A 72,089-nucleotide genomic window follows, 5' to 3' on the forward strand; every position below is an offset into this window, starting at 1 on the left:
CTGCAGTCAGGCTCAGCTCTTGCTAGAGCCTCATCTCACATAAAACCAAGCACTCTGCCTCCAGGATTGTTAAGGCCTGCCATAGGAGTGACTTATAGGTGTATATGTGTTTAGATATAAGGTTAGATATAGGAATACTATACCTAAGCAAGGGGTGATTACATTACCTTGCCCCATCTGAGTGATCAGCCAGATGGGTCAGTTTGTATGGCCAGCCAGGGGTGGTAAAAGATATGCTGCAGCCCCTGGTAGGCCTTGGGTGCACCTATGCCCTGGGTACCTATGGTATAATGTACAGGGACTCACAAGAGTGACCCAACATCCAATTAGGTATGTACCTACAGTACATGGAGTCCATTTTACAGAGAGAGGAGATAGCCTGGGGCCCTGATTAGCAGGATCCCAGGCCAATTAAGTCGAAAACCAGCTAAACACAAGGCAAAAAATCTGGGGTAACCATAGTCAGGTATCCACCTTCCTACAAAACGTGCCAATTGCCAGAGGAGGAATGTCACCGTGTACAGACAATGAACTGCTACGCAGCACCCAAGAACAACACCGGCAGACACCATCACCTCATTTGATCCTCAATAGGGCCTCATTCGCAGAACACCTAGGCAACTACAGCAACAAATGTGCCATCATCGCCAACAACAATGACATCAGGGGCCTGCATGTCAACATAGAAAATGCATCCCGGATCCTCCTGGACCTGTCATCTGGCTTCGACTCTGTTTGCCACCGGACACAACGCACAAGCCTCCACAACGCAGAGTTGCGAAACAGAACTCTGGAGTGGAACAGCTCCTTCCACTCTGGCATGACCCAGTGCTTCCGCTTCCTCCTTTCAGCTCTAGATCCACCACAATCATGCGTGGCGTACACATGTCTCATCCCTCAGCTCAACACTGTTCAACATCTACACGTCACTGCTTAACCATGTTGTCTGACAACACAACCTTTACATCATCTCCTACAACGACAGCCAACTGATCCTCTCCCTCACCAAGGACCCCCTCATCGTCACAGCAAACCTCCATGTAGGAATGGGAAGCATCACTGAGTGGATGTAGTACAGGAAACTGGAGCAGAACTTTGACAAGACGGAAGTCCTTTCCCTGCGCTTCACATCCTCAGCTAGTGACAACTCCTGGTGAACCACTGCACTGGTAACAGCTCCAACAACACCCATCCACGCACATTACCTGTGCTTCTTCATCCAATCTACTATCTCCGTGGCAATGCATGTAAAAGGCCATCTGCTCCTCCAGCTTCAACACCCTCCACATGCTCAACAGGATGTACAGGTGGATCCCCACCTTAACAAGGAGAAAGGTCTCCCAGGTCCTGCAGCAGCAGCAGTTTGGCAATAGATGAGTCCCTCTCTGCAGTCCCCTCAACCAAACTCCTTAACAAATTTCTACACATTTGAAAGGCCTCTGCACACATGATCAACAACATTCTTCACAGCAGCCACATCACACCCCACCTGTGAGGCCAGCACTGGCTCACTGTCAACAAGAGGATCACATTCAATGTCCTCACACACGCACACCAGGCACTCCATGACACAGGCCCAGCATGACTCAAACAACTACTCAGCTTCTACCCCACAAACATGCCAGCTCTGCTATGCCAACCTCACCATTGTTACACTTCCCCACATTCAGTGAGCGAACTCAAGGACTGAAAATTCTCCCTCCTCACCACCCAGACCTGAAGCACTCTCCCCATCCTCCTGCTGCACACACAGGAAATGCGAACCTTCAGGTGACTCTGCAAGACGTGGCTTTTCATGCAGTAGCAGCATCACCCCCAGCGCCTTGAGACACTCACAGCTGAGTGGTGTGCTTTACGGATGTGCAGCTTGATAACTTGCGAAATATATTTGGCTCATACGCAGTCATCTCACTGCCTATGTGTGTCAGATTACACACATATAGTGGTTCTATTTCCCTTGGTGGACCTTCTTGTGGATTCACAGCCCCTTACTTATTGCCTCATTTGAATACCTTCTTGGTCATGTAACCACGCATCTGTGTGTATTACGTGAACTCATTTACAATACAAGCGGGAGACTGCACCACTGCTGGCCCATAGAACACATGATTTGATGGATGTTGAAGTGGCAGACATAGTCCATTGTGAGTGTCAGAGCCAAGGGAAGAGGCGGAGTTTGCTGTGCCATTGCCAATGAAATGTAGATTTTCTGCAAGTCCATGCATGGGTCCCAGGTGAGTGTTTGTGGACGTTGCAAGACAGTGGAAGAAGGTCAGTGGAATGAGGTTAAGCAAAATACTAAGGTGAGACAGGCTTTTGTACGTCACTGTCTGCAATTTGCTGTGGATATGCCCCCAAATGGCCTAGGGTCACACCAGACACTGGATTTTGGATGCAATTCTATGGGAGAGTTCGTCTCGACTCTTGCCACCACTTTACGTGCATTTTTTTAATGCAAGGCAGTGATGATTTTGTCACCAATCTGGATAATGTGGCCCCACATCTTAAGGATCGGCCAGGAGGCACATTACAAGAGATTGCAGGTGGGGTCTTAATTTTTGAGTTTGCTAATCACCACACACACTTGATTTGTGTGCACACAGACACATGCAACTCTGACAGCACATTGTGGATGCACTGTGTATGTTGATGTTCATGTGCACAATTAGGCATGCCGCCTCGGACATTAGCACAAAGGTGACATTGGGCACATGTGCTTGAGTAGTCTGCAGGCAAGTGCGTATGTGTCAGGCTGTCAATGCTTGCAAAAGCTTGGACACTACTCAGACACGTGGGCAATGCTGCAGGTGTGCAGACGTTGGTGGAGGCATGCCTGTTTGTGCGCGGGGGCATTGAAATTTCCTGCACATCCACAATGTGGTATCCGAGTGACATGTGTAGTTGTGCATTCAATTTGTATGTGCATGGTGAGGTGGCAAGGGGGTCATTTGGTTACTTTTCCACATGTCACGTTGTTGTGCCACTGTGTGTTTTGCAGATGCACATGTGGGGTGCTCTGGCATTGTGATTGGACTATGTTTGCCTAGCTTTTCAGTGCACATTTTATGTTCAGTCTGGCTGCCACAATGGGCCATAACATGAAATGTGTCGCCAACATTGTAGTAGCTTTTTCAGAAGGGTAATGCTGCTTCAGCGACACAACGGTGCTTGCTGATATGCACTGTAGGATTCAAATGGCAAATGAGCTTCTGGTGTGCACCTGGCCTACTATTTATTTTCAATTAATCATATTGGCATGCCCCTCATCAGTGCTTTGGGAGCTGTTTCCTGCCGCTAATGCATTGATTACACTGGCGTCATTACTGTTACAATGGTCTTGTGTGTTGTGTGATGTGCTGTTTGTGAATGGTGATATGTCCCTATGCCAGCATGCACAGGGGTATCCATGACTTGTTGGACAGTACATGAGGGTATGCAATACAATTACTGTCATAGTACATGGGTGGCACTGTGCCCATCCATCCCCTTCCCCCCGTCCCTGGTTGACGCTCACCCTGGTGTTGTTGTGGGGGTTCCAATTCAGCACTATCCTGGCCTGCAACTCCAACAACAGTCTCCTCGCTGATGACGTGGGACACCTGCTCCTCCAGATCATCCAGCTCCTCCTGTGGAGCTGTTCCGCTGCCTCCAGTCTCCCTCTCTGCCTTAAGGTTGGCTCCCAGTTTCTTCTTTGTCTTGCTCTTGGTATCGTGCCACCGCTTCTTGCACTCATCCACTGTCCTCCTCCTCTCCCCCACGGCATTGACTTTGGTCACAATGTCCTGCCATATCTCCTTTTTCCTTGCCAAGGTGACGGTGGAACTCACAAAGAGTTCCTGTTGGTGTTTCGTCACCTCTTCAACCAAGACCTGGTTCTCCATAGGACTGAACTTGTGGTTCCTCTTTCTCTTGGCCTTTCCTTGGGTCTCTGCCTGCTTTCCTGGGTGTTGTTTCTGGCCTCTGCACTTGTCCTAGGTTGTTCACCATCATCTACAGGGTTCTGCATTGTGATTGCTATTTTTTCCAGCTTAGCGGGCGTTTTTGGGTGCTTTTTTTGTAGCTAAAAGCACTAAATGAAAGCCTGGGGCCTATTGGCTTGCGATATTTATAGCTGATTGGCCCACCGTCATTTTTTTCACGCTAGGGTGTGTTTCTTTAGCGACGTCACGCTAAATCAATTGCCGCCTCTTTTCGCCTGGGAGGGAAAATAGCGCCGGCTAGCGATGTATTGATAATACGTCTAACGCGGCGATAGATTCTGGTGAAGCGCAGTGATAAAAAAACTTGTGCTAAACCAAGTTGGCGATAAATATTGCCTCTTGTTGATAATATCCCCCACAGTTCCTTGAAGTCGATAGCACCAAACAGGGCTATTGCGGCATCATGACCAACAAATCCCACAGTACAGCCCAACCCCGATGGAGTTGAGGGCTGGCTACGGAATCAAGGACCACTCACAAACAGTACCTTGGAGCTGAAGAGGCCTTGAGGACTTTGTGGTAAAGTGTAGCGCCGCTAGGGAAAGACACAATTGGCTGTTGTTCACTATCATTACATGTCCTACCTCTCACATACCCTGCCCATGGGAATACCTTTGGCCTACCTTAGGGGTGCCTTACATGTAGTAATAGGGAAGGTTTGGGTCTGGCAAGTGGGTGCACTTGCAGGACACCATGGAAGTTTAAAGCTGCACTCACAGACACTACAATGGAAGGCCTGAGACAAGTTTAGAAGGCTACTTATGTGGGGGGCTGCAACCAGTACTGCAGGCCCACTAATAGAATGTGATTTACATTGTGGACTTTACTAGTGACTTACTATTAAATAAATATGCCAATCATGGATAAACCAATCACAGTAGCATAACGAAACTTGAGGGGGCTCTCCTGCAATGTACATAGAGGGGGGCCCCCTCTCCCCGGCCCACCACCTACCACTTTTGCTGGGGGTCCTGGAGCTCGGAGCCACCCTGCACCGCAGTTCACTGCGGGACATATGTTACGCCTTTGACCAACCACCAATACAATTTAGACAGAGAGCATATGCACGTTAGCACTGATTACCAATGGTAAAGTGCCCAGAGTCCTAAAGCCAACAAAACAAGTCAGAAAAATAGGAGGCAAAAGGCAAAATGTTTGGGAATAAACCTGCAAAAAGGGCCAGGTCCAACACCGGTATTAAACAGTTGTTCAATTACTAGTAAGTGCCAGTCTCTTGTGAAGCAGGCTACTTAATACATTTCCTACAACAGCTAAAAAGAAATAGGAGTTTCAGGGAAAAAGAAGTATCAGAAGTGAAGTAAAGGAATGAGTTAAGAGAAGCATGAATTTATCCCTCCAATGTCATGTACCCAGAGGAAAGCCACAGATCATGACTAGAGTTGTGACATGAAATGGGCGAGGAGTTGTAAGTAGCTGCGATTATAACTGCTGTGAGCAGGTGAAATGTGCTGTCATCATAAAACGTTTGGAGCTCTGCAACAGAAGTGGACTGGTGACTTGGCCATAGGGGTGGGTGGGTGTTGTGATTTCTTTCTTTCCTCTTTGAACCTTCCTCCTCCCCCTCTCTTCCCTTGCAAAGTGGAACGATCCTTCTGTGGGTCCTGGAGGGTGCTTTAGAATGTTGAGTTATGCTTGTGAGGCACCTAGGCTGTGACAGGAGTGGAGCAGTGGAGACAGTGAATAAAGCTTACCTGAACCCATCTGGAGTCTGTAATTCATCTGCCTGCAGACCACCTTTGTAACAGCCGGCTTCATCACCAGTGAACTGTCATTAAATCTAACCTCTTTAGCCAATGTTTCTCATTATCTGTAAAGCATAGTGTTCACCAATGATGTAGTAACTTGGAACTGTGTACAGACCTTGGTCTACAGTTGTATTTCACACAACCTTGCTACTTCAAACAGTATCACTGATTGATGTGGGTGGGTGATTTGAAGGGCATGGTTTATCCTTATGAAGATGTACGATAATGGGGGTGATTTGTGCGACCATCCAACCTAATCCATGTGAATGTTGTGCATGTAGTCCGTTGTTTCAATTTGGTGGGTAGTGGTGGGAGTCTGTGTCTTGAACCCTTTTTATGGTTGATTGTGTTGTATTCTTCTAATGTTTACATGTGCCTGGAGTGATAGCTATATAGTGGTGTTTTGACTAGATGTTTTTACTCTTGGAATAAATCTTCTAGAAACAGTGTTCAAAGCCCCTAACTTTGGTTGGTAGTTTACTTAAAGGAGAGTTATTCAAAAGGGAAGAAGGCAGGAAGTGGGGTCAGTCTGTATAGCGACTGAAAAGATGGGGTTCATGGCCTTTAAGAAGGAGCAAAGGTTGGGGGGCAGTTTACATCATTGTGGGGAGTGACTTTGTAGATTAGTTGCTGCTCCTCAATAGAATGATTTCATGTTGAAGCAGTTTTTTAAATCTGGTTAGTTATCTGTTGAGTCCGTTGAGTCCATTTAGTTATATGTTGTGAGTAGGGGGTGAGCGAATCACATGTAATGTGCTTTCATTTAATACAAAATACTTCAGTAAATGTATGTGAAATTATGTATAATTACGTGAAATGCCAATCTGCCATTTCGCACTATGATTTACAGTGCAATGGATTCTAGGGTTAATTTTTGAAACAAGACTGCATTTCGCACTCATAAAAGTAAAAAGAAAAAGACGAAATCACAGCAGACAACAGCCCCTCACGTTCTTTGTGTTTTTATTCCGAATGACACATTCACTGTAAACTTTGCATTTACACAAAAGAGCATAATGCCATAATTTCAGGAATTTGATGTAACATGCGTAACACAAAATTACGCAAATTACACTGGATTCATTTAAATTTCACCCAGGCCTAGTTTATTTATTTATTTTATTTATTTTTTGCATTTATACAGCATGCTGTTAACCGCAGGTGTCCTGGCGCTCGATGAAAACTCCTAAAGGATTAGGCAAGAATCGGGTTAATGAGTAAACAGCCAGGTTTTAATGCCTCTCCTAAAGGTCATCAGGTCTGTCCTATTCCTCAGGGCAACGGGCAAGGCATTCCAGGCCTTTGTTGCCCCCAAAGCAAAGCTCCTGCCTCCCCACCGTGCCTTCTTTATATGTGGAACTTTGACCAAGCGCTGCCCAGCTGACCTTAAGTGTCTGGACGGAAGATACCATTGAAAGTACTGCTTCAGGCAAGCCGGCCCCTGGCCTTGCAAGGCCTTAAAGACCAGACATAAGACTTTGAAAGAGATCTGGTTCCGTACAGGCAGCCAATGTAATTTGATAACTTCAGCGGAGATGGAGGCTTACTTTGGTATGCCCATCAGCAGTCTAGCTGCCGCATTTTGCAACAACTGCATTTTATTAAGAAGCCCCTGTTGGGCATTCAAAAGCAGGCTGTTGCAGTAGTCTAGGCGTGACAACACTAATGCCGTAATATCTGTTTTTTTACTGCTCTCAGGCAGGAAAGGGAGAATCTTCCATACCATTTTAAGTGTAAAAAATGATGATGATGCTATGGCATTGATCTGGGGCCTCTAAGGTGAGCTGCTCATCGATAAGGACACCCAAGTTCTTCACTTTCGCGACTGGTATAGGCGGGGAGCCCATCTCCTCTGGCCGCCAACGAGGACTCCAAAAGTCCTCCTTTGTGCCAAATACAATGACCTCAGTTTTAGCTGTATTTAATTTGAGGCATTTGTCAGCCATCCACCTGCTCACTGCCAGCATACAATCCTGGAATTGCGTAGCAATTCCTTCTTCCTTCCCTGGTAATAGTGACACCACAATTTGTGGGTCATCTGCAGAAGATGTTAGATCAAAGCCAAAGGACCTGACAATCGAGGCCAGCGAGGTGACATAAACATTAAACAGTGTGGGGCTTAGAGAAGAGCCCTGGGGAACACCACAGGGCAGCGCAAAAGGTTTCCTGGAATACTGTGACTGTGTAGGATGACATGGAGTCAGCCTAGGGGAGAGCAGTAGGCCGTTGGTGGGTTGTTGTAGATGTGTAATTGTGGTTAGGTGATGTTGAGGAACTAGTGTAGTTTGAATTGTATGTTTTTTATTGGTGGTGTGATATTGAGATACTGTTTTATGATTGTTGGTATGTTTTATTTTAGTGATGGTGATTTAGTGCAGTGTGTTGTGCAGCAGCCTGGTGTGGAAGTGTATAATAGTGTTGTATGGTGATATGAGACCCCAAGGAAAGCTTTAGCATGTTGTGTTGTGTATGATAAAGGTGTGTTGCCGTCTTCTGAAAAAAGGATAGTCAACAGCCAGGTGTAGGGAGTCAGGGGGAGAAGGATAGAGAAGGAGAAATGGGTAAGAGTAGGGGGAGTGTGAACATTTGAGATAGTCATCGGAAGAATTAGCGTATTTTGGTATCTGTTTTGTAAAGATATGAGCGTGGGCTGGGGTGTGAAAGGGTTAAAAAAAAGTGAAGGACATAGGAAAGTGTGAGAAAGTGATGCAGGAAGTAGAAATCAAGGGAGTGGAGAAACCAAGGAAGAGAAACAGAACAGAGAATGCGAGAACAAAGGGGCATATTATCAAGGACCGGTGTTAAAATTATCGCTGTTTTATCGGCAGGAAACTGCTGATAAACCGGCGATAATGGGCTTGATAATACACCCTTGTTAATTCCCATAGAAGCCCATGTTAACATCAGAACATGGGCTTCAATGGGAATTAACAAGGGCGTATTATCAAGCCCAATATCGCCGTTTCATAGGCAGTTTTCTGCCGATAAAACGGCGAAAAATGTAACACCGGTCCGTGATAATATGCCCCAGAGAGACTAATTAATGAAATAATGAGTTGTGTACCATATGCCTTTTAGTATATTCTATTTTATTCTATAATTCTATTATTTTGTTGCCTGTTTGAAGACTGTCTGTATTTAGAAGATGTACCACTTCATGTATGCATAATACATATCAATATACAAATGGCTTCTTTTGGCATTTGGTCAGTAAATTAAATATTCAGGGACTTGACAGTGAGACAGTGCGAGATGATATACTAGTTGCCTCACAGCTGCTACATTGTCATAATATACTTTGTCCAAGTAATATCAGCCAAGAGGGTAAATGTGGTGGAGAAACCATACAGTTAGATGAGTTGATGTTTGAGGATCCCTGTGAAGGTCCTGGCGGAAGTCGCAAATCACCAGTTGAGGAGCTGCTTGTTCCCACAAAAATCAGCAAGTAGGTAGCTAACATGTAAAGAAAGATGCCCCACTTAAGTATATATGCAGGACCTTGAACTGATTTATTGACTAGGTTGTAGATCTTAAAGACCTGTATATTGTACACTGCAAGTGAAACTGTCTAATGTCTGTAATGGTAGGAGCAGCAGCAAAGGTCAAACATAGAATGCTGCTGCACGGGCCATTGTTGGCCTCCCAAGACACTGTTCGGTCTCGACTGTCTTGACCTCTCTCCACTGGCTTCCGGTCAGACAGAGAATCAAATTCAAGGCTCTCTGTCTGACATTTAAGATTCTGAAGCTTTCCTCCCCCCCCGCCTTGGTGGGCCTCATTTCTGCGTATGTCCCCACGCGCTCTCTCAGATCTGAATCGCTCCATCTGGTGAGTAAGCCTAGGTTCAGGCTGAGCAGGATGGGTGGACGTTCCTTCCGCGTTCTGGCGGCGGATTTGTGGAACTCCCTTCCTGTGCACATTCGCGCCCTCAATAGTCTGACGCTTTTTAGACGGGCCATTAAAACCCATTTGTTCTCCCCTTGTATCTGATCTCCCCTCTTTTCAGCTCTGATCTGTTGTGTTGTGTACATGATCTGGCGCCAGGACGCCCCTTTGCTGGGGCAGCTGTTGCGCCTAATAAATGTTATTAACATAACATAACATAACAGAACTGGTAGTAAACTTTAGAACTGTTATCAGGACTTGGTAAAGGTGTAATGAAAGACCAGCAAGAAGGTTGCTAAGTTTGTCCTTTGCACTGAGGGTTAGCAGTAATCGTGGCCTTGTTAGTGTGATAGGTGATTGACACCTTTCTTTTGCATGGCACTTTCCGAAAAACAATCTGTCTTCAAGGTGGTTATTTTCTATCTCGAGCTGATGAGGATAAGACATTACACGATTTGAGCTGATGATGTACTTTTCATGCTTGGCATCTCATAATTTGAATAACCTGGAAACAAGCATACCAACTTATGGTGGTAGATTTGAGCTTGTGAAATAGAGCATTCCAAATCCGGTATTGATGTCATATAGGTTGATGTAATTAAGCTTAACACATTTTTAGAAAGAGTTCCTCGTATAGAATTGCAGAGGAGGGGGTCGGTGATATGACGAATGACTGACACTCCGTTGGAAAATATGGGGGTACGTACAGTGAGGGTTGAGGGACTTGTGTATGAAAAGGCAGGTTGCAGATGTAGGAGAGTAGGGTCTGCTTCCTAAGGTTACCCCCATTTTTAGCTGTGTTTCACTGTTTTTTTTACTTTAGTCTGGCTGTGACCCTGCTAATCAGGACCACAGCCTAGCCGTTCTCTCTCTAAATTGATACCATGTACTTTAGGTACATACCAGATTGGTTACTAAGTTTCCTTATTTGCCCCTAATATATGGTATCTTAGGTACCAAGGGCATAGGTACCCCAGAGGCCTACCAGGGGCTGAAGCATGTATTATGCCACCCCTGGGAAGCCTTCCAAAATGGCACCACAGGTCTGCACTTGCAGCCTGGGTAAGGTGGTGTAAGCACCCTATACTTAGATATAGTATACCTATATCTACCTATATATATATATATATAGACACAAATTAACCTATAAGTCACTCCTATGGCAGGCCTTGACAATCCTGAAGACAGAGTGCTTGGTGAGAGGGTGCCCTAGCATGAGCTGAGCCCCTCTGCAACTTTCAGAAATCCTTTCTTATAGCTGTTCTATGATATAGCCATTTCATATACTCTTAAGTGCATTATAACCTCTCGGCAGTCCGTGTTTGGTGTCAAACACTTTGAAACCCTACCACCCCGCCAGTTCTGGCCTTACGGGTAGAATTCCACTCCTGTAGAGGGAGAAGACATGAGTTGAGTTGAGTTGAGTTGAGTTGGGATTTATAGAGCGCGTAGCTACCCTAGGGCATCCCAGCGCTAGTGACCATAGATCCAACAGCAGGGGGGGAAGCAGAGGGAGCGGTGATCAAGGGAAGAGCCAGGTTTTTAGTGGTTTCCGAAAACTAAGGTGATTGTGTTCTCGCCTCAGGGAAAGTGGGAGGGAGTTCCACAATCTGGGGGCGTTGTAAGAGAACAGGCGACCGCCGGTTCTGGCCTTCCTAATCCTTGGGACGCTAGCGAGAGAGAGGGAGTTGGATCTTATTTGTCTGCTGGACTGGTGTGGTTTCATTAGTGGTCTCAGAATGGGGGGGCCTTCGTCGTGCATTATTCTGTGGGAAATACACAAGGTTTTGAACGTGACCCGTTCTTTCACTGGCAGCCAGTGCAGGCTTCCGAGAGCTGGTTTGGCCGAGCACCTCGCTTTAGTTCCAGTCAGGATTCTGGCAGCCGCATTCTGTGCGCACTGCAGTCTGTGGACTACAGAGGCTGGAGCCCCCAGATACAGCACATTGTCGTAATCTAGTCTGGAGTTCACTGGCCCCTGCATCAGGAGTTTTCTGGATTGGGGGGATCAGATGGAGGATCTTTCGTGACATCTTGATGAGGCCGAAACAAGTTCCTGCGGTTTTTCTGGCCTGGGTCTTGAAGCTGAGATCCTGGTCTAGCCAGATACCCAGACTTTTAACTTCGGATTTGGGGGTTGGTGGCGTTCCCATGCATGGTGGCCAGGGAAGGGATGTGGGGATCTTGTTTGGATTTCCCAGGAGAAGTATTTCCGATTTATCTCCGTTTAGTTTTAACCGGGAGTCACACATCCACTGGTACACCTTCTCTAGACAGCCGGATAGATTGGAAAGGGTATTGCTTGATTGGTTGAGGGAAACAACCAGCTGGGTATCATCGGCGTACATTATTGTTTTGATGCCAAAAGGTGTTACAACGTCCTCGAGAGGGGCCATGTAAACATTAAAAAGCGTGGGGCTCAGGGAAGATCCCTGTGGAACCCCACACTTGAGTGGCTGGGCATTAGAAGTGGTATACCCATCTGACACTTGGAAGGATCTATCTTCCAGGAACGATTTAATCCAGGCTAGGGGGGAGTCCGCTACTCCTATCAGACCAAGCCGGTGGACAAGGGTTGCATGGTCCACCGTGTCGAAGGCGGCACTATGGTCGAGGAGGATCATTGCCACTGACCCTCCTGCATCCATGATGCTCCTAGCTTCTTCGACCACGGCTAACAGTGCTGTGTCAGTACCCTGTCCCGGTCTGAACCCTGTCTGTGAGTGGCGAAGCAGATGATTGATTTCCAGAAATGTGGAGAGCTGCTGGTTGGCTACGCCCTCGGCAATTTTGCTGATGGCAGGCAGCAGCGAAATGGGTCTAAGTTAGATGGCTCCATGGGGTCTAGCTGTGTTTTTTTTAGAAGAGCCTTGACCGTAGCTTTTTTCCAATTGGCCGGGATGGAGCCTGATTTGAAAGAGGCATTAATGAGGTTGGTAAGAGGGGAAGCTACCGTAGAGGCAACCAGTTTGAGCTTACTGATCGGGCTGGATCTGACGGGGCACCACTTTTTACCGTATGTAAGATGGATAAAAACATCTCTGTGGTGATTTAGGGGAAGGTGCGTAGGCAGGGGGCCTCTCGGAGAGGGGAGGGGTTAGTACAGACTTGAGTGTGGGAGGGGGCCGGTAGGGAGGTCAGTATTTTATCGATTTTTGCTGAGAAAAACTCGGCAATCTGGTTACATCTTACGCCCTCCAGGTCTGGAGTAGGTGGTGGGTCCTGAATTTTGGTGAGGAGATGTACAATACGGTAGGTCTCTTTTGCGGAGTTGGCCGCTGAAGCTATTTTTTTCTCGAAAAAGGTGGCCTGCGTTGTTTTTATAGCATTTTTATAGAGTCTAATATGGGCTCTGTACTCTCTTTTATCTTCCGTAGTCCAGTTTTTTCTCCATTGGCGCTCTAGCCTTTTGCATTTTTTTCTTAGGTTGCGTAATTCCTGAGTAAACCACGGGAGTTTGGCAGATTTCCTAATAGTTGGAAGAGATTTGAGTGGCAGGATTGAATTAAGAGAATCGTTGATCCATTCGTGCAATTGGACATCAGCTTTGGAATGATCTGGGTCCAGTACCGGCATGGTAGAGGAAAGTGCTAGTGCCCAGGAGTTAGTGTCCAAATTTTTCCAAGGGCGTGAGGGAAGCTGGGGGAGGGGTATTTCCAACTTGTTCACTGATAATTGAAGTTTAAAAGGAACTAAAAAATGGTCTGACCAGGGGATGGGCATAGGGGGTTGTACTGACAATCTGGTGAGGTTGGAGAAAATGGGGTCTAGCAGATGTCCTTTCATATGAGTAGGTACATTGTTTTGAAGTTGTAGGTTTACGGAGCCTAGGTCTGCTTTAAGATCCGCAGCAAGTTTGTTAGCGTGGTCGTCGAAGTGGAGATTTAAATCTCCAAGGATTGTAAAGTTCGAGGCTACGCAAGCGAGGGAGGAGATAGCGTCGATTAGGGAGTTCGTAAAGCGCCCTACCGGTCCAGGGGGACGGTAGATTAGTATCCCGGATAGCGTGGTAGACATCGGCCGGTGTATGGAAAAATGTACACACTGGTGCACCCGGTAAATGTTTTAAAGAGCCTCAGCGTCACAAAATGGATGCTGCTGCCACAAACACAAGTCTGATCTCCTGCTGCTGGACGAAACTCTGGCAGGGGAAGCCTGGACAATAGGTTTCCTGATCAGGGAGGTGCTAGCACCTCCCAGACAGGCTTTAGTGTTTGGGGCTGGGTGGGTTGCATTCAGTGAATACTTTTCAGACACTGCCTGGGGCACACAAGGTTTTCCATGCATTTCCCAGATCAAACTGGTTGCTGCGGCACTCAGCCCCAGCTCTTGCGCGAAACTAGACAAAGGGAAAGGGGTGTAAACCACCCCCTCCCCAGGTCCTCCCATAGGTGGGGCCAGAGAATTAGTCCAACCTCTAATCATTTGATTATTCAAGAGATTATAGACTGGTAAAACAAGCTGCTTTACATTCCTTCAAGACTTAGCCTGAAGGCTGCTTTCCACAGCTACCAATAGGATAGCTTTCTATAAAGGTTGTCTAAACCTCCCATCAATAAGGGTCGTTTGGACTGGTGCAAGGCGCCCACTAGAATAGTGGACATCATATGGCAGGCCAACTTCTCACAGCAGATAGTGGTCACTCATTGCACACCAGCTTTTTGCGACCTGCCCCTCAATATGCAATGTCACCTGGGCACTATCACCTAGGCAACATCCTGTAATTAGCAACGAACACTGGGATTTTGTTTTAAGGAACAGTAGAGCAGCAGCCTTGATTTGCATTCCCAAATGGGAAACATTTCGGAGGCAGCCCATATTCCTTAATGGAAACAGTGTTGCTTTAAAAAATGTTTTCCATTTTCAAGGACATGAAGAGTACGAGGCAGTGGTGACCGAGATCAATGCCTACACCCCCAGGGAACTTGACACAGTTCGCAAAGGGGAAGCTTTCCAACCTGGACTACTCTGCTTTCATATGGTTTTATACCTCTTTTATAGTGTCCGAAAATGTAGAATGGCTTGCAACCACAAACCACATTGCATATGATGGTGCAATTAGAAGAGGACACCCCCATCCCACTTCCTCCTAATTGAAATCAATGCACCATTTAGGACAAGTGTATGTAGTCAGTGATGTGAGGAATTAGTGATATTCTAATGAACGGAATATGGTCAGTAAGCTGAAAATGAATGATAATGATGAGCACATGGCCAGTGATGTAAGATTGAATACGGTCAATAATGTGCTGAGTAATGAAAATATTATTTACATGTATGGCATCGCTGAAGTGAGATTGAGTGACACGCCATTGAAGCATGCCACACAAGTGCCGTGTTAAGGAATGATATTCACTAGAGTATATGTGGCAAGTCTACCTTTTCTACATGCGAACTCCAGAATTTCTTGTCTTTTTCTAGAAACTATTGTTGCTGGCATTAGAACTCTGTGCACTTTACCCTATTGAACAGGAATAACTTGCATGTGCTCTCCCTTTAAACATGGGTACATTTACTTATCACTGATTGACATGTTTGCCTATAAGCCCCTAGTAAACAGTGCAGAAAATGCACCCAGGTCCTGGAAGTTAAATGGCACCTGTGGACAGCAGCACCTATCATGCAATCCACAGACTTGGCCTGCAAAACATGGCTTTAGGCCTACCATGTGTCACCTGACTGCAGCAGCCAAAAAATATGCTGTTAATACTTTCAAAATAGCCCTGTTCGATATGTGGTAAACCCTGCTTTTAATTGCACCTGGTCGCTCACAAGGTAGGGTGTCTGATTTTTAAAAGCTGAACACGTGTAAAAATAAAGTTGACTTTTTCCTTTAGTGACTAGATCCCAAAAGCTATTTTCATTGGCAGGGATGTAACTGGATCTAGAAAATGTCAAAGTACAGATTATAAACATGAACCTACCTGCTCAAAAACAATCCTTTGAGGCATTATTTTGATTCTATGTATGCTGCAGAATGTGGCAAACATAGAAAGAGGAAAAAACAAGGAGAAATAAAGATATTTCTCCTCGTTACATCTTGCTTAGGGAGGCGTAGCATTTTGATGCATTTCCAGGACTACCAGTAATGGTAAATCCGGGAATGCACCAAAATCCATGGGTGGAGGCATTGAAACACCCATGCCTCAACCATCGAATGTAACTCACCACAACAATTTTCACATCCTTGCGTTACTCTATATTTATCAAGCCACGCAGGGCCATGTAAGGTGGCCTTGCAGTGGATTGATACATCTGACTTAGTAGTTGCATCACCCTTGTGCCCTCTTGTAAGGGGCAAGGACAACACAATTCATTTATAAATCTTCCCCTAGGTGTGGACCATGTGATTCTTATCAGCTAAGGAAAGACATATGTGTGGTCCCAGGAAGTTTATTAAGTTGGAATGGACAAAGTTGAAGTATGCCCATTCATATTTAGTGTAAGGGAAGACCTGAAGAAGGGAATGGCTTTGTCCCCAAAATCACAGTAGGCTGCCTGGCTCTGAATCCAGTGGGAGGGAAACTACCCACAGAACCAGTTTGAAATGGACACAGGAGGGGACTGCTTATCTTCCCAAAAAGACCCAGGTAGACCAAGGGCTCTGCACAAGCGAGGAATGGTTCCTTCATCTTGGATTTTAGGAGTAAGGTGCACTCTGAGATTGCTTGAAGAAGGGCAAACAAGAACTAGGAGTTACCCTGACCCACTGGCTAGTGTAGACTATAAATGTGGCTCACCAGGGAACCCTCCTCGGAACACTTTCTGAGCCTGTGAAAGATCAGAAGAGGACTGGACCCTGTTTGCTATAAACTGAGAGGAATCCTGAAGGACTAGAACCGATTTTTCTTTTCCCAGGACAAAAAAGTGATCTCCAGGGGTCAGTTGCCTGACCTCCTGTGTAGCTACATGGATACAACGAGCTGCAAGAGGCCTTTTTCCTGAAGTGACCAGTTGACAAGCACTGACTAGACCCTTATTGAACCCTGCTGGTTGCCTCTAGGGTAGTGAGTCCTGGCCTCTAACAGCTACCCCTGATATTCTGGTAACTTAAGAAGTTCCCCGGAGGAGGTTCTCCAGAAACCCTAAAGAAATGGAATTTGGGACATTTTCGACTTTCATGACCTTTAGAGCGGTCAGCTGGATGTCACAGCAAAAGTGTCTGATTTCAATTCAACTTGGTCAAATACAGCTTCAGGCTTGCCCTAGTGGAGAATTTTGATTCCCTAAAAAGACTAAGGGCCTGATTATGACTACCGCGGTCCGATGGACCGTCGTAGCCACAATGGCAGTCCAGGGAGCACCACACTGGCAGTTTGACTGCCCTATTACGAGTTTGGCAGTCGGAGAGCCATAGGACTGCTGCTACTGCCAAGGATCCATGATCCCTGGTATTTTTGCAGTGGTCTGAGGCCTGCAATATGCTGGTGGTGCCACTGTGGCACCACCAAGCATGTTATGAATTTCCCTTTCACAGCAGTTTTCATGGCGGTAAGCCCATCATGAAAAGTGTGGCTGTGAGGAAACTAAGGGGCACCTGCAAGGCTCCCTGTTGCCTCAGGGTCTGGGGGTGCATGCAGGGAGGCACAAGGTGCGCCCCCTGTCTCTATGCACCCCCTGTTCCTGTACAGCATGGACTGCAGAGTCCATGCTGTGCAGGAACATGCTTTGGCATTCCCATTGTTGTGCCTTCCTAAGGTTCCCCACCTGGGACCGCCAAAGCGCTGATTGCCAGACCAGGTGAAATCTCCTGTGGATTGCTTTGGTGGTGTGGCAGCCGGGCACTGGCGTGGTGGCCCACTGCCCCAAAGCAAAAGTCGTAATCAGTTCCTAAGACCGAAGGTAAAATCTTTGATGGTTCAACCCCCCCCCGCCACTGGTGTATCTACTCACACTCCATTGTAATAGTCCTGAAATTGCTCCTAGGTCCTGGTATACCACATCTATAAACTATTCTATTAACTATCATTGGCATGTCACGATTTTTGGTGGTATTTTCATTTGAATTTTTAGAAATTCAAATACCTGATTCTCTTTATTGGAAATTTGTTGTTTTCGTGTCATTGTTACTATTAAAATATACTCTATCTAATTTAGTTTGGGATTATTATTGCTTGGTGTTTTTACTTTAATACTGTTTGGGTACTGCATACATCATTTACAAATTGCCCCAAGTTAAGCTTGTCTGCTCTTAGGCATAGCTAACTATGGGTTGAACTCAGTTTAATTTTGTGACTTACTGGTATTTACCCAAAATACATAGGAGCATATGTACAAGCACCTATTGCCATGGGAACGTCATTTTTTATGACGTTCTCGTGGCGATAGGGGCCTTGCCTTATGTACAAGGCAGCGTTAAGCCACTTAACGTAGCATGACGCTGCCTTGTACATAAGGCACCCTTTCACTCTACGTTAAGCGTGAAAGGGGAGTTGTGGGGGCGTTCCACCACAACACCCATTATATTTGACGCTGCCCCCATGTACAAGGATGTGGTGCATAGGAGGCAGCGCCAAAATTAAGACCAGGAAAATCCTAGTCTTAAATTGGCGAAACTAGGAGAAATGCATTATTTCTCCTCGTTTTTGCTTTTTTCTTGTGTGCTGACTTGTACAGCACACATGGAAAAAGCAAAATTCCATGGGTTTTTTTATGTACAGGAAGTTGTCCTTTCCTGTACATAAACAAACCTTTAAAAAAATACAATTTTTATAACTTTCATGTGTGCTGCATGAAGCAGCACACATGAAAGTTACAAAATGGCAATAAAGGAGTGTTTATGTGCAGGAAGGGACACCTTTCTACACATAACCAATCCTCCCCTGCACGCAGACACCCTTGCACCTTGGTGCAAGGGTACCTGTGTTCGTGTTGAGTTGTTAAACTTAGCGCCATCGCAGTGGGAAACAGAAGGCTGCACCACATTCTTGTAGATATGGTGCAGCCTTGGATTTCTGAAGTGGCGGAGCGTGTCGTTAAGCCCAGGAGGCTAACGACACACTCCGCCACTTCATTGTACATACGCCCCATAGATTGCAGTGTAGTAAGCAAAACAATCTGCATGTTACTCCCCCCAAAACTCTGATGAATTCTGACCAAGCAGAGGCTGATTTTATCTGATGCGTTAAATATATGACCTATTATAAGACCACTCATCATGAGATTTGTGTGCCTGTTGATTGACAACAGAGGTCAAGAGTGCTTACTTTTTTCAACAGACTAGCACTTTTCTGTTTCTATTAGGTTATAATTTGGGAATATTTTGACTATATTTATGATTTTTTTTTAAGTTAAAAAGTTAGTTTTCTTGTTTTTTTATGTGCTGAAAAAAAGGCAGTGTCTGGGCAGCCACCAGTGGACAAGTATTAGAGCAGAACGTACACATAGGTCGCAATTCTTGTGTGGGAGGGGTAAGGGCAGAGAGAGAGACTACTCCTTTCTGGAGTTTCTCCTACAGTGAGTCAGGAAAACTGAACCAAACTCCGTTCTGTCTGGTAATCCTAAGTGGTGGAAAAGGCAAACTATCACCTCTTGGCCGAACCCACGCCAGGTTATGCCCTGGCAACACGTCCACTCTGTATAGTTCATGTTTTTCTTTTTGCTCTGTTGTTTTGTAGGTTTAATTTTCCTATTACAAATACTGGCCTGTAGGACCATAATGTAAGAGAAAAAAGTGGTATGTATGAGCTTCTCATGCCTGTCTCGTGAGACATGAATCGTGATCTTACCTGGGCTACCATGAATCTGATTATATGGGGTTAGTCGACTGAACAGAAGTCTTACTGACATGGACTGGGGCTCACGTAACCCCGAAAGGACCACCACTCCAAGTCGAGTTTGACACGTTCAAGGACTCCTCATGAAAAGGTTACAACACTAAATAACACCCTACTAATATCAGTCTTCACTTGGACTAAAGCCTTCTGAATTAAAACCTTATCAAAGATGTGTAACCACCATGTTCTTGATGCTTCTCAAGCCTACCAAACAGGTCTTTGACCACAGTAGTATTTATGTACTATCATCCCTCTTGATTCAGCATGTTAACTGCTAGGAACATCAGAACAGTAAACATTAGAACAGAATGTCCATATGTGAATAATAATAAAAAAACTTTGATTCTAATCTTGAATGCTGTTCAAGCAATGTTTTTGTTACTTTTTTTGTTGGGTTAGTATTTTTTCAGTTTTATACATACTAGTTTAGAATTTGTGAATTAGTCGAAGACACCGTCTTGTGAAATAAAGATTTTTTAATGTAAACAAAATAACAAAACCAAGAATGCATCGTCCTCTGACTGATTAAATTAAATGCTTCTTCTTCAGGACTTTGTACCAATGAATCACAAGCTTTAACACTGAGCTTCTGCTCTGTACTGAGTTCAACTCCAAGACCACCGCTCTGTTTTTCAAGAGCTCATGGTACTGAGGAGCACTAGTAGATATAGGATCAATTAAAGTGGGTACATTTGCACAGGAAATGTCTCAGGAGCTGCCATATTCCGGGATTGCCCAAAACCAAATGCCTCCTACTTTTTGTTTCCACCTTATGCTTCTTTTCTCAGCCACCCTCCTCTCCCAGCCTCTTCTTTGTAGTTTTTCATCATCCCTGTTTTTTTCACTTCATCACTACTGTCATGTCTCTCTGTTCTTCCTTCATTCCCCTTATTCTGTCTTCTTTTTGCTCTGGGCCAAATCTTGAGGATGAAAATTAAGTCCCAGTCCCCAACGAGTACAGGTGCCAACCACCAGCGTAAATCAAGCAATGATCAGATCATGTTTTGTTTTAATTTCCACTTTTGGAGTTTTTGACCCGGATATGGCGTCATGATTAAACACCTCACTGTATCATTGTAACAGGTTTTTGACTCAGCAGCCTGATGTGGATTGGAAAATTCGGAACGACTTGGACAGCAGCTTTGGAAAAGGATAGTAAAGCACAAGCACATTGCATCTGCTTCTAATGAATAAAGGGGTATTTAATTTTTCTTGGATTTATTTCTGGGTTTCTTAGAGCCCCTTCTTTTTTTCTGTCTTTCTCGTTTATCCACTTGCGCCATTACTTTCTTTACCCAGTCAAGATTGGGATCCTCACACGATTTTCTGCCGTCCTTTAGGGTTAATCTGAGGGGGGAGAAAAAAACACGTAATCAGCTTTTCTGTAAAAATAAAAAGTATATGAGGCTGAAACCTACAGAGGTATTATTATAGCCTTACAGCCCGCTGTAGCGGGCTATACCGCTATTAAAGGCACGTTGCAGCGTTAAAGGCCCGAGCCGAAGGAGAGGCAGCAGGACTTTAACAGCCGATATAGCCCTGCTACGAAGGGCTATAAGGCTATTAGAACATTCTGCCAATAGAGGGCAGAATGTTCTAACACATAAAACAAAGCCTTTAGGGAGCGCAAGGGGATTGAAATCCCCCCAGGCTCCCTGAATCCTTTGTTCACAGCCAGAGCTGTGAACAAAGAAACATTGGAATGTTGGAGCTCCGGGCTTATACCAGCCATTATAAGCCAGAAGCGCCAACATTCCAATGGTCTAATAAAGGTTATATTGCACCATAGAATGTCACAACATTTTAAAATAACCTGCACAAACGATTTAGGTGAAAAGCTTGTAAAGGCCCTGTACATTTTGTTAAAGTCCTCAACTGCTCCCATTGGTCAAAATATGACTTTAGGCAGAATGACGTACACCTCACCAAGGAAAGTGCAAATATTTGCCAACATTATAAGTGCTGCTCCCGGTTTTATGGTATTTCTGTTTTTTAACATTTTCATCTGTATTTATCCTTATTTATTGTTTGGTCATCTTCTTGGCATTTATGTTGTGTTTTGAGCAGCCGCGGCCGCTGCAGGTAAGAGCGGTGGGCCGGTGGGGCCAGGTGAGGGTGGATATCTAGAGACGACCATGAGGGAAATTAATTATTTATTTAATTTTCCCTCGTGGTCGTCTCTTGAAATCCCCCCTCACCTGGCCCCACCGCCCTACCGCTCTTACCTGCAACAGCTGCGGCTGGTTTTGTGAATAAATGGAGCTGTAAAATGGTACATTTCCTTGTTTATTTACCTTTTGGACGTGCACTCATACATGGATGATTGTCACGTTTTAGCAGATTAAGCCGCAGCATATATAAAAAAACTACACTCACTAGCATGATACTACAAATATATGTTAACATATGCCTGTATTTAACCCCTTGCATGCGGCCGCGTTTCTTGGCCTGTGCGGCAAAATCGCAAGTGGGGGGGTTCATGACGCCCCCAGCCGTCATCAGCACACGAGCACCGCGGTGCATGACGGACAGGGGCCGTCATCAGCATGCAAGGGTTAAGGAAATCTCATCCTGATTTTTAACTCACAAGAAGCACCATTTTCAGTTTTTCCTCTGCTTTTAAAAATAAATACAGACAGGAAACACATTGTTTTCTGTCTGTATTTATCTGTAAAAATCTGCAAAAACGGAAACTCTGAAGCCTTAATTATAAGATCACGTGAATCGCTTGTACAAAAACAAAATGTTGCGCTAGTCTCACAGTCCAAACATCTTTGAAAGTGACTCTGCAAAACTACATTGACACTAGTGCAATTTTTACGATCTGAACCTGTTTCAAACCTTGATATGTATCTGAGTTTAGTGGGTTGTGTTTCATTATCTGCCTTAAGGATTTTTTTAACCAATCTGTTTTCTATTTCTCTCTTGTCCTAACTTTGAGCTTTTTCACTAATAGTTCTATCTGGAACCACAAACCCTGGGCAGAAAATCTCTACTTGTTCAAGGGCGGTGAACGAACCTTGTGTTGTAGGACTGAGTAAGCCTCAGTTTGTATATTCTTGTATGAAACCTCAGCTCAGTAAGCCTTCTTGGCAGCAAATAATTTGTAAAATGTTGTTAATCGCTGAACTAGGTTATCTTTTACCTTGTCTACTCTTGGTTCACTCAGTGATATCTTTTTACAAACCCTTCCTCCGTTTCAACATCATCATTCACCATTTTGCGCCCCCTGCTTCTTCTCTGTGACTCATTTTCCAAACTTGCCAATCAAATAACTCTTCTATATCCCTCATCTTCTACTGTGAACCGTTTATCCATCGCACTTCTCATACTTATGCCTTGCTTTTGGTACCGATCTGCAAAATCATTTGGAACGCATCATTCCATCCCAACAGCAGCTATTCCACTGTCTCAGTCACACTCTTTTCTGGATTTTCTCTTCAGATCTACCATAAATTCCTTCACACTCGCCTGCATCACTTAAAATCGTTCCACATCCTTCATAAAACCTCTAGCACTCTCTTTTTCCTCATCCTTCGGTCTCCACACTTTCTTGGTTACTCTAACATTTCTTACAAGTTTGATGATATTGACAATTGCATGTATGTAGAGTGTGAAATGTCTATCGGCCTTGCATTCCTATAACCTGCAACAATCAAAGACAATTACAAAACAAGCATTTGCAATGCAATAGGTCTCGCATTATTTAAGTTTGAGCTATTGGCATTGCTAAATAATGCAACACCAATAGCTGAAACAATAATAATGCAAGACCTATTGTATTGCAAATGCTTGTTTTGTGATTGGTACAAATATCCCTACAGAGCCTTCTGCCAAACTAAAGCAAATCTGACAGCCGATGGCGCACAGTGAATTATCTGCCCCGTGTTCCGCTGTAAAGACACATACCTACCTATAATGAGTGCAAAGGTGAAGCGTGAGACTTAAACAACGTCACGCCGCAGCATCACCGTTTTTATTTTGCCAGGGCCGCAATACTTGTAAATTCCTTAGTTGATCATAACATGTGCAATACATATGATCAGTGAAACTGCACCATCTAGCGGAAAAGATAAAGATTGCAGTTTGGCATTTTTAATTATTTTTTGACATTCTTACTTGTGTGCCTACGAAGGCCTGGTCATTTTAAAGGTTTTTTGGTTCCGGATTACTACATAGGTAGGGCTCTGAGTGGGATGAACAAGCGGGAGGCGGCTCAGGCGCAGCACGTCTTCCGGAGACGTGCGCGTTCACAGAGCTGAATCGGCTCGTGCACAGGCCAGTAGCTGCTCGTGCACAGCTCTATCTCCCTTGCCAGTTAACACGGTGACTATAGAACTCCCTGGCGGGAGCGCTTCGCGCTCCAACGCCAGCTCGACCTAAACAGCTGGGTCTCAAGAAAAGCTTTGCATTTGGAAGGGCGGAGTTCCTGCAGAAGGCTCTCAAAGGCAGTGTTCTTCACTTAATTATCATTTTGAAAAAGCCTTTGCTTCCTGCACTGGTGATAGGATAAGCCATGCTTTGTAGTCTTATTTTCTAGCCACCTTTCCACTATTCCTCTAGCATACTTATCTGTCCAGCTGATTATTTTACTCCCCACTTCACCCTTCAATCGCCACTATTTATCTGACACGTTTTCCTAGTCTTTCATCTTCTGATTTTTTCTGGATTGCTCTACTTCAGGTTTTATTCATTCCTGGTTCTCTGTCATTTTATTTACGCTTCACCTTCCATTCATCATTGTTACCTTCTCGAAGTCTATCACATTTCATAATTCCCAAATCAAGATTAATCCTTCATTGTCAATGATTTTCTACCAATTTGTCAATTCATCTCAAACTCTATTTTCGTCCTTTCTCTGACCTTCTAAATCAGTGTTTTTCTCTTCACTCTATTCACTACTTCCTTACAACTCTTCATTAAATTTCTCATTTTACTATGTTCTTCTGAATTCTTCCCATCCTTTACTAACGTGTTTTTATCGGCTTTCCATTCCACATTTATTTTCAACACCTCTCTTCCCTGTCAATCACTCCTTCACCCTCCATTTAATTTCTAGAAAATGGTATCTACCGTATAGGCTTTCCTTCATTGTATTTGCTCCAACTGTGCTCTTCATCCCATCTCTTTCACTCTCTTTTTGTCTCCTCGAACATTCCCCATCCTTCTTGTCTCCCCCTGTTTCTCGTTTTTCTATTCATTCTTTTATTCACTCTTTATTGATCTCTTCCAATCATTTGTTCGCCCTTCACCTATTGTTCCATCTAAACGTCTGCATTCTTCAGCACTGATCAATAAGATGGATACACTTCGACAAGACCCAAAGAGTTAAGTTTTCCAACAAGCTGTTAATCGAGAGGCGCTTTCTGGCTGTAAGAGCTTCTAATTGTACAGAGCAAAACAAGCAATTTTAGGCGTGTTACAGCATTTCTATCTCCAGCATTTGCCATGACCTGAAAAGTGTCTTCAGTTATTACTGGAAGGCATTGTATTGCACTGATGGAGTTTCCCAAACCTCTCTTGAGTAGCTCAAATACCTTGAAATCTTACCATATATTCCTCAGTACAATAGCTCCGTTTTCGAACACTCTTAGAACCCTTATGAAGAAGCCTGATTTGGTTAAGGTGACTCTCTCCCAAACTTGCAGGTTGTGAAGTGAGTACTCGCCCATTTCTGAAGATAATAAACTGTTGGATCCAAAAGAATTTTTGGTGGATAACCACGCCCTCCTTAGTTTTATGGAAACGAGAGCATGGAGACCTCAACTTCAGGTTTGGAAATCTTGGCTAGGGATTGAAAGTCCTATAACTGGGTCCGAAAGTTGCTTATTTAATCCACAGTTTCCAACTGGACAGGTGTACCTTTCTAAAGCTCCTAGAAGTTGATGCAGATGGAAACACAGTTATTTCTATTTCTGTAATCTGCTTCTCCGCTTAGAGCCCTATTATCCTACCTGTTCAGAAAAACTTCCGTCTGTAAATTCATCAGCACAGGACTTTCCTCAAAAAAGGCCAGCCCCATTACGTGCAGTGCTCTCCTGATGAACTGGAGGCTGTCCCACAAAATTACTGGTTTCTCAGTCCTGGTTTGTGGGCCTTTATGTGGAACAGATTAGTGCCCGCAATCCACAGGTCTCCAATCACACTCTGGCTTGCAAGTGTTTAGAACTCCACCGTCCAAAGTGTGCACACTAATGTTATCACAGCACCGAAATAGACTTAGAGTTGCATGTTAAGCTATTCATACCAATGCCAAAAACTAAAATAAACATACTGACCTAAGGCATTATTAAATCCACCACACACATCTGTTAGGCCCAGTTCCAGGCCTGGCGAGCCATCCAGTCCCTCCAACTCAGATTACCCCTGATGTTACCATCTAGCATTTGCAGCCTAGTGTAAATTACTTACATCACTTCTTTTGTTGAATTGTTTAGCACCTTATAGCTTTGAATGTTTCTGGCAGGGATTTGCTTTTTGTCCACCAACTTTTTGCAGGTAGTTCTCCGTACGATTTGGCCTCCGATGCCTGCTGAAAGAGAAGGGAAAGGAAGGTGAGAGCTTGATAAGAATGCACTCTAGATCCCTGTACGAAGGTCATTGCCTTCTAGGTTAAAGTTGAAAAAGGTGATGACACTGATGACAATCCTGGAGTGACCAATAGAACATGGCTATTTAATATTCTGTGTCCTCTTAAAATGAGATAACCATTGATATTGAATCAAAGTGGATTCAATTTATTAGACACCACCATTAAAATGTGTAATAAATAACTTTATTGTTAGAAATGGAGTCTCTAGTTGGCACCTTTGTCCAAGTAGGGACCCATCTTCCTAGTCAGTGTAGGGGGGATACACTTCTAAAATAACCCCTGCGCACCCCCTTGGCTCGTTGGGACAAGCAGACAAGCTTATCTCAGAGGCAGTGTGTAAAGCATTTGTGCATGCATACAGTAACACAGTGAAAACACTACAATGGACACCACTTCACTTAATAAAAATAAGTAATCTTTATCTAAACCAACAAGACCAAAAACAACAAAAATCCAACATACAATACTCTCGACAGACTCGGAGACAGCACCTTCTGTTGTTGTGGCCAATATGGTGATGCAGGTCGGTCGGGGCAACCATCGCAGTTGCGAGGTGAGATGGAAATGTTGCTGTGTGTCGTGTCCTCACGGCTCAGTGCTGGCAGTGGAGTCAGTGAGATCAAAGCTTGAGTTGCAGGGTGAGATTGTGCTTGATGCAGTGCTGGCAGGTCACGGTGCGACGACGAAGCCGGTTGATATTCAAGTCGGGCAGCAACGGAGTTGATGACGTGAGTGCAGCGTGTAGCGAAACTGTGTGTAGTGCTATGCCCACAGGACGTAGTGCGAGCAGCAGCTCGTTGATGGAATTGGTGAGTTCAGGGTTGCTTTGCGAAACAAGGTGGTGCTCTCTACGGTACCTTCAGGACATGAAATCCTGCAACGGATTCAGTGACCAAGTCAGTTACCCTTTTCCTCTATGGCAACTGAAACCAGCGGTTCCAGATACGGTGCCCAGAAGCTTGGTGAGGCCTTTGTTGTTACTGAGACCTCGTGAACAGGGGGCAAGCTCCACTTCAAGCCCTTGGAGATTTTCCTCAAGCAGGGGACACAGCAAACAGCAAAGTCCTTCTCCTTTCCTTGGCAGAAACAGCCACTGCAGGCCAACCCCAGACAGCACACAGCAAAGGGGCAGTACTACTCCTCCAGATTCTCCAGCTCGTCCCGTTGGAAAAGAGTCCTCTTGATTTCCTAGAAGTAATCTAAAAGTCTAGGCTCTGAGCCCCTCTTTTTATACAGCAATGGGGAGAAGACCTGTGCTCAGTCAAAACCAGTTCTGTCCTCTCTGGTGCAGCTTCCTGGCAGGAGGTGGGGACAGCACTGTGTCAGGCAGACCAGCCTCATTAATTTGAAAGGCTTGTTTACGTCTGGTGGCTCTATGGCGACGGCTCTGGACTACTCCAGAGCTTAGCCTATTTGCCAAGGAACTGGATGAAGTTAGGTTATTGTGGGGGGCCTCCCAAATCCCTTGGTTAAGGGAAGTAAAAGCTGTGCTGGATGAGATGGGTCTCAACCACCTCTGGTCCAACCCGGAGGATTCCCTTTTTCCCTCTAAACAGGACTTCAAGGATCTATACTGGGCCACGATAAAACATCTAGCAGTGGCCCAGTCGGATGCTTCTAACCTAACTGGGCACTTTTTGGTACACAAACTGACCCCTTCTTTAGAGTCTTACTGGGATGTGATCACTAAAACCCTCGACCGGAAATTATACCATCAGTTCCGTGTCGGATCACTCCCAGTCAATTCTTTTGCCGGGAAATGGCTTGGGAATACAAATTCTACCTGTCCTTGGTGCCCTAATCACCCGGAAAGTTTGGGTCATTTTTTCTTTGCATGCCCATCCTACCGCGTTCCGCGGCTGAAATGGCTCAAACCCATATGTAATAATCTTGAAATTAAAGGGTTTCTAGAAGCCTTGAGGATATTTCGCTCTAATACATCAGAGATGGTGGTGGTTGGTGTGGCCAAGTATCTAGGCTGGGCCTGGATTATTCGAACTAGATACCCCAATGTTTCTTAAATGCCTATATATCTTATACAGTGGATGTTTTTATAACTAGAAGTCTTTATTAAACTGTCTATTAAATTGATTAAATTGTTTAATATCTTTTTAAAATGAGGTAAATTTTTAGATGATGATTACTATTATGGTTTTATCAAATAATTGGTGTTTTTCTATGCATTGTCTTTTATGAATTGACATTCGAAATAAAGACTTTTGAACTGAACTGAAAGGAAATCTCCCCCTATTCTAAATGCAGCCCAGGTCTATTCAGCCCAGCCCTGACTCATCGGGACTCTCTGGAGCCACTGCTCATCCCCAGCCCCTGTCACTCCAAAGCCAGACAGTCAATACACATCCTAGCAGAGGCCCACTGGATTGCTAAGCAAGAACATATCTACTTTCTAAAAGTGGTATTTTCAACCACAGAATGTAAAAATCACCTCCACTAAAAGATGAATTTTAACATTCTGAGTTCAGGCATACTAAACTATAATTTCCTACCTTGTTCCCTCGGGTAGTTATGTTCAAAAGATGTTATAAGCAATCTCTCCATTCTATCCTTTCGGAACAGGTAGCCTTGCAAAAGTGAAAAACTAAATTTGGCAGTATTTCTCTATCAGGACATGCCGCACACACACCAGGGCATGTCCTACCTTTTACATCCACTGCACCCTGCTCACAGGTGTTCCTTAAGCCCACTGTAGGGGTGAGTAACATGTAAAAAAAGGGACGTGTAGGGCCTGGCAAGTGGGTGAGCTTGTCAAATCGACATGTCAGTACTAGACTGCACACAGATACTGCAGTGGCAGATCTGAGTCACATTTATAGGCTGCTGATTTGGGTGGTAAAATCAGTGCTGCAGTCCCACTTAGCAGCATTTGATTTTCAAGCCCTGGGCACACACAGTGCACTGTGCGAGCAAATGACTAGTAAATCAAATATGCTAACCATTGAATCACTAATCCATCACAATAATTTACAAAGGGTGCACTTGCACTATGGCACAAAAAAACAGTGGCAAAGTGCCTACAGCATCTAGACCAGCAAAAATGAAGTCCAACACACAGGAAAAACAAAGGAGGCAGAGGCACAAATAAAGGGGAATCCCATGCCAATGGTGCCAGGTCTAACAAGTATCCCCTCCAGCTGAAATGTGAGGAGAACTACCCACCCTCTTGGGAGTTTTCTTCACTAAGGCGGAAAAATCTGGTCAGAATGTCAGCATTGTCGAGTTCTGTACCAGGGTAGTGTTCCACAGTGAAGTCCATCCCCTGTAGGGAAATGGACCACCTCAACAACTTTGGGTTCTCACCCCTCATCTGCATCAAACATCTGAGGGGGCCGTGGTCGGTCTGAATCCGGAAGTGAGTCCCAAATAAGTAGGGCCTCAGATTCTTCAGCGCCTAGACAACAGCAAAAGCCTCACGCTCAAACGCACTCCACCTCTTTTCCAGTGGAAGTAACCTCCTTCTAATGAAGGCTACAGGTTGGTCTAGGCCCTCCTCATTTAGCTGTGAGAGCACAGCACCCACACCATGCTCTGAAGCATCTGTCTGCACCACGAATTCCTGTGAGAAGTTGGGTGCCTTGAGCACTTGGCAGATTTCAGGGCATCAACAGCTTGTTAGCAGGCGTCAGTCCAGTTCACCTTCCTCGGCTGCTTCCTGGGGGTCAGCTCTGTTAAGGGGGCAACAATGGTGCCATACACATTGACAAATCTCCTGTAATATCCGGTGAGGCCTAAAAAGGCTCTGACCACTGTCTGGGTCTTGGGGGGTTCCCAAGCCAGAATGGTGTCAAACTTAGGCTGTAGTGGTGCCACATGGTTGCTTCCCACCTGGTGTCCTAAGTACACCACTGAACCCTGCCCGATCTGGCTCTTGCTTGCTTTGATCATGAGGTCTGCTCTCTGGAGAGCCTTCAACACTTCCCAGATGTGGTGTAGATGTTCCTCCCAAGTGGCACTGAACACTGCGATGTCATCCAGGTAGGCAACACTGAAATCCTCCTGTCCAGCCAGTACCTTGTTGACCAACCTCTGAAAGGTGGCAGGGGCATTCTTCAACCCAAAGGGCATCACCCAGAACTGGTAGTGCCCCTCTGGTGTTGAGAATGCTGACCACTCATTTGCCACATCAGTTAAGGCAATCTGCCAGTAGCCAGACGTTAAGTCAAACGTACTGAGGTACTTGGCAGCTCCCAACCAAACTATGAGTTCATGAGTTCTGGGGATGAGGTGTGAATCAGTCCTGGTGATTTAATTGAGCCCTTGGTAATCCACACAGAACCGGAGTTCAGGCGTGGCACTGGGTGCAACATCCTTTGGGGGCAAGACCACTGGGCTGGCCCAAGGGCTGATTGAGGGCTCAATCACCCCTAGCGCCAACATCTTGGAGACCTCCTCCTTGATGTAATCCTTGATCCTGTCAGTCACTTTGTAAATTTTGTGTTTCACAGGAGGATTCCCCCCAGTGTCAACATCATGGACACATCACTGAATGACACTGGGGGTCAGGAAGAACAGATCAGCAAACTGTCCCAACAAGTGGCGTCAGTCATTCTGCTGTTCAGAGGTCAGGCCTGGGGAGAGGGTTACACCGTCCACTGACACATCATGTTCTTCGGCAGTCAGGAGGTTAGGAAGTGTTTCAGTTTTCTCTTCCTTTCCAGCATATGTCACCAGGAGCATGCCCACTTCGGAACTCTCCAAGTGGGGCTTAAGGCACTTCACATGTAGAACCCGCAAAGGCTTCCTTGGAGACTGCAAGTCCACCAGATAGGTGACTTTACTCTTGCGCTCCACCACCTCAAATGTCCCAGTCCACTTGTCTTGGAACGCACAAGGCTCCACTGGGACCATGACCCACACTCTCTAACCAGGCTGAAACTCGATCAGAGTGGCATTCTGATCATACCACCGTTTCATCTCCTCCTGGCTGGCTTCCAAATTCTCCTGAGCGAGTTGTCTGAAGCACATAATCTGGTTCCTGAAGGCCAGCATGTAGCTATATACATCCTAAGGAGGTTTACTGGGAGCTTTCTCCCAGCCTTCTTTCATGAGAAGTGAAGGACTCAGAGGTCCTCGTACAGGATGCCCATACATGAGTTCAGTGGGACTGAACCCTAAGGACTTCTGCAGTACTTCTCTGTAAGTAAATAAAAGGCTTGGCAAGAGGACGTCCCATTTACGCCTCATGGGTTCACCAACACTCATAATCATGATCTTCAGGGTCCGGTTGAATTTCTCAACCAGCCGATTACCTTGGGGGTGCTAAGGAGTAATGAACTTGTAGGTAACACCGCACTCCTGCCACAGGGACATCATACACTTGGATATGAAATTAGTAGACACCACCTCTCTGGGGAATCCCACATGGGATAAAATCCCCATCAATGCACTATCCACCATGGGGACTGTCACCGTCCAGAGAGGGAAGTAAAAGTGGGTGACAAGCCTTTCAAAGGTCTTGCCTTGCCCCAAATGCCCTGCCAATGGCACATCATGAGCCAGACCCAATAGAAGGGCTCTGAAGCACTGGGGTACCACCAGCACATGAGCTGATCCAGGCTCAGCAACCTTAGTCTCACTATACAGGTGACCATTCTCCAATGTGATCCAGACTGATCACCTGCTACCTGGTTTGTTGCCTGCTGCCACAAACCAACCAGAGAAGGGCATTTCTGCTGCTCCTGGCAGAATTCCTCTGTGGTGGGGCCCCATTCGTGCTGCCAATGGGTCAGCTCAGGCAGGTGCCCCAGTTTGGCCACTTGTTTCCCTGTAGGTTCCAAGCCATCTCCTCCTTCTGGACCATGGTAACTTCAGGGGATGGTTTCCCGCACCCTCTGCCTCATCTCTTCCTGGCAGGAACCTGGGCCACTGTTTCAGGCTCCAGGTTCTCTTAATTGACCTTACCGGCTGCCATAGACCAAGTTGTCACATATGCCCACTCAGGCAGACCTAGCATCTCTAAATGAAAATTCAGTTCCACCTTTTCCCAAGGGGAACTCTCCAAATCGTTGCCTAGCAGACAGTCAACAGGCATGGCTGTCCTCACAGCTCCTCTCATGGTACCTGAGACATCCCCCCACTCAAAGTGAACCTGTGACAATTTGCAGAGGCACTCAGAGTTGCCAGTTGCAACTACTGGGTAGAATGTGTTGGGGACCACCTGCTCTTCAGACACTAGCCAACTGCTGACAGCTGTCACACTGGCTCTATAGTGTCTCTTAGAGCTTCCACACTAAGGCCATTGATGGTGACCCACTGCCTGTGCTTCTTAGTGTTATCAGGCAGATGAGCTCTTCGAACATTCTCACTAAAGAGCCCAGGGTCATTTCTGCAGGACCGGCTCCTCCACCAAAGCTACACTAGCAATTTCCCCGGGGGGTGCACCAGTGGGTGCAGGGTGGCTTTCTTGGGACACCTAGGATCCTCTATGAAGTGGCCCACCGGACCACAAGCAAAACATGTCCTGGGGCGCTCCTGACCAGGTTTACCTGTAGGGACCCATGGCTTCTCCTCAGTGGGAGGCTGGGAAGCCTTCCCTTGGTGATTACTTTTGGGCCCTTTTTGATACTCCTTTTGTTTACCCTTCTCCGCCTCACTCTTCTGCTGAGCACCCTGCCCAACTTTTGGCAGGGATTCTCCCACATAACCATTGTGGACCCTGGTACTGACCCAGGGGTCAACTTCCACAGCAAGCTTACTGGGGTCAGTCAGATTACTTTCAATCAAATGCTGGCGTAGGTCTGGAAAATAACTACTAGACAAGTGCTGCCTTGCAACCAAATTATAGAGCCCCTGCAAATCATTTACCTTGCTACCCTTCACCCAACCATCAAGTGCTTTGCAAAAATAGGAAACTTACTCCACCCAGGTGCTTGACTACTATTTTTACAATTCCTAAGTTTCTGTCTGTACAACTCTGGGGTCAGCCCGTACCTCCTGATTAAGTCTTCCTTCAAGTTGGCTTAGGACATCTGATCCTCTGTGGGTAATGGTAGCAAAGTTTCCCTCCCTTCTGTGACAAAGCGGCGCAACAACCCCGCTCCCCAGTCTCCCTCAGGGAGCAATGAGTCAGACCTCATTGCTCCCTCATGAGGTAGCAATGAGGTCTATGGGACCTCACTGCTACCTCATAGGCCTTAAACCACTGCCCAATGTCTTCACTCTTCACAAAGTCCTTAATTACCTCCTTGGGGATGTACACCCTCCCTTCTCTAGGAACTGATGGTGCACTGCCACTATGGGGATTGGACTCTATACTTTTTGCTTTCAAATTCAGCTCCCTCAAACCTTTTTAATGCTCCAAGAGCATCTTGATTTCCTCCATGGCCAATTTCTGCATCTCTAACTCCAATTTATTCTTCTCAATGTCACTCTCCTTCCCCACCCTGAGCTAACCAAGCTCCCTCTCATGCAGCCTATTTCTTTATCTGTCCTCCAACTCCTCTGGAGACAGCCCTTTTAAAGAAACACTGCTGCCAGCTCTGGAAGGTACCTTCCCCCCTGGTGATGGACTCAACCCAGATCTGTGACTGTGGGTGAGTGTCTGAAAAGTTTCAGCGCTCCTTCCATCATCTCCTTGTGTTTGCTTTGTTTGCCCTAAGTTGGCAGGGTATGCCCAGACGTGGGTCCCTTGCTCACTTTGCCACTGGATTCAAGCTAGCCTGGCGAATTAGGGCTGTTAGCCCAAAACCAGTCCCAGGATGCTTGTTTCTGGTCCAGGGAAGACATTGCTTGGCAGTTCTGTTGGACTGTTCCCATGACGCACAGGGTCAAGACTGATTTGAATACAGCTGTGTCTTAACTGGGAGATGAAGTGAACTAAAGAACAATGATGGATCCAACCAAGATCTGTGACTGGGGGTGAGTGTCTGAAAAGTTTCAGTGCTCCGTCCATCACATCCTTGTGTTTGCTTTGTTCCCCTAAGTTGGCAGGGTATGCCCAGACGTGGGTCCTTGCTCACTTCACCACTGGATTCAAGCTAGCCTGGCTGATGAGGGCTGTTAGCCCAAAACCAGTCCCAGGATGCTTGTTACAGGTCCAGGGAAGACATGGCTTGGCAGTTCGATCTGAACTGTTCCCATGAGACACTGGGTGAGACTCAAGACTGATTTGCATATAGCTGTGTCTGAACTGGGGTGGCGAAGTGAGCTAAAGAACGATGATGGATTTAACCCAGATCTGTGTCTGGCAGTGGCGGTTCCTTGTGGGGGGCGGAGGGGCTGCACCCCAGCCATTTTACAGGCCTTATGAATGATCATTGTAAAAACCAAATCATCAATATTTTCAATATATTGGTGTGATTTTGCCTTTCTAGAGTGACGCTCCTGAAACGAATATTAGACAGTTAGGTCATTTTTTTCTCTGATGCACATGCGTAGCGCCTGTGCCAGCTATGCTTTGAGTTTTCAGTGGTCCTCAGGCTGACATGGTCCCCGCCCCGGCATACAATACTTCGGGTCCCCGAGGCCCGCCCAGTAATGACGTGATGCAGCATCATGTTTTTGAGCAGCCCAGGGCGTCTGTTGTATCAGCCCTGTACTACCCTGGGCTGCTTGTCAATTATTTCAAGCTGCCTATCACCTCACCTCCCTTTCTCAAATTGTCAAAGGGTGACAAGTTTGGTAAGGGAGGAGTTACAGCCAGAGGGCCTGATGTCAGAGAGTCAGGGTCATGTGCTGCATGCTCTAAACAGAATACACTGTGCATGCTTCGGCGCCTCGTGTATTATGCTTACAGCAATTCAGTTAGAGAGCATGTCAGCAACTGCCAACATGAGTACAAGAAAGGACTTCTGGTGCTTGACCTCCGCTTTGGAAACCAGCCAGACAAAGTTGTTTGGGTAAGTGATCTTTGCCTTGCTTTAGAATAGTCAGCTGCATATATGCCCTACACTGGACACTCTTGTGACCCACAGTTTGTTGCAACATTTGGAGAAACACTGTAATTTCCAATTTAAAGGCGAATGAGTGGTAACCCTGGGTTACCAATTTAAGGAATTTATAGGGAAGCTCTCCATGAGGACAGAGTGTGTCACTTAATACCACAGTATGTCTATGACACTGAGTTGTGTTCATACAAAAAGTCAGCGCGCTAAATACTTTGCGGTCTTAATAACAATCACACCCTCACCACGAGTGTGCTAGCCTGTTTGTAATGCATTTGGTATGTCTCTGAGTGTGCAAAACCCTTTGTGAACGTGAGTGCAATACAATGTAAAGCACAGGCACAAGAGAAGCAGTGTCCTGTAGTCACTACCTGTCTGTGTGCACATCGTATTCATGTGAAGTAAGAAGAAATGTATAACTGCCCACCCAGAAATGCTAAACACCCGCAATTCATCATTGTGGGCTTTTCTGAGGCCTCTGTGTGCCTTCTCTCCTCGACTCCCTCATAAAAACCAGGGAGAGCCCCATCCCTAACTAAAAGAGAGAGCCCAGTAGTGACATCACTGAACGGTCACCACTATTATCAGTTACCCACTCATCTAGAATAATATAAAAATTATAAATATGAATTGCTAACTGAAAGATTAAAGTAACCATCTGGAAACAGAAAGTCTTTGGAGCAGGAACAAATTCCGGCTTCAAAGTGGGCTCTTTGTTCAGTGCATTTGTCCCTTGTATACCCACTCCCCCGCCACCATTGACCCCAGGCTGGTGTACAATTGTCCTTCTCACCCCTCTATCTGTAGAATCTACCACTTTGTTGTAATTTCAGTTATTCCTCTCCTCCTCTCTCTCACTTCAGCTGTTGAGGCTGAAGGCAGTGCAAGTTTCTCATGTGTCTGTCAGTGGGTCAGGAAGGTGTCCAAAATGCTTGGCCTCGCTGCAGGGTGCACAGAGCAATGGTCACGTATTCCAGTTGTTATAAGGTGTGAATATATGTGAAGGAGGCACAAAGTTGTCAACATTTTGTAAAGGCAAAAGTAAAAGTGGTTTTGCTTACAGCTGAGTGGGTCCATAGAGTGTTTGGGGGATGGGGAGTGAGGAGTTGCAAGGAAGGGCATCCACAAGATGTAGAAAGAAATAGGGCACCAACATTGCACCAAAATACACCATATTTAAAAATGTTTCTTGGGGGAAGAACACCCGTACTCCATAAGCGTTAGGCTTGTTTGATTAGCTCATGCCCAAAAATAGATGCATTGCCTTACGACCCACCACTTTCAAATTCCACCAGCCACCACTGGTGTCTGGGACTGAGTGCCTGAAAAGTTTCAGCGCTCCATCCATCATCTCCTTGTGTTTGCTATTGGCAAATCAGACTAGCTGAGGATGCCAAACCCAAAACAGCATTTTCAGCCCCTAGTGGGCATTATAAACTTATTATGATGCCCTTTGGTTTGAAGAATGCACCTGCCACATTTCAAAGGCTGGTGAATAAAGTCCTTACAGGTCTGGCAGCTTATCTTGATGATACAGCTGTCTTTAGCTCCACCTTGAAGGATCACCTGATCAACCTGAAACATTTAATGGAGGCTCTGCAGAGAGCAGGCCTCACTATCAAGGCTACGAAGTCCCAGATAGGACAAAGCAAGGTTCTGTACCTGGGCCACATTGTGAGTGGAGGCCAGGTTCAACTGTTACAGAGCAAAATTCAGGCCATCGTGGACTAGGTTGCTCCAACTACCCAGACTCAGGTCAGAGCTTTCTTGGGCCTGACTGGATATTACAGGAGAACTGTTAAAGGATACAGATCTATAGGGACTCCCTTGAATGATCTCACATCTGAAAGAATGCCCGAGAAAGTTCTGTGGACAGTTAGCTGTCAGAAGGCATTTGATGATCTAAAACAGGCCATATGCATTGCTTCCATTCTGCAGAGTACTGCCTGACTACTCCAAGCAATTTATTGTCCAAACAGATGCATCTGAGTTGGGGGTAGGGGTTGTGTTGTCACAACTTAATGCAGAGTGTCATGATCAACCAGTAGCTTTTTTAGCAGAAGGTTGACCCCCCAGATAGAAAAGTTGGTCAGCTATAGAAAGGGAAGCCTTTACCTTGGTATTGGCCCTGAAGAAGCTCAGGCCATACTTGATTGGCACTCACTTCATTGTTCAGACAGACCATAAGCCCCTCCCATGGCTAAAACAGATGGAGGGTGAAAACCCAAAACATTTGAGGCGGTCCATTTCCCTTCAGGGGATGGACATACACTGGAACATAGACCTGGGAGTAACCATGCCATTGCAGATGGACTCTCCAGATATTTCCACATAGAAAATGAAGACTCAACTGGGCAAGGTTAGTCTCATCTCCTTACGTTTGGGGGAGGGGGGGGTTGTGTAGTAAAGTAAGACCTGCTTCTCATGGTTATCCCCACTTTTTGCTTTATGGTATACTGTTTTGACTATCCTGCTAATCAGGACCCCAGTCTATTTGCTTTCTCCCTAAACTGTTGTCATGTACTTAGGTACACTCCAGATTGGATACTGGGGTACTGTTGTCAGTCCCTAGTATATGGTACCCATGTACCCAGGGCATAGCTACCCCAGAGGTTTCTCCTGCGCTGAAGCATGTAATATGCCACCCATGAGAGGCCATGCAAAATGGAACCTACAGGCCTGCCATTGCAGCCTGTGGAAGTTGGTGCAGACACCACTTACTTGAGATATAGGTTTACTATATTTAAGGGTTACTACACCTAAAATCGATAAGTCACCCTATAGCAGGCCTTGGCAATCCTGAAGGCAGGGTGCTTAGTTCTAAGTGAGAGGGTGCCACTGCATAAGCAGGACACCCCTGCAGCCTACGGATTCCATTCTCCCGGGTTGTTAGTGCTACAGCCATTTACGACATATAGAGGGGAAACAACTATTACAACACAGTCATTACAATGCAATACATTTACAACGCAACTGCCTTTCCATCACATGGCCATTACAACGCAGCCATTACAATGCATGTCCCTACAACGCATGGCATTACAACGCATGTCACTACAACACATGTCATTACAACGCATTATAAGGTAAGTAATGGGGAATAGTAATTTTTTCTCCTACACTATCCAACACTTACCCTACTGTTGCACCCCCTGGAGTGGGAATAGTAATTTTGAATCCTACACTATCCAACACTTACCCTACTGTTGCACTCACTGGAGTGGGAATAGTAAATTTTACCCCTACACTATCCAACACGAACCCTACTGTTGCACTCACTTGAGTGAGAATAGCAATTTTTACCCCTACTCTATCCAACACTTAACCTACTGTTGCCCTAAAAGTATTATGTGTTGTAATGGTATGCATTGTAATGATGTGTGTTGTAATGGAATGTGTTGTAAATGTAGTTTCTAAAAATGCATTGTGATGGAATGCGTAGTAAAATCATGCGTTGAAACGGATGTTGCGAAGTAAAAACCACGTTGTAAAGGCATGCGTTGTAAAAAGGTGCTGAACTCTACTGCCTGAAAGACGGCCTCTGGACACGGCTTCATTGACACGTTGCGGCTGCTATGGGATTCGGGGTTGCTCAGTGAGAATCCCCCATCTACTTGAGAGCTGTGTTATTCTCTACTCAGAAATAACAATTCTCACTGTATGTTTTTGACCACTTGTGAAGGATTATTTCATAGCCAACATTTTTCTTTGCCCTGAAGAAGCCCATTTTTGAGTGAAATGCGTTGGCTGGTTTCGTCATCTGCGTACTTTGCACAGCTGGAAATAAAAGAGGAAAAACAGCATCTGACTATATTGTGTCATTAAATGCTTACACCTGTTTCTGTTCTTTATATGCTGCCTCTCATCCAAACCAGCTTGTGTTGTAAATGTTTGCGTTGAAACGTGTCCTATTCCATATAAAGTGGCATTCTGCGACTGTGTGATTACCAACTCTAAAACGGCTGAAAGTAACCCTTTTGTATTTGGTGTCCAGTGTGGGAGTAACCAGTGTGGGAGGTATGATTCCACCCCTCAGAAACAAGCTTTGTGAGGTCCCTGGTGTTCCTGGTACCATCATTCTTGTCCCAGGCAGCACAAAATGGTTGCTTCCGACCAAAGACACATTTCTGCCCTCCTGTTGCTGAGCCAAGCTCGAGCAGGGGAAGGCAAAACAATAGGAATCCTTTCACAGAGAGGTGTGACCACCTCCCAGGCAGGATTTAGTGTATTAGACCTGGGTGGGTGCGCTTGCCAGTGACCGAAAGTCTGCATGAGGGGCACATTTGATGTCCCAGTGCATAGTCCAGTTCAAACCAGTCCTGGGAGCCATTGGCTCCTGCTCTGGAACAAAACTTGACAAAGGAAATGGGAGTAACTGCTCCATTGTCCTGACTCTCCCCTGGGAGGGTCTCCTGAATCTGTCCAACCCTGACCTGTGGGTACAAAAGGGCTTACCCGGCTGTAGGACCCTAGATTCGACTTGGACAAGATTCTGAACCAGAAACGACTGAACTCCAACCGTCTGGACACTCAGGACTTTACTGGACTTCTTTTGGGGCCGACTTTGTCTCCCACTCTGTCAAAAGCATTGTCTGTGCCTGTGCACGATACCGGCTCCATGCTGGACCTGTGGAGCATCAAGGACAACTGAAGATATCTCCCTTAGAGTGAAGGAGTAACTCCCCTGCAACCATAGGCACAACATCATGATTGACCAGTCTGCTGCTCCTGAGCTCCTACGGACTCCGCAGACTCCAGCAACATTGGTTTCCAAGTCCCTCGAGGCCCAAGCCACTTTCTCACCAGGTTTGAGGTCAGAATTCCTTGTGGGGGCTGCAATACCCGTACCCCTGTGCACTGCGTCCTTTTGCAAGTGCATATGTTTGCTGGCATTTTCAAAACAAGTGCTCTGGGCTCTGTGTAGCCCCAACCTCCGGCACCATTACCTATGAAGATCTCCGGCCTCCTCACACCGAGTACTCCGTGGGCTACTGCTTTGTGAAACTGCTCAAAGTCCCCTTGCAACTACTGTGCCTCCAGCTTGTGGGTTCTCTTGAGGGTCAGAAATGCTTTTCTTGGGCTCCCTTGGTTGGTCTAGGCACCCCCTGACTCCCCTGTGTTTGGTGAGTCTCCTAGACCTTGCTGGTCCGAACGGAAATCGTTCTTGACTTTCTTCATGGGTTGCTGCTGCCAAGGCTTGTTGGTGCTCGAGTTGCACACTGACCACTCAGCACTCGACATCCTTCATGGTACAGCTTCGATCCAGCTCCTGGTTGTGCTCAACGTCTCCTGGTCCCTATGGCTGCAAAGTCAAGAACCCCCTCAACAAACGTGATGCACCCAACATCTGTGGGTATTCGTATACCGAGTCCCTGGTCACTCCTGAATGCCCCAGACTCTGCCCCTCTGCTTTCAGGTACTTTTCAGCAAGAATCCATCATTGGATTCCATTGGATATTTTTCATCTTCCCAGCAGTTGCTCTCCTTCGAAGTCCTCCATAGAGATCGACTGCGATTTCCGACGCCACTTCAGACCTATGCACCTGGCTTCCCTTGGATAGGTAACTCTGGTACTATGGTATCCATGGGTTAGGTGACTCCCCAAATTCCTAAGTTCTACTGGGTTTCTACGACATCTATTTAGAAGGGTCTTTAAACATTAAAACTGCAACCGTGACTCTTCCATAGAATTGTACGGCGTACGCGGATGTGTTCCCACACTGCACCCGTCCTCCGTGGGGTAACTACTTACTCACCTTGGGTGGTTCCTTGGGGTCCCAGTTATTCTACATCCTATAGACACTGTCTTGAATCGAGTTGTGATTCTTATACCACTATTTTGGTAAATGGCCTGGTCTCCCCCTGGAGCTCACTGTGTATTACTGCTATTTTCTATTGTTTCTGTTCTATAGTATTGTGTGCTTTGTGATTATATGCATGTAGTAGATACTTTATCATGCTTAGAGTGTGTTATATTCATAAATACTCATTTTTATAACTACTGTGTGGTTCTCCTTTCATTTAACCACTACTATAAGGTTGCATTCTGGTAAAACAAGCTGCTTAACATTCCTTCAAGGCTAAGCCTGAAGGCTGCTCTCCACAGCTACTACTTGGATATCTTTCTAAGGTTATCTTTGACCTATTAAATCACCATAAGGTTTGTTTGGACTGGTACAGGGCGCCCACTTTAATTAGTGGACAGTATATACCAGGCCAACTTCTCACAGCACTTCTCTCTTTCAGTAAGCGTTTTTGTGGCGATCACTAGCCTGCTTCAATGAGAACACTTTTTTGACTTCAATACACTGGATTTGTGGAGAGTATCCATCTGCTTCAGGGCACGATCTTGTGGAGCACATTTCTCTCCTTCTGTGTGGCTTGTACGTGGAGAGTGGCAGGGCTTTAGGTGGGTCGGGTGTCAGTTTTTCCAAGGGGGCCTCAAAACGGGTCTCTACAGGGCTCTGTTTTGTGCCCTGCCACAGGCGGTCTGTTTTTTTACTGACTGCAATGACAGTAAGCACATCGCTGTGTGCATGCTCACACTGCTCACTTCTCACTGGTGGAGAAGTTACGACATGACATCATTACGGGTGAGCATTGTAGGAGAAGGGAAATCCTTTAAAGAGAGTCATTTTCTCTCTGGATTTCCCTTCTCTTTTTGAACCTCAGGAGCAGGAACATTGTCGGGGAGCCACCAGCCGGGTCTGGTGGCTCAGTGGAGTAATGCGCCCATTGCAGGGGCCTGTGTTCGAACTCATGGTCACAGGTTCAAATCCCAGCGGGTCCACTCAGCCTTTCATCCATCTGCGGTTGATAAAATGAGTACCATTGAGTTGGGTAACATAAACATCTGTTATTCAGCGCCAAGCCTACTGGTAATCGTGCGCTTTACAAATACACCTGTTATGTTAAGTGAAAGCTTTTCCAATATTATATATGAGCCATAATTGCAGTTATAGGTATGGTGTTACTTGTTGTATCATATATCTGGATGCAGAGACAGAAACAGCAAAATACAAGTCTGGCGGCACACAATGAATGCTAAGCACCGATTTTTAGCTTATGTGTTTAAAGCCACGCCCTTAATTACATAGCCAATCCCCCCCTCCCATATCTTTATTGAAATCACACTTTCAAACCACATTTATGCCCTCGCTTCAAACCACGTTTGTGTCCTCGCTTCACTCTGGCTTTGAACTAATAGCGACGGGCTGCCTGACAAACCACACCACTACAAGCATACCTTATTCCCTGCATGAAGGGACGATTGCATGCTTCAACGGTACACTCGCCCTACCACCACCAAGCCTTTCTGCAGAAAGTCTCCAGTAACAAAGGGTCCTGGCAGCACGCAACGGAAGACATGAAAACACAACTCTGCAGCTTGCAGAACTGTTTCCACGCAAGGCATTGGCCACAACTGTGTCATAAACCACAGAGGGAATTATTTCAAGACTCTAGTTGTTGTAAATGACTTTAAAGCACTGCGTGTCGCCGCCAGTGTCTGAATCTGTAACCGTTTGACAACCACAGAGGTCTGTGCAGCAGACAAGCGAGCATTCTGTCTGTCACAAGCTGCTTGAACCTTACAACATTGTGGAAAACAGCTTTTAAATGTTAGGGTACTGGCAATGTTATAAACTGATACATTATTCAAAGGATTAGTGGCATCACAGAAAATGATGGGGTCTTCCTGCACAGTGTCACGAGTGTCCCCCGAGTGTCCCTTATCTCACACATATCCATTGGCCTCGGATTTAGTGGGGCCCCTTGAAATGCTGGGCCCCACAGAGACTGCAGGGTCCTGTGTTACTCTGCCAAAAACTGCACCGACGGTAAATCAGATGAAAAAGACACCAGTGCTCTTATTCTCATTGCAGGAGCGCCAACTCTTTTTGAGAATTGTGATGGTGGCGGATTGTTTTACAAAAGTTTATTTTTTCAGGCCACATTAGCAACAATAAGAAAGATGGAACTGTTAGGGGGACTCTTTAGCTCAGGAATTTCTGGGTTGTCGGCATCCCCGAAATTGTTCTTGAATACCATGCACAATGAATGGTTTGGAACTGTTCATGTGGAAGCCGGAAGTAAAGTGGACTGGAAATACAGTGGAAGCCGGAAGTCTACTGGGAGTGGAAGGAAACATTCCACCGACGTCAAATACAGCCGGAGTGATACTGAGGATGGCCTGTGGCCTATTCAGGCATAGTTCTGCCACTTGAGGGAAGATTTATGTCGGACTTGCGGCACTTTTGCGCCGCCGTTGCGTCACTTCTGTGATGCAGCTGCGGGGTAAACCCTGCTCCACGTTGCGACATACTTACATCATGACGCATCTATGGAGATGCGTCACGGTGTTAGGTCCTGCGCCACATGAAACCTGCGTCAGGTTTCATGTGGGCGTTTCCACGCAGGGTGGGGCGTTCCGTCACAGGAATGCCCCTGAAAAGTGACTCAGTGAAATCTACAAGATTTCACTGAGTCACTTTTCCAACGCTGATGCGTCAAAACCCTGCGCCTGCTTGAAGCAGGCGTAAGGCTTGACGCACCACGTTAGAGATAGGGCAAGTTGGAATAGTGCTGGAGTTGCGTGCCACACGCAACACAACTTCAGCACTGCGCCAACTTCACGCCCTATATGCAACACTCATCTGTTTATTCCTGCGCCATGGTGCGCCGCATTGTAAATGCGGCGCATCATGGGTGGCGCAAGGATAAACTTGCGTGCCGTATCTTTCCTGGCGCATCTCTGCCGATTTGCAGAGATGTGTCAGGCAACATAAATCTGCCCCTTGGTGTTTACACCTCTTCACCTCCCAGCCCTCAGCGGCCTCCCTCTGGCCAATGAGTCTGATGGAATTATTTAATCCAAGACCTCTTCACCCAATTTAGAGATCAGAATTCAGGTTACCTGGGCCAGCAACGTGTATCAAGGATTTGCGTGAGATGTTTTGTTATGCATGTCACTGTTCCATTCATAAAGTCTGAATGGTATTCTGTCCTTTGTCAGACAGTGCTGCTTTCAAGAGATATTTGAGAACAAACTGCCCCTCCGGCTGTTTCATGAACACACAACCACTACATTTTGCCTGCACCCTGTCAAACACACCGCACAGGGAATGTCAAGGCTCATTCCTCGGAGAAAAGAAAACTTTTGTTGTTGTTTTGTTTTAACATAGATGACAATATCTAGGGGCAGATTTACAAGAAACTGACTCATCTGTAGCGATGCGTCAGTTTCCCTGCACCAGCCTACGATACCCTTGCGCCATCATGGATGCGCCGTATTTACAATACAGCGAACCATGGCGCAAGGATTGACAGATTCGTCCGAAATTTCGGATGCATCTGTTGACCCAAAAGTCACGCATTGCTGGAGTTGTGTCGCAAGCATGACGCAACTCCAGCAATGTATTTTGACGCCTGTACTTACTCTACTGCATCACTCTTTACGCCTGCTTCAAGCAGGTGTAAGGTTTTGACACAGTGGGGTCCTAAAAGTGGTGAAGTGAAATCTTGTAGATTTCACTGTGTCACTTTTACGAGGCGTTCCGGCGTGGGAATGCTCACCCTGCATACATTATACCTGAAGCAGGTAGAATGTGACGCAGGGCTTTACAACTTGAAACATCTCCCTAGATGCGCCACGTTGTAAATTGGCCGCATTGTTTGTGCTGCCGTTACATCAAAAAAAGTGACGCAACTGCAGCTCAAATAGGTGCAACAGGCTTGTGAATATGCCCCCTACGTTTTTAACTACAAAAACAAGTGGCCCTGGGAATTCAGTGAGGGAAAACATTTAATCACTGTTCATGGTTCTTATCTTGAAACATTTGATGGAGGGTCTCCAATTTGATTAAAAAGATCATCAGAGCTTTAAAAACCTACCATTATAATGAGGAACCTAATTAAATAAACGGTAGAATTAAAATAAAAAGTCCACCCTCAAACATGATGACGGATTTAATAACTGTGTATCACAATTAATGTTTTAGGTGGGAGTTTGGTGCATAGTAGGACTTGCTTGGTTTAGAGTCCAGTACGTTGAACTTGATTGCCGAATAGGGCTGGGATCGTGGAATATAGATCAGTCGCATAGAAGGATATTTTACGACATACCCATATATTGTAAAGAACCCTTGCAACAATAAAGGTCATTTAAATGTATATTAAATATAATTCATTGAAGTAAAATTAATATAATTTTAATAAATAATATGTATGTATACATTACATTTTTTAAGATTAAAATAGTACACAAGTAATTATTAGGTCAACATAATTTAATATTAAGTTATTTGATGTAAATAAATCGTAAATCATGAATACTTAATATTAAGAAGGTTTAAATTAACTATCAGTTAATGGTTTTAGCTGTATTAAATATAGAAGAGTATGTTTTAGGGTTTAGGGATGAGTAGTGTATTGAGCTGGTAAGGAGTGTTTAGGGTTCAGGTATGGTAGTGCATAAGGAAAGTAAGGGTTTTTGGTAGGTTTTGGGATGGCTAGTGTATTTGGATAGTAAGTGTTTTTAAGGTCCAGGAGTGGGTAGTCTATAGAAGAAGTAAGGGATTTTTTATAGTTTAGGGATGGGTAGTTTATGGAGTAGTAAGGGGTTTTAGGATTCAGGGATGGGTAGTGCCTAGGGATGGTAAACAGTTTTTAGGGCTCAGCATTGAGTAGTATATAGAGACAGTATTGGGGTTTAAGGATCAGGGATGGGTAATGCCTATGGGTATTAAATAGCTTTTAGGGTTCAGAAATGGGTAGTGTATAGGGGTAGTAGGGAGTTTTGGGGGTTGTGAGATGGGTAGCTTATAGAAGTAGTAAGAGGCTTTTACGGTTGGGGGATTGGCAATGTATAGGAGTAGTAAGAGTTTCTTAGATGTCATGGATGTGTAGTGTACATAGGTAGTAATTGGTTGGTTGAGCGATGTATAGTGTATAGTGGTATAATGGGTTGTTAGGCTTCAGGGACTGGTGAGTATAGGGGACTAAGTGTTTTTTAAGGTTCAGGGATGTGTAGCGTATAGGGGTAGTAATAGGTTTTCTAGGGTTCAGGGGAGTGTGAATTACAATTAAATGTAAATTAATTCATTAATATTTAAAACTATTACAATTTGCGAAATAAATATTCAATCAAAGTAACTATTTATTAGTAATGTAATTTATATCTAATTTTCTCTATAATGTGTTTTAGATTAATTAAAATTTAAAACATAGTATGCATATGCTAGAATATGATAGCATTTTAGAATATATATTTGTATCCTAATATTAATACCAGTAGAAAATCTACACAGAAGGATGTGGCATTATTGTAAACGATATTTAGTACTCAATATGTAGACAATATTTTTGCATATGATATTCTGACAAACAATGTAGCAAGCCTGCGCATGATAAAGAGAGTTGCCAAGCATATATTGATGAGTTAAAGATTCTTTATAATAAAAGCCATTCCGCCCGCCGCTCCGCACTCACCTTCCACCTGGCCATCCAAGACACAGGCACCCAACATGAGGAAAAAGAGGAGCTTCATTCCTGGTCAGTGATTAAGTGATTAGCAGAAGGACAGGTGATCACTGATACCCAAACTCAGTTTATATCCTCTCAAGGTTGGTCAGTTTACATTCCCGCCCTCTGTAAAGGGGGGGAGCAGGCTTGGTGTACAGCAGGGGAGGGACAAAGAAAGAGTAGATCTGGAAAGTTTGAGCTGTTCAGAGGAAGTATATTTTTAACCTGGGCCACCCCTGAAGAAGCCCCCCCACTGCATCCTATGCTTTCCTGGCCCACCCTGTGGTCATTGGGGGCGGGTTCGGTTATTTCCTACAGTATTTTTAGAAATGCGCTTCAAGGCAACATTCGTGTTCAGCCATGGACTCCACACTAGACCACAACAAAAGAAACATTGTATAGCACGCTAACGCAAAGACTTGTACGTTTCTGTTGTGGAAGCAAAAAAAGTCTTCCTGTCTTTCATCTCTATTCATGATCAAACTAAAGAAACCTCACCTCCCACACGTGTGCAGTGGGACCTGCAGAGGAAAGTCGTAGTACAATGATGTTGAGTCTAAATGCCTGGAGAAGGCCTGTTGAGGGAGTTTGTAACGCTTGAGATAAGTAAACGTGAATTCGCCTGGCTCGCTTCCGGTTAGGCTACATGTTGCATTCTGTGTGTGTAGGGGTTGTGGGCATCTCTTGTGTCTATAAAAAAAAACCTTTGTCATGTTTGCCAATGACTCGGGCACAACATTCAAGATAATGACTGCCTTCCTCCAATCTGTGCAGCAGAAAAAAGACAAACACCATAAATTATCTAGCTATCAAACACACTTTTACAGCATTACAATGTCATGTGTGTGCCCCTGAAAGTTCAAGCTCTGCCAGATTGATAAATAAACCAAAACAATCACAGCTGGTGGAGGACAGTCACATTGTGTGGAGTCAAAAAATGTGTTGGCTGCATGATAGCTGCACTGGGGCCCATGGTGTTTGGTGTCAGGAACCTTGTTTTGAATTTGTGCTGATGTCAGTACTAGATTAATTATGGCATCTTGTTTTAGGAAAAGAGCACTGGGGATCTGGACCCAGTGCACTTTCAGTCGAAAAGCATCCGTACTAGGGCAAAAAGTGGGGGCGACCATGTCAAAAAGGGGCACTTTCCTACAGGTTCTGTTCAATCTATTTTAATATAAACTTCCATCTTTAATGTGTCTTGTTGCTTATAAAAGCAATATTCACTCACTCTGGGGAATATTTGCAACAGGCAGCGATAATTATCGCTGATGTTGTATACCGCATTATATTCTAGCGCTGGAATATTTTGCCAGGCTAGTGTTGTATTAACAACGTTTAGCGCCATGGCGATGAACATTCCAGCGATAGCTCCCTTTTCCATGGAACATTGCTGGTTTTTCAGCGATGTTCCATGGAAAACAGCAATATGCTTGATAATACGACCCTGTGGTCGTATTACATGAATCCACCTCCCATGTTAGGTATGTCTTAGTCAGGAATTTAACAGATGTTAAAGTACTGCGTTAAGGCATACTTAGCGTGACTAAAATAATCGCTTCCCCGTGTTGTAAATATCGCACAGCTGCCTTCCCGATATTTACCCATGTTGTTTCCACAGACTTTGCATCTCATTAGCGATGCAAAGTTAGGCATCCTGGAAACGGGAGCAAAATCAGCAAAACACGCGCTAGTGTGTCTGTGATGGTAAGGCGATAAAATTATCGCCACTTTTTGGCCGAAAACGGACGCAAAAGCTACGATAATTTTATATCACTGCCTTGGTAATACGCCCCTCTATCCTTTATACTCATCCCTCCATCCACCCCTAACTTTTCATCCCTGTTTCCTTGCTTTAAACTATGCATGCCAGCAGGGAAAGAAAGTAGGGGCAGATTAGCAAGAACTTCATTAAAATTATCGTAGTTTTAGCGGCAGGAAATAGGCCTGCTAATATGCGTTATAGAATTCCAATAGAAGCCCAGGTTAGATGTGCAGGACATCTAACCTGGGCTTCTATTGGATCCCCCCAGACAGTACAGTTGACTGCCGGGAGACATCGACGGACAGAGCTGTGCTCCTCATACCTGCGCTGTAGCCAGGTGGGGTGAAGCCTCTCAACCCTCATATATGGTATAGGGTTGAGTATGTACCTGAAGCTCAGGTGATATTGTTCTTAAATTTTTCACTATTATAAGCAGCAGTGTTTTTATATACGGTCCTGAAGAATGCATTTTGAAACTATGTTCGATACAATGCAGAAACATGTTGACCACAATTAAGTACGGTGATTATTTAAAACCCGCACTTACACTTGCTTTTTAAACTTTAGGGATTGGGAGACACTAATAAATGTTGTTTGTCCACCCGATCACCTAATTTTATTTTACTTTCCCTCACTTTAACACTCCTATTACCTTAACACTGCTTTTTCAGTAGCCACGTTAATTTCTGTACTCAATACACCACCCCTTATCACATCTTTCGGTCACGGTAACATCTGACCGGCCGTTCTGTCTCCTGGGTAAGGAGAACCCAAATGATGAAAAAGAGGGCGGTACAGTGTGGCTTCTGATGGGAACTATTTCTCCATATGCTCTTGAGCCTCTACCTGGCCTGCATTCACTAACATGGATGATGTCCTCACTGGTGTCCTTTGTGTAGTATTGGTGTTGTGATCCACTCTGTTTGACTCCCCCTTTGTTTGCATTTGTCACCCCGAGTGGGATGGGTATGCTCAGACGTGAGTCCCATGCTCACCACACCACTGGAGTCAAGCTATCCTGGCTGAAGACGGCTGATAGCCAGAAACCGGTCCTAGGATGCTTGATTCCAGTCCAGGGAACACATGGCTTGGCAGTTCGGGTTGGACTGTTCCCATGAGGCACAGGGTCAAGGCTGATTTGCATATGGCCATGTCTGAACTGGGGTAGTGTGGAGTGCAAAAAAACGAAGGATTTAGCCCCAGATCTCTATACTGGGGTGAATGTATGACATTGTTCTGCATTCTGTACATCAACTGTGGTTTTTGCTTGTGGCCAGAGATGCCAATTGGGTTTAGGCTTTAGTCCAGTTTTTAGGGAAGGAACACAGGCCCTGGGTACCTGATTGGCGGGGACCCAGGGCACACCATGGAAAAGTACATCAGTCATCAGGAAAAAAGTGGGGGGTTACTGCAACAGAAATCCACTTTCCTACAGAAATGCTGCCAAATATACTTACCTCCTTTATGTATCTATATACTTTCAATGTACTTAGGAATCTATATATTTATCAATTTCTTCTAATTTAGCATTTTCAATGCACTACCCAATTTTTCAGCCTATACTTCACTCAATATATCTTCTAGCCCAACCTTCTGCCTCATCTCAAACTTATTTCTACTACTCTTTCCAATGCACTACCCTATCTCTCATCCTATACATCAACCAATATATCCTCTACATCCACTTTTTCATTTATTACAAACCCCATACCACTAGTATGATCCCCAAAATAACCCTTTCTAGACTCTCCCCTACTCTACCCCTCCTTGTATCATCTGACACCTCTTATACTATACCGATTCCCTAAAACAAACCTTTCTAAACTCTCCCCTCTTTTCTACCCCTCACCAATCCTTCTCAATCCAAATAACTGACTAACATATTCACCACTAAAATTACTTTCATGTTTCACCATACTAATTCAACACTAATCCTAATGAGTTCCAGAGGAGCGCGCTACTTGCGCTTCAAATCCCCATCAGGGGTAGCAAGCGCTATATAAATACAAACATCTTTCCCTCTTCAATCCCGCCACCTACCCTTCTCTACCCAAATAACTGAATAATATATCCACTACTCAAATTACTTCATATTTTACTCTATAAATGTTCAACACTAATCCTTTATGGGTTCCGGAGTGGCGTGCTACTCGCCAGAAAAGCACTTCAAAACCCATAAGGGGTAACAAGTGCTATATGAATGCAAACCTTTCTTCCCCTTTTATCCCTCGCTATCCTTCTCACTCCAAATAACTGACTAATATCCACCACTAAAATTACTTGATATTTCACCATATTAATTCACCACTAATCCTTTGTGGGCTTCATGAATAGCGTGCGTCAACACCCCATCAGGGGTAACAAGCGCTATATAAATACAAATCCTTTTCCTCCTCTATCCTTCTGCTATCATTCCAAATCCAAATAACTGACTAACCTATCCACCACTTATAATGTACTTGCATGTTTCACTATACTAATTCAACACTTATCCTCTATGGGTCCAGGAGTAGCGTGCTACTTGTCGAAAAAGCGCTTCGACGCCTCGTCAGGGGTAGTAAGCGCTATATAAATGCAATTACAATTACAATATAATACTATGTCAGACAAAAACAGCTCCATAGTTTATCCCAATCTTAGTAAGTTCATGCAAGAATGAACTTGTGTTAGTGTCATGTTGGAGGATCCAAAAGATAAAACATATCAACTTCCACGAGCATCCGAAAGCTTTACAGCGGCATTGTTCGCTACCCTGTGCAGTGGATACAGGAGTTGAGTCTGACCACGCCTTCTCACCCTATAGACTGCGATGTAGTAAAAATGCACATAGGACACTGCCAGAGGGGAGAACCACATGGCACTGAAATGTGACCAGTTAGCCTTTGAAAGAGTCTCCACCTGCATGGCACCCCATGTGGGACTGTTTTCAGTACATTTTGCTCAATTTGAGCTTAAAATCTTTTTCAGGGGTAAGGTCTGAAAATTAATAATTATGCTACAGATGATGTATTATAAATATGGCAAGTGTGATATGGCCACAAATATGCAGACGACACATCAGCAGCAGACTCACTTAATTCCAGGGACTTGCTTATACAGTCACCATCCTCTAGTCTAATGGAATACCAGGCTTGGTGCCACACCAAGGTTGAGAGTATCTGCAGTAAATTCCTTACCTGTAATCTGAAGTATATGCTCTCAATCTAACTAACAGTAACAAGTAGTAGATGGAGAAGTTGCTTAAATGGGAGTCAATCAAAAAATATGTGATGAGTAATAATGTAAAATAAAATCTGTTTAAGATAATTTGCATGTTAGATGGTGTGATTGACTGATGTGCTTTAATTTCGTTTAATTTCTAAAATTGCAGAAGCATATAATCGCTGATGCATTTAATCGACAACGCACTAGTAATTTTGTAAGCACTAAATTATTCCATTGCGTTAAGTATTTCATAGCTGTAAAATATCTGGGCCGCTTTTGTCTCAAGCAGCAGTACCCCATCACACTATCATTGTTACTTTTTCTGAGCTTCTTAATATTATTTCCATTTTACTTTCTTTCACTCTGTCGGACTGGGACAGAAAATAGGCCCAGGCAACAAAATAAAAGTGACTCCCTTTATAAAATCAGGTAGCTAAAAAATTGGCCTATATTTGCATATAGGGCGGCCTGGAACTTGTAAAGACAGGTTGGTAAGGTGGTTTCCAAGATTTGGGCGACTGCATGAATTTGTGCTTTCTGCAGGCAATGTGTAAGTCAATATAAGGTAAAACCATTATAAAAGTCTCACCAGACCATAAAACAGGCCAAAAACCTCCAAAACAATGGCCCCCACACTGACCTGTCAGACCAGCCCCTCGAGCACTGCCTGATTGCCCCATAGGTCATTTCGACCCTGCATAAGGTAGCATGCTAAAGACATTTTTATATATTTACAGATTACCAGATATTTATTTACAGATTTGTAAATGTAACATTTTCCCTCAAAGCAAGCACCCTGGCGTTGTAAATATGACAAAGGAACCAGACGTTTAAGGTGTAATAACCTGTCAGGTTTTAAGTTATTTTCCTGATTAGGATCTTAAAATTATTTTTGATGTCCAGAAGAGAGGGGAAAGCGCGACCACCTGAGCAGCTGTGATAAAATCGAGGAATGACCAGGAGATTGTGAGAAGGTGACCGTGAATGTTGTGGTGGCTGGTAGCGGATGAGCCTGTCTGACAGATGGGAAGCGACTGTCTTGGGGAAAACTATGTAAACGAAACCCAGACTTTTACAAATGGGGTGTTTGGCCACAGGAAGCCAAGGGTGCTTGTTAAGCTGAGAGGACACCGGTGCCACAAGGGGGAAGACAAAGAATGACACTGCAGATGAGTTTTGGGCAGTTTGTAGACGCTGAGTTAGATAGGCCTGTCATCTTGTATATAGAGAAGGCCCATAATCTGGGTTGGAAGTGACTAAGGTCTATATCTATGTCCTGCTCAGTGGAAGAAATTCAAAGCGATTTCTTGACAGATTCATGAGAGAGCAGGAGCTAGTAGCTACCAGATTAGTTTGCAAGGAGAAGGACATCTTTTGATTAAACAGGATCCAAGGGTTCTGGACACTGGAAAAGGTAGGCTGGAGTGCCTAATTCAGAAGGCCACCAGGCAGATGACTATGGAGAAGGTTGATTTCCAAATAATGACCTCCGTTTTTTGCTATTTAGAGGCAGTTAGGCGTCATCCAGTAGCAGATAATATGCAAGAGTTGGAAGCAGCTTGAACACCTGAGGGCCAGCTGACTGAGATGTTCAAGATGTGTATCTTCAGCATATGAAAGAAAATCAAAGACAAAAGAATGAATTAAAGTGGCCAGTGGAAAACATAGACATTGAAGCAGGTGGGGGTCAGTGAGGGGCAATGGGAGCCTCCTAAGGTTAGCGTAATAACCGCAGAAAGGAAAGGAACTAATGAGACTGTCTGTATTTTGTCCAAGGCACAAGTCCTATATAAAGAAGTGGGGGGATTGACCAAGTAAGACAATATGCAAATTACCTCATGACGTCACGACATAGCGCTATAACAGAAATAAAATAGCTCTATTTAAATTATTTGTGTACATACTGGGACAGACTAACCCATCTGACAGTCTTAGTGTCTGCATTTATATACAGGGACAGAACAAAGGCAACAGCATGCCTCCCTTAAGTAGCTGTGAAGAGAAAGCAAGTTGAGTTCCTTTGGTTCCATCTGTGGCATATACATTTAAATGAAAGGTTCCAGACGACCCCCAGTCAGCATATACAAACAAAAAGAGGCCAGATGGCCCCTTAACTTCGGCCCAGCTGGAGGAGAAAAAAGGCTCCTTCACTGCCTGCACGCAGGGCCGGACTGGCCATAGCAGGCATTGGGTGTTTCCCCGGTAGGCCGCTAGGGTGGGATCTGGTTTTGGGCACCTGGGGGCCGTTTTAGTTACGGAGGTCGGCAATATCTGCCTGTGTAACAAAATCGGCCAAAACCGGCCCTCACAAACTGCTCGGCTGCACTCCCCCTCACCCCAGGGGGGCGTGGCTGAGCAGTTTGCCAGGGCCGCTTTCTGTTCCCAGTCCGGCCCTGCCTGCACGTCGCTGCTGGGAATGGAAGGCAGACTACGTAGAGGCACTGCTGAACGTGTCTTGGTGTCTGAAAATGACACTGGAACAAGTTCAGCATATTTCTATGGGACCCAACTTCTTGGCAGGGGGGACGGTGTCCACCCTGTAAAAAGAGTGGGGGGACGCTGTGTACCTGCATGTACCCCCAACTCGAGCCCCGATTCTGTCACTAAGAAAGGATGCTGACCATTTGAGTGCTTTCAGGCAGGTGCCTAATTCATGGCTAGCAACACATGTGGTGTGTATATCATTCAAAATCGCTGACATGTTGAGAAGGACCAGAGCCTTCTCCATCCAGTATTCATCTAAGTTTATCAGGTGCTGCTAGTAAGGCAATCTCAGTACTAAGACCTGGATGGAAACCTCGCCGAGTTTAGTCCAAGAAATCATGAGATTCAAAATAATAAAAGAGAAGTTTATTGATATATTTTGCTAAACTTTTTAAGAGATGAATGTAGGAAGAATAGAGGATATTTTCTAAATAGAGAGTGATGGGCAAAAGGTTTCTTTAGCAGGGAGATAACAGTGCCATATTTCCATATGTTTCCAGATGAGGAAATTAGCAGCCTCAAGCAATGAGTAAATGCAGAGCCTAATAAATGAAGAGCCAATGACATCAACAGCTGGGATGATAATATGAAAGGGACATCGTACCTGGGAGAAACTGACTTGACTGAGTAGAGAAGTGAATATAAGAAATAGCACCAATAGGGAAACATTCAGTAAAAGAGGAGCCCGAGTTAACCTATCAGAAGTATCAACCAACCACATTCCTGCTGCTAGTCCCAGCCCCGGACCCAAGAGCAAGATTGCGGGGTGACACAAGACACACAAGCTGCACCTGCGCAGATGACAGAAGGACTCCAAAGGAAAAGACACAAAGCACAGAAGAAGTCCAACCTAGCTGGGCACAATAAGGTCTACCCCTTTTAAAGAAATTCTAACCCAATTCTATGTAGAAACAGCATTACAGAGACTAGCACAATCCAGCATGCAAATGACAACGAATTTGGTCCAGTTAACCAAAGTTCAACTTTAACAGGAAACACCGGCCTACCGGGGCCAATGCCAGCTAAAGCTGAAGAAGAGGCTCTTCCTGAGCATGTAATCAACAGTTAGCACCAATAGCAACAAACCTTGGGGTGATCTTCCCCCAACAGACCAAATTCCATAGAACCTGTGGTGTGGCGACCAAAACTAATGCACCTGATCCATCATGCTGTAAGCTGTGAAATGAAAAAGTAACAACAGTTACTGAAGAAGACTTACAGTTGCTTTTTTACCAACTATTTAACGACATATAAAGCCCTAGTCAAGCTACAGCAGTGCATCAAGAACACACCAAACAAAAATTGATACCCACCATAGTAAAGCACCACCAACAGCTGGTCAATCACTCTCCGGCTCCTGGACGGGAGCATCAATTGGTCCAAAAAGGCCAGAACAGCACCACTGTCTCTCAGGCTTTGTATTTACATACAAAGAGCAATGAGGTAACCCTAATGTATCCGGAGTACCAAACGAGAAGTCTCTTTGACTTACTAAAACGTGCAAACATCCTCTGCCTACTGAGCCAAAATCCAGAAACAAGATTTATGTCTTTCAATGACATTGTCTTTTTTGAGTTCATGGTTCCCACCCCAGGATATTCTAACGAAACAACCAAGATCTCGTTGACATCCACCTTCACAGCAAAAAAGGTATTTGCAGCAGCAGAGACGCTCAAAAGTTAGGGGATACGAGTGACCCCCTTATAGGGAATCAGCATACTCACACTTTTAAGCCATGGGTGCATGGAACAAAAATATTATTGCCACTCAAAAAAAACACATCCTCAGTTTTAAGAAATGCCCTGAGCAAATCTCCAAAGTTACTCAGCATAAGCGACACACCACTTCATCAGAAAGTCAAAAGATCACCATTCAAGGATGATGATTGGAGCTGGATTTCCGGAGACCTGAACAAACCCAAATGGGAAGTATGAACCGGACCCACTACTGTAGATTTGATAAAGCTAGCAGGGAAACTCAAGATCTGCACTTGGAACCTCAAAGGTCTGTTAGATAAACTATTAGACTGTTAGATAGAGAGACTTTAAAATTTCTGGTCTCCTTTCAGGGCATCCTACAACAAGAAACCTGGGCAGAGACGATGCCCATGATCCCTGCCTACATCAACTTCTCGACATTTGCAACAAAATAAGCTATTTGTGGCCAACATTGCGGGGGATTGGTGATTTACATCCTGGCGACCATGAAAGGTGATCATAGAATTAAACTGATAGCATTGAATGGCCTACAAATTGTGCAAAGCACTCTTAGACAAAGCTCAAGGATGTTTAATCTGGTCCTTACAAATATGTACATACCTTCAAAAGCCCAAACCAAAAAAATAGTCATTGATCACTCTTAAAAAAGGAAAAATCTGACCTCCAAGATGGACCTTTGCCAACTGAAGCAATACTCTTAGGGGACTTCAATATGAATCTACTTGGGTCCCCGCAAGACAATGAGTTTTAATCTCTTAAAATGCATATTGGTCAATTCCAGCACAAAATCTTTCTTCCAAATACCACAAAAGGCAGAGAGCTCATAAAGGAGTTAGAGTTCCTCAATCTAAGAATGGTCAATGGTTATTTCCCACCTGATAAGCCTCCTTCCTCTACATTTCATAACCACAAAACTAAATCTTTAATAGACTTAACTGTGCTCTCCGCCCCCCTTTTCCATCTTGTCATCAGTTTTTCCACAATACCCAGGGGAGAAAGCAACCACCTACTGCAGGAATTGTGCCTTGCCATCATCACTGATAACCACCCATCAGACAAAGTAATACACCATAGTATTCATACGATAAACAACAAAAGACTGAAATGGACATCTGTCACAATTTAGGACCTCTCCAAGTCAGCGAAAAAGTTAATTCCTGGCTTATTTGTCTGAGACAAAGGACACCCACAGCACCTGGGACCAATGTATTATCCAATTTGCTGCCCAATACACAGCCTCTCGATGAAGTGCTAATAACCGACACAGAGCAATGAGATACAAAAGCTTAGAGAAAACTAGAAGGATTAAAGCGTTCTGCAAACCAAACCCTCCGGTCTAATCAAAGGTTTTCCAATGACCACTCCTTGTAAGCCAAAATAATAAAAGCATGTCTGCCTTCAGGAAAAGCAGGTGGAAATTGAAGAGAGAAACTAACAACAAACGTTGTCCCAAACTTCAACATGATTTAAAAACCAACAAACATGATAAATTCTGGAAAACAGTGAACAACTTAGATAATCTCTCAAAAACTAAAACAACAGTCAGCATACAAGAGAGTACTGGTTGGAGTATCTCTCAAAGCATTTCAGCCAATCTGAGAGCACTCTGCAGCTAAGCAAGACTACAGTGTATTAGTCCATGGCTTCACAAGAGTTTCAAATGTTCCCCAGTGTATTACAGGCTTCCAGTCCTCTGAAATTCCAGTCCTCAACAACTGAATAGTAAATATTGTAGAATCAGTTATCCACTCTTAACCTCATCCCCTCTTATGGAAAGGTTCAAATATTTCTCCGATTTATAAGGGTGGCAATGACTCCAACCCCACAAATTACTGAATTGTTGCACTCTTACACATTGAGTCAAAATAGTTCACTGACTTTCTCCTCAAGGAGCTATTATCCTGGGCTGCCAAATGTCGTTTGATCCCCTTAAGCCAAACAAGGTTGGCAAAGGCATGGGAACTGTTCAAACATACTGGCTCTATTACTATTGCCTGATCAACACAAGAAAGACCATCAGCCCATTTACCTCTTTTTCAAAGATTATAAATAAGGCTCCCTGTTTTCCGTTGTTACTGATTTTTACAAATAAATACAGACAGAAAACCATGTATTTTCTTGTCTATATTTAATTCTTAAATGTGGATAACAGCGGCATTGGGTGCTTTTTGAGTGATTCTAAATATACTTTGCTATGACTGCCAGGCCAATAACTGTGTGGATTGAGAGGTAAGGGGGTTAAAAAAAGGAATTTTAGTAAAGAGCCTTAAACAGCAGTAGATATGCACAAGGATGATACTGAAATGTGCATATTTTCATATAAGTGCATTGATTTATCTTCTGCGGGTGTTCATATCACTGAAACCTGGCAGGCATGTAGCATGACTGCATATTTAATGGTTAAATAAATGTGGACACTCACCAGTTTCAGCTTTATTTTTTTCACAAAACTCATAATAAATATGGATAAATACAGATAAAGTTGACAAAAAATAAGTATGGATAAATACTGACGGAAATTTCTAAGAAATGAATATCATAAAACCGGGACCCCTAATTATTAATAAGGCTCCCGGTTTCCTACTTGTATCGATTCACACAGATAAATACAGACTGAAACCAATCTGTTTCCTTGTCTGTATTTATTTACATAAAAAGAACAATGGGCAATTATCGCCAGTTTAGCGGCCGTTTTCGGCCACTAGGCGGCGATAATTTTATCGCTATATTAGCAAGCTGTTGCTAACTGATGTTAGCGACAGCTTTCAGGCGATAGCGAGCGGTTTGGGGCCCGCTTTGCATGTCAGGGATATTTATCGCTAATGACATGCAAAGTGGGCATACCCAACCTGTTAGCGACTAAAAGCAGCCTCTAACGTCGCTATCGCCTATTAGCAAGGCGGGCGCAGCGATGGAAATATTCCCGCTATCGCAAAAAACTAACGCCTACTCAGACCAGTTCTTAGCCATGTTATCCAATGGGAGGTGGATAACATGGCTAAGAGCATTTCGTCGCTAATGCGTGAATATCGCTGTATTCTCAGTGATATTCACACTATTGCCGGAAAAATGGTCGCTTTGGAGATAAACGTTGCTAATAGCACATTATCTCAGCGATAATTTCCGGCGATGCTTAGCGATACAAAAATCGTTGCTAAGCCTAGTTAGCGATAAATATCGCTACTCGTTGGTAATATGCCCCAATATGTAAAATAGCAAGCAGGTTCTATTTCTTGATGGTGGCGTGATAGAGAGATGAAGAGTTTTTGGAGGTTCGTACCAGTGGTAGGGAGGAAGACGTAGCTAAACAAAATTTGTCTGGCCAGTAATATCTTTCCGTGCTTTAAGGTCGTCAAAATCTGGAATGACCTCCCACTACACCTCAGAATGGCACACTCCCTGGCAGTCTTCAGAAAGCAACTCAACTTAAGACGTGGCTTTTGATGCACACGCACCAACCTCCGTGCACAGGTAACCCTAAGGGTGATAGTTCTGCACTTGAGAAATTATTGACTGATTGATTGATTGATTGATTGATTGTGTTAAAAGAAAATATCTTGAGAAATGTGTCAGTAGAGTTGAAAACATCCCACAGAAATGGTAAAATACTGGTTGCAGGCTTCTCAAAACAATTGCTAGGGAGGTTGAGTTTTTGCTGCATTGACCTGTGTGTAACCTACACGTCCATGGCTGCAAATGCAGTAAAAACTTTGCTGGATAATGCACCTGCTGCAAAAACGTGTTTGTATAAGGTCAACATTATTTGCGATTTATATTAACATGAATATAACCCCAGCAAACTTAATAACATTGTACTCCTGTGCTCCTCAGAGTTGCCAATTATCCCTTTAAAAATAAACATGTGAAAACTGTTTCACTTGTGGAAGAATTGCTATGAAGCACTGTTTTGAATGGGAAAATCTCTTTAGGAGAGCCATCAGCTCTGCACCCCTCTTAATTGGCAGCTTTTTTATTCCACAGTCCTTCGAAGACTATGGTGAGCTCTGATCTTTTATAGTTATAGATATGTCCTTGACTCATTGAGACAATGATGGTTCACATGCATAAAAGCCTATTCCATTAAAAAATTGTTTCACATCCTTTCTGCCACTAGTGAAAAATATTCACGGTGATCATACATCTGTAAGGTGAAACGCATATTATAAAATGTAGAAAGCTTGTCTGCATGAAAGCCATCACGGCTCCATGCGCCTTAATTATAGCGAGTGTATGTGTATTTTCTCTTGAATAAATGTGGAAAAATAACAATTGCACATTCTTCTTTCCCCAAAATGATTTTTTGTTTGAATAAATACTGATAAAGTGAATACAATTAAATACGGATAAATACAGATGAAAATGTTAAAAAAACATAAATACCGTAAAACCAGGAGTATTAATTATGAAGCAGCGTTTGATCGAGTAGACAGGGGCAAGCTTTGGAATAAACTAACCTACTGGAATATACCTCACCCTCTGCTGCAAGCCTTGATCCTTTTCCATACCGACAGCTGGGTTAGAATGGTACTCATCTGACCAGGGCCGGACTGGGAACCCAAACCGCCCCTGGCAAACTGTTGGGCCGGCCCCCCTGAGGGGACTCATTGGGTGTGGCCAAGCTGTTTGCAAGGGCCGGTTTCGGCCAATTTTATTACCTGGGGCCGATATTGCAGGCCCTGGTAACAAAAACAGCCCCCCAGGGTCCCAAAACCTTCCGCCACCGTGGAGTCTCACTGGTAAAACGCCCAGTGCCCGCAATGGCCAGTTCAGCCCTGCATCTGACCAGAGAAATTGAGACCCACCAAGGCTTAAAACAAGTGTGTCTATTAGCCCCAACATTCTTTAATATTTTTTCTGGTGGATCTCATGTCCAGTCTTGATCAGGAAAACTCACATGGTCCAAAACTGGGAAACATCCTGCTGCTCAGCTGCACCTTCATAGAATTTTGAATGCCACTGCTTCATATACCACTATGTGCTCAATGGTAATCAATCGGAAGAATACAATTATCATGATTATAGGTAAAACCTTTCCTGTGCTCTCATCAGTGAAATCTGTGAGATGGGAAAATTGAGTTGGTTTCAGAATACAAACCCCGGGGTATGCACCTGTTACAACGCATTCGTTACTCCGCACTACCATTACAACGCGACTTTTATAACGCATACCATTACAACACATTGCGCTGGGGGGCGCTATAGGATAGGGAATAAGTATAATTTACTATCCAACACCTTCCCTAGGGTCCACGGGGACTGGAGTTAGAATAGTAAATTATACTTACCACTATCCAGCACCCCAAAGCGCTATGCGTTGTAATGGTATGCGTTGTAATGGTCGCGTTGTAATGGTAGGTAGTTGTAACGGTATGCGGAGTAACATGGTACATCCACACCCGGGCATGCTATTTGCTAGACAAGGCTTGTTTAAACAATATATGGAGCTCATGCGGCTGAAAGCTAATTCCCTCATTGCAGCATTCCAACACCTAAAGACTGCAATTGTAACATCGACATACACACCTCATTGAAGGTAATACAGACCAAATTAGTAGTAACTATAGCTTATGGCAGTGAAGCATTAAGAGGGAGAGATGCTTCTCACTTGGACAAGCTCATCATCAGGTTCTTTAAGTCATTTCTTTTTACTACAATATCACTTGTCTCCAGTCCAACTGTGATTAGAATTTGGTCTCACTAAACAAACTCTTGCAAGGCAAGGATCATTGATCAAACTCTATTAAAAACTAAAGAATGCTGACCATGGAATGCTGAATTATCACCTATGAGAAGATATCAGCAGCAGAGACTACTCCCTGGCTAGAAATTATCTTCTTTCTTCCGTGACATCTCTTGGCTTAAATTAAGAATGGGACACAATAAATAGCTACCTCGTAGTTAAGGCCACTGTAAAGAGAAGAATTAAGTGAACCTCCTTACTGGTGAACAAAGAGGTTTTCTCCATGTGGCGTCGAAACTTGGCTCACAACAGCATCTTATGTCAAGCTAGCACCTCAAAAAGGGACGGATTGGCACAGGGGGGCAGTCAGGGATTTGCCGAAGGGCCAGTGTGGCAGTGCCCTCTGTGGGCCATTTTTATTTCTTCCCCAGTCCACTGGGATAGTTAAGCAGCCTCGCTGGGGGGCCACGATCATCTTTGGCATCTCCCTGACCACCTGCCTTGCCAGACTATTGCCCCTGATGGTGGGGTGGTGATCAGGTGATTGGGAGAATCTGCCTCCCTGTGGGCCAGGTACGTGAAGTATGGGTCAGTGTTTACTTATTTCAAAATGCAATTGCTAGGTTCAAAAAAATCCCAAGTGTTCACCATAAATATATTTCACTGTTCATATTCAATCATCATAAAGTTCATGGAGACTCAATACAAATCTTGTAGTTCCCAAGTGTATGGCTCAAAACATTTAGTTCGGAAAAAACAAAATACATCAATAACTTTTATAAATCAAAGTCATCTGTATTACATTAAAATTGAGCATGCTCTCAGTGAGAAAGAAAAGGGTATTAGGGTAAGATGGGGGTGATTAGGTAAGTGGGGTACTGGGTAAAGGTGGTGTGACAATAACATAATCACAACGCAATTCGTAAAGACCTTTACAGTCTAGTGAGATCCATAGTTCCCTAGATCTCTTCCAACATAGGCTAGAATTACTCAATTTGATTTGCTCCTATGTTGTGAGAGGGTTGTGTAGTCTATGTTTTGACCCCGCTAGGTACAAGGGTTGTTCTACACCTCATTCTGGGGTCTTCATCAGGACATTTGAAGTGTGAGAGCAGCTAAAAACAATAAAATGTATTCAATGTATATGTCTAATCGTTTAAGGTGAACATTAATTTTATAGAGGGGTAGCCACATGTAAGGTACCTACTTCATTAGTGGCCGTCAAGTGACCGTCTGAGTTGGACCTTCAATGGTTCCACTGTTGCTGCTCAACCTGTAAGTATTTAAAAACCTTTAGTTTGGGCTTATAGGACATCGCTGAGTTGTCCTACATAAATAGAGAAATGGAGAAAGGGAGACTTACTGGGGTGATGTCAAGATACAACCGGGTATCAATCTCCAGGTTGGTATGAGTAAAATCCGATTCTTAGTGTACAATCCACGTAGTTGTGGTTCCTCCACGGCGGGTTGCTGTAACAGTCAACTCCCATGGCTGGTTCCAGAGGAAGGAAAATATAAGCCATGATTGGAGTTTACCAGGCTCACAGGGTATGTTGAGCCCACCAGCACCGCGCACCGTCCATTTAACAGAGTGCATTGCACACGTAAAAGCGACACAGCTTTCTTCGCTTATCAATTGACGATACAGTCCTTGGGTTACATTAATATGAACACAGACAGAGTGACGTCTATACCTTAGCGTCTCTTTTTAGTAGATAACTTTAACGCGAGACCCGTCTGACCAACTAAGTGTTTTATAAACACGGAGCCGTTTGTTTCCCACCATGGGACCCTCCACCATTCTTCAGGCACCGGGTTGAGTCTATCAGTGTCACTCTCTGTAGAGTTATCCATTTGCGATAAGACACAGCAATTAGAGCACTGCTCAACATACCCTGTGAGCCTGGTAAATTCCAACCATGGCTTATATTTTCCTCTCCTCTAGAACCACCCATGGGATTTGACTGTTACAGCAACCCGCCATGGAGGAACCACAACTACGTGGATTGTACACTAAGAATCGGATTTTACACATACCAACCTGGAGATTGATACCCGGTTGTATCTTGACATCACCCCAGTAAGTCTACCTTTCTCCAATTCTCTATTTACTTAGGACAACTCAGCGATGTCCTATAAGCCCAAACTAATGTTTTTTAAATACTTACAGGTTGAACAGCAACAGTGGAACCATTGAAGGTACAACTCAGACGGTCACTTGACGGCCACTAATGAAGTAGGTACCTTACATGTGGCTACCCCTCTATAAAATTAATGTTCACCTTAAACGATTAGACATATACATTGAATACATTTTATTGTTTTTAGCTGCTCTCACACTTCAAATGTCCTGATGAAGACCCCAGAATGAGGTGTAGAACAACCCTTGTACCTAGCGGGGTCGAAACGTAGACAACACAACCCTCTCACAACATAGGAGCAAATCAAATTGAGTAATTCTAGCCTATGTTGGAAGAGATGTAGCAAACTATGGATCTCACTAGACTGTAAAGGTCTTTACGAATTGCGTTGTGATTGTGTTATTGCCACACCACCTTTACCCAGTCCCCCACCTACCTCATCACCCCCATCTTACCCTAATACCCTTTTCTTTCTCACTGAGAGCACGCTCAATTTTAATGTAATACAGATGACTTTGATTGATAAAAGTTAATGATTTATTTTGGTTTTTCCGAACTAAATGTTTTGAGCCATACACCTGGGAACTACAAGATTTGTATTGAGTTTCCCTGAACTTTATGATGATTAAATATGAACAGTGAAATATATTGATGGTGAACACTTGAGATTTTTTTGAACCTAGCATTTGCATTTTGAAATGAGTAAACACTGACCCATACTTCACATACCTAATTATTGACCGAGGTCAGATAGTTTTTAGGGTATACCCCGTTGAAACTCAACACTCCCTGTGGGCAAGGCCATTAAATCATTCTCACTTCGCACCCCCTGGGGCCCATGCAGCTCACAAATGGTGTTCAGTGTCAAATTTTACACCTTGCCCCGAGCCCTTCTCATTCAGGACATGGTAGGTGGGGAAGGATGGATTTATGCTGGGGCCTTGCTCTGGGGTCAGGTGATGTGATGGACTTGGATTATCTTCACCTCAACCTCAGCCCCCCGCCCCTATGGCCCTATGGATGGCCCAGCTGCTGTGTTTTATGTTGCTTAATCCCCTCCCCTGCCAGGCCTTTGTCCTAAGGTAGTGGAGGGCTGGGGAGGGCTTGACTAATTAAGCAATACAAGGGGGACTGGTTGTTGTTCTGTTAATTAGCTAATGAAGGGCTGGGGAGGGGTTGACTAATTAGGTAAACTAAGGGGCCTCCCTTTTATTCTATTGCTCAGGGTGCAGGCCACTGTTACCTTGGCCCCAGTGTCCTACAAAATAACAGTATCCTCCCACTTTTATGCTTTGCATGTGTATAGGAATGTGTGGCCTGATGGTCAGAGTTGCAGAGATGGGGGATTAGGTTTGAGTCCCAGCACCTGCTTTCAACATCCTGTGATTCTGGGCAAATCAGTCATCTCCCAGGCCCTTAAATAAAACATCTGACCTTGGGGACTGTAATTGGTGCTCATGAATAGTGCCCAATTAGCCATGGGCTGAGTCACATATAAAAAGCTGTCAAAAGGAAGAACAACAGTACAAAAAAACCCAGTGACAATGCCATTAGGTCTCACATTTGCATGAGTTCGAGCTATTAGAGTTGTAAATGGCAATGTGTTTTACCTATGTGTTATGGAGCTAAGTGGAGGTATGTAGTGTATATTGGAATTATGTGGTTTGGATTGGAATTGTTAGTTGTGGAATTGTGTGGCGCAGAATTATGTGGCATGGTGTGCAGTGGGATTATGTGGATAGTAATTATGTGTTTTGAGTGTACTGGAATTATGTAGAGTGGGATTGTGTGTCATGGAGTGAAATTATATGGAATGATATTTTGTGTTGTGTAGTGGTATGTTGTGCAGTTTAATTATGTGGTGTGTTGTTGAATTTTGTGGCATGATGTGGTTTTGTGTGGTGTGGATTGGATGTATGTGGTGTGTTTTGTAAATGTGTTGTTGAGTTGAATTATGTGATGTATTGCTGAATTGTGTGGAATGATAATGTGTTGAGTGGAACTGTGTGGAGTGGAACTGTGTGTCATTGAGTGAAATTATACTGGTTAGAATCATGTGGTATGATGTGGAATGCATTTATGTGTATTGTTACAATGGCGGCACCTCCGCTAAGGTGAAGGAGCGTTGCCCCACTGCTGAAAAGCAGCGAAAGAAAGAATAAATGGAATGATAATAACTGAAGGATATTATCATTGTATCTGTTCATGCTGTTGTGCAGCTTTGCGGGGCGGGTGAGGCGGGCGGGGTGGGCGGGGCTGCTCCCTGAGCAGAGGAGGAGTGGTTTGCCCACTCCAAGTGTGCAATGACTGTTTGGTGAACCCTCTGGGGCCATCAAAACAGTATTGCGCACTTTGCATGTTCTCCAAGCAGGCTGCATTACAGCTTGTGTGGAGAACACGCCCAGGACCCCATTCCCTGGCTGAGTGCAATCCACAGCGCTCAACCCAATCACAACACTACATTGCAGCGTTGTGATTGGCTTAGGGGAGGGAGCCTGACTGCCTCCTGTTCCTGCCCGGAGAGGAGAGACTGAGAGGACGTGCGGGAGAGCTACGAGAAGGTACGTTTTTTAACTTTTTTGTTTTGTTTTGCATCACATGACCACTCCCGATCCCTGTTGGCCGCTAGTGTTAGTTAACATATTGTTCATTGTATTTATATAGCATTTACTGCCCCTGACGAGGAGTTGAAGTGCTTTATTATGAGTAGCAAGCTACTCCAGAACCCAAGATTAGAGGTTAATAGCATGTTAGTAATCGTTTTTTCTTTGTGTATTAGTTACAAATCTTTGCTGTTGTACTGTACAGCTCTGATGTCTGCTCATCTAGATCTATACTAGCGAAATTAAAGATGTGCACATCAAGGCAGGAAAAACTGCTGTACCGTCCTGCAAAATCTGCATGTACAAAGGGTGCTTCTGGGAGCTACAAAACACTCTAATATTGCGGGGGTGCAGAGATGCTATTCAGGGGCACCCCATGAGAGCACGATTTTGGGCTGCAGTTCTGTCTGTATGGATGCCATGAAGAGATATGTACTAGGAGAGCAGTAGTGTTTTGTACCGATGCTATTTCATCCACATGGGAAGTATGAACATTTTAGCGGACTCCAAGTTCCAGCCTCTGCAAAGTGCATTCAACCCACTGAGCAATCGTCTGAAGTGAGAAGAAGGAAGAGATAAACTAGTGGAATAAAACGTAAATTAATAATCTGCAAATAAAAATAATGAAATTCCATGTAGTGTGGAACACTTTTTATAAGGTTGAGCAGTTGATGGTAATTGTGGCTCACAGTATGTGCTTCAGATTTGGTGGTACAGCATGTGTCTTACACATGGAGGGCATGTGAAGGCTTGTCAGGTATTGTTACTCAGGATACAATATTTAAACAAATACCACTAGTTGTCTGCAGGTCATTTGAACCCTGACTCTGAGAACAGAGGGTGTTTATTGCTTCATCTGAATTCTGTGCGCCTTTTTGATACATATTCTCTTTGGAAAAGTAAAGAAGGTTCACTTTGCAAGTTTGTGTGTATTTTTCTATGACCATAAAGTATTGCCTATATCTCTTACACTCATTAGCTACCTACCACTTCCTCTTTCTATAGCTATGTACCTATTCTTCTGGCTATCAGATCTTTCCGTATTTACCTTATGTCTCCCCCATCACACCTATCACTACCTGATTTCTAGTCCTACTTCACCTATCTCAATATACTGTCTCTTTACCTCTCTGTTTACCTCCTCGTTCCCCCCAGCCCCCGGTTGGTACTGCCCAGCAGCACTGGGGATCACTGTCTAACTACAATAGTGCAAACAAAAAAAGAAGGGGGCAGGACAAGGTGGCAAAAGGTACTTACTTTCAGGGAAAAGTGTAAAATATGTGAGGGAGCTATATATTTCTTTTTTTTTAAAGTTTTGTTAAATGTTTTATGTCTGATATGCAAAATGTATTTCTTTACTGTTTGTCATGAGAGGTTCTATTCACCAAGGTAGAGGTTCAAAGCTACTCTTCCTCTTTGTTTTGTTATTACATATTCTATTCCTAGAGATTCCAGTCTTACTCTTTCCCATTGTCTTTGTACTAGATTTCTGATTTATGTGATGATCAGAGTCAAGGACATAGCTGGTTGGAAAAGAATACCTCACTACATTGTGCACGGCATTAAGACTGCAAGTAAATATTCAGTTTTTAGAACTGCAGTGCTCCTAGTCTTTACCAATGTTACTGGCTCTACAAGCTTTAAAATGCTTAATTTACCAAACATTGCTCTACAAATAAGACCTCTGAGAGTAACCAAATGGTGTTTCATGAAAGTGCACGACCGCAAAAGTGGGCCACTTTCTTTGGCAGTGCCCGGGCCAGATGGTGATCCCAATCCAACCCTGCACCTCAACCATACTTGAGAACAGGTATCAAAGTCCAGACCAAAAAATCCTTTCTGAAATATCGACTGGACTGTTTACCTTCACTTTTACATTTGCCACCATGGAAACCCTCCATCAGCTCATAGGCTTTCCAACTTCGAGGACAATCCCCAGAAACCATGGTACATCAAATCTACATATGTGAATAAACTTTGGAGGTTCAGAAAGCCATATTTAAACTGAGATTTAATGCTAGGGGGTTGCGTTGATGTAGGCAGGCCATCATGGCCTGTTTCAATCCCTAAGACATTCAACTAAATTGCAGACTGGTGAAATACCTGACATGAATCGAATTGAAAATTAACCATCTAACAAACAGTAATGCATACAGGCTGATTTCGGTATCTTGACCCCCTTTGCACAAGACGCTGCTTGCACTGCCACTTCATTGCAAACTATAGCACAGTCAAGGACTGGCATATTATGCACTTAAAGTGTATTAGCTCCCTTCTATTGGTCAAGAGGGCAGCTAACTCATGGTTCATCCCTACCCCATTTGCACAAGGCTTGGCTTGCGCTGCCACTTTATTGCACACTCTAGCACAGTCAAGCCCTGGCACATTATGCACATTAACCCCTTCGGTGCTTGCATTGGCAAACGGCCGACGTAAGCACTACCTCCCTGGTGCTGCGCATGTCCGTTGGACGTCGAAACCCTGCCCGCTCATTAATTCTCCCGCACTGCGAATTAACACAACGGTTAAGGGTTTAAGTGGATTAACCACCTCTGAATGGTTGAGGGGTCAGAGGTCTCTTGGTTTATCAGCCCGCCAAAATACTAACCAGGCCTGGAGCTTCATGTGGTGAAATGTTTTGTTAGTAATTTGTAATAATCAGTCTTTCTGTATTTTATTATTGTCATGCATAGTGTAATGTACACTTGAGTCATCCCTATTCAGCATTCTAATAATTAATGAATGTATTCTTTTATTATTTTTAGTTCAAAGGTTTTAATTAACTAATCACTCAAATAAATAAACGTTAACTTAATATGACCTTTTATCTGAAGTTCACCACTACCCAGGTGACAGGTCTGCATTTTATAAATACTATAATAATCTAAGCATGATAAAAAAAATATTATTTTTGTTTACCAAACATGAATTTTTAATTAATATGAGGAGGGATTCTGCCATTATATTTGTACTTGTGTGGTTGGGATCAAAAGGCAAATTTGAAGTTGGCTTTGAAAATTACATGAGCAATACCTCTATTTCTGTTAGTGCTCAACATTATTCTGTATCTGTAGGAGGATGGGCTCAATGTATGCTTGGTGGATCTTGCTCAATTTAGAGAGTAATGCCTAGAACGTTGTTGCAGAATATAACATATTGTTCTCTTTGTTACCAGAGGTGAGGAAATACATTAGTGTGTATTGCTAATGGCGTCGAATTTTGTTTAGATAGTTGAAGTGAGTATAGCTCACATAACTATGTGTAACGTGATTACAAGGAATTACCTAAGAATTCTGTTGTAATTACACGAGAAGAGTAATTCTACATTTAGTTCAATTTCTTATTTCCGAAATGCCTTCTCACATTCAAAATGTATGCCACGTAGCATTTTGTGCTAAGAAACAGGGCCGGACTGGCCATATTGGGCACCGGTCAATCCCCTGGTGCGCCGCACGGGTTGGGGCCAGTTTTGGTCCCCTGGGGGCCGTTTCTGATGCCTGCAAAATCGGCCCTGTAACAAAATCGGCCGAAAACCGGCCCTGGCAAAGAGCTCGGCCTCACTCCTAACCCCCGGATGAGGTGGAGGGGGGCCGGCCGATCACTTTGTCAGGGCCGGTTTTGGTTGCCAGTCCGGCCCTGCTAAGAAATAGCGCTAAATGGGCATTTTGGGTAAGATTTTTCCCCCATTTACTACTGTCATTTAGCACTATTTTCTTAGCGTAATATGCACCCTTGCCATCCAAAATGGATGCAAAGAATCATTATGCACTAAGACGCAGAGCAGAATACAGGAGAACATGAATAGCTCACTAAGTATGCTCTCGCTGTAGGATTGCCCCCCCAAATTACTCTTAATTACGTGAGCAGGAGTAATTGCACAATTATTGGTAATTCCACATCAAAGAATAAAACTGAATTACTCCAGTTACTCCAATAACTCCAGCATAATCATTAATCTGCCTAGGCCTAGTAAATAGTTGCTGAGGAATATTCTAGGGTCGCGTTTACTTATGAAATCAAGAATGGTGCTGCTGTGGGTGTGAAGCTTCAGAGCTAACAGTCGCTAGTGGAACGCTGGTGTGATGAGTCAAGCTTTGTGGTAGGCTACAGAATAACACAGCAAGCAACAAACTTCTTTTCAGCCTTCTCTAAGAAATAGCGATAGAGATGAAGATAAGCATGTTTGTGCACATTCAGAGAAGCACTATGATTGTGTTACTAGGCAGCAGCTAAGACTGATTTGCGTGGTCAAACAGTGATGATGAGGTTATCATCTCTTGTCAGGCCTTTTTTGCACACAAAGGGACAGATTTGTCAAGAATTTGAGCCACTGCAGCGTTACATGAAGTGACGCAAAGTTTTGAAAGACTATGGGACATATTATCAAGACAGGCAATAAAATTAACACTGTTTTAGCGGCAGAAAACTGCCACTAAAACGGCGATAATGTGCTTGATAATATGCCCTGGAGAATTCCAATTGAAGCCCATGGTAAATGTGAAGGACATCTAACATGGGCTTCAATTGGAATTCCATAGAGCATATTATCAAGCCCATTATCGCCATTTTAGCAGCAGTTTTCTGCCGCTAAAACGGCGATAATTGTATCGCCTGTCTTGATAATATACCCCTATCTTCTTTTCAAAGAACAACTCTATGTGCACTGGAAAATTGCCCTTTTTAGTGCAATAAGTGCTTTGCACAGCCTTGCACCACTTCGCGTCAAGGCGTTTTTCATGGGTGGTAGTTGGAAGTTCCAGTGCAGGCACCCATGTTTTTGATGAAAAGCCCTACCTACGAAATTTGTCATACTGACCTTTGCATTTCAAAAACTACCTCAGGTAGGCGGAGAGTTGGAGAAAAATACTTATTTCTCCAAATTGCTCGCCTATTGCATATATGCTGCACTGTACCTCACACATCCAATGTGTGAAACATTGTAAAGTTAGTCTAGGCATAGTGTTTGTATTAGAATGTTATATTCTCAGGACAAAACCTATAGAAGGTATCACAAAGGTGTATGTGTGGCATTAGGCAATTAGTGTATGCACTAGTGCAGGCGTAGAGAGCAGCAACAAGAAACATTTAGCAAATTTAGCTCTGCGCTGCCCACTCTACCTTGCACAACCCATGTCATCGATATTCCTTCCTGTGCTGTGCTGTGCTATATTTGAATACATCTTCCCAGTCTCCTCCAGTACATGAAATTGCATAATTTTCAGGTGTAATGGAAAGCCACAGCATATTTCAAAAAGCCCAATAATGAAATAAATGTTTATAAAAAAGACTTGTGGCAGGAAACTCTAGTGGTGGTAATCACGTGAGTGCGGTGGACTTAAGGGGAATTCAGCGATGCATTCTTCGCAGAATGCTTTTTTGTAAAGACTCGAGCTCCTGCCATGGTAACCTCAGTAAAATGTTCAGCTGGGAACATACATAAACCACTGCAGATAAAGAAAGCACTTTCAAAGAAACTAAGGCTAACCAAGAACAGGATGTCTGTGTCTGGTTTCACTGCTGTCATTGTGGGTGAGAAATCCCCACTTCTGTCTGTTCATGGGGGATGGGAGAGTACATCGGTGAGAGAGGAAGCAGCAACCTTTTCTTAGACTCATGGTTTGGGATGGAAAAGTCCCTTGCATAGTAATGGACGTGTACTCTGCCCCGAGTACCCCCGCTGCAATAATATTTGGAACCTTGGTGACCATTTTTTGGTCATGAACAAACAGGGATCATGTGTGCGTGTACCATGATCCAGGCCTGTCTTCCAGATTGTGCTCTTGCTAAGTCAGGGTAGTCCCCACAATACAACCCTATGGTGATAGAAGGCTTCTGCCTTTACCTGGAGTTAAGTGGCATGACCGTGGTGACTGCAGCATGCCATTTGTAGAGTAAAAGGGATCAGTAGAGTTGACTGACCTTTTTACCCATGTCACTGGAGTTGTACCTGCCTACCCAATCACATAAAGATCTGCCACCACTTCCTTAACTCAGGCTTGGTGAACATTGGGTTTATGCAAAGTGCATGGCTGCGTGTGCACGCCAGAATGTATGTGTGCCTTTGAAGTGGTAGAG

At 44.3% G+C, this 72,089-nt stretch overlaps 1 protein-coding gene across 2 annotated transcripts; it reads right to left on the reverse strand.

Annotated features, from left to right (window-relative positions):
- Positions 1-19,865: 19,865 nt before the first annotated feature.
- Positions 19,866-46,568, reverse strand: LOC147683422 (cytokine SCM-1 beta-like). 2 transcript variants are annotated; one of them, XM_086944842.1, is made up of 3 exons: positions 46,387-46,568; positions 25,819-25,939; positions 19,866-20,754 (listed from the first exon to the last, which is right to left on the reverse strand). In XM_086944842.1, the coding sequence occupies exons 1-3, from the start codon at positions 46,442-46,444 to the stop codon at positions 20,610-20,612; spliced, it is 324 nt and encodes a 107-aa protein (XP_086800968.1). In that variant the 5' UTR covers positions 46,445-46,568; the 3' UTR covers positions 19,866-20,609. The 2 variants fall into 2 exon arrangements, with proteins under 2 accessions (XP_086800968.1, XP_086800969.1); XM_086944843.1 differs by having other exon boundaries at positions 25,819-25,936; positions 46,387-46,525.
- Positions 46,569-72,089: the final 25,521 nt, after the last annotated feature.

The sequence above is a fragment of the Lissotriton vulgaris genome, chromosome 11 (genome assembly GCF_964263255.1).
Source record: "Lissotriton vulgaris chromosome 11, aLisVul1.2, whole genome shotgun sequence".
NCBI lineage: Eukaryota > Metazoa > Chordata > Amphibia > Caudata > Salamandridae > Lissotriton > Lissotriton vulgaris.

Coding starts and splice junctions, on each gene's coding strand:
- LOC147683422 (XM_086944842.1), bottom strand. CDS start 46,444: ATGAAGCTCCTCTTTTTCCTCATGTTGGGTGCCTGTGTCTTGGATGGC. Junction 25,940..46,386: donor CTTGGATGGCCAGGTGGAAG/GTGAGTGCGGAG, acceptor CTTCTCTTTCAG/CAGGCATCGGAGGCCAAATC. Junction 20,755..25,818: donor AATTCAACAAAAGAAGTGAT/GTAAGTAATTTA, acceptor CTCCCCCCTCAG/ATTAACCCTAAAGGACGGCA.